Source organism: Caloenas nicobarica, chromosome 4, assembly GCF_036013445.1.
Source record: "Caloenas nicobarica isolate bCalNic1 chromosome 4, bCalNic1.hap1, whole genome shotgun sequence".
Taxonomy (NCBI): Eukaryota; Metazoa; Chordata; class Aves; order Columbiformes; family Columbidae; genus Caloenas; species Caloenas nicobarica.
In genome coordinates this window covers 6072388-6144476 of record NC_088248.1, presented here as the reverse complement: position 1 = coordinate 6144476, position 72089 = coordinate 6072388, and the positions used below count along the sequence as shown (strand labels likewise).

General features: G+C 37.7%; 1 protein-coding gene across 1 annotated transcript; it reads left to right on the top strand.

The window, feature by feature from the left end:
- The first annotated feature begins 17427 nt into the window (after positions 1 to 17427).
- TACR3 (tachykinin receptor 3) lies at positions 17428 to 51776 on the top strand. Its single transcript, XM_065634328.1, has 5 exons — positions 17428 to 17903; positions 33591 to 33779; positions 35197 to 35347; positions 48199 to 48395; positions 51461 to 51776. Exons 1-5 carry the CDS (start codon positions 17428 to 17430, stop codon positions 51774 to 51776), a joined length of 1329 nt encoding a protein of 442 aa, XP_065490400.1.
- The last annotated feature ends 20313 nt before the right edge of the window (positions 51777 to 72089 follow it).

The following is a 72089-nucleotide window of genomic DNA, read 5'->3' as shown; positions in this document are numbered from 1 at the left end:
AAAGACAGTCTGTCTTACCCTATTTGAAAAGATCTCCCTATAAATTAGGGTCTTTGCATTCAAACAGCATCAAAGGACAAGCAATGAGTGACCTTGTGGAAGGTGGCTATTCTTCATTTTAAATGCTGTTGCTGTCCTAGCTGGCCGTACGTTTCCGAGCGCAGCCAATTAGACAGCATGCTCGACCTTATTAACAGCAAATCGAGCTGTTTCTGCTCTATGTTCCTTTCTGCTCTCAGCCAGCTAAATATCCTCATGTCATTGTACTTGGGGGAAAAAAAACATTTCCAGGTTTTTTCAAAAGGGAGTAACCAGCTTGACTAACATTTAATAAAAGCTTTGTTGGACTAATATTAATAACAGCTTGGTTTGGAAGTCCTTCTTTGAAATTAATTCTGCTACTTTTACAAAGGCTTGCTTTAATGGACAGTAGCTACACAGAGAGCTCTGTCTGTCGTGCTTCTGTGTACCCACCAGCTGCTTCTTCCTCAAGCCAAACGCCTTCACATTTTCTCAGCTCTCATCCTCTCTAACTAGCACCAATCTTTCAGGTTTCAGCAAGGAGGCACCACAGACAAGTCATTACAGAAGACATGATGACGGCTCTCAGACTGCACAATTTTTTCCTGGACCTCCTTATCAGAGGGAGTCCAACAGCTCTGAAAGGAAGGACTGGTCTGTATTTCCCCAAGGCATAAAAACAGACCAACAAAGTCAAAACATTTAATCACCAAAAATACAGCATTCTCTTCGAAGAAGTACAATTCTATACCGCAGTTTAGTTGTTTTTGAGATTATCCGAATGACTGTCATCAAGTAACTGACAATAATTTTGCTTTACTCCAGGCTCAGAGGCAACCACCAGCTCCTGAGCAGTTCCTTACAGTTTGTTACCTTCTGCTGCGCTAGCTGAGCAACTAAAGGGTTCACAGTTCCATACCACCTGCTCTAAATCAAAAATCAGACCCGAATTCTTTAAATGAACGCCATTATTGTACTGCAAATACTTTCATTCTCCTGAATGATCGTGTATGTGTTTAACTAAAAAATTACCACTAGCTCTTATTCATGTTTGCAAGTACATAATTTTCCTCCTTCAATGTTTTCTATTGACTCCTACAACACTTCTTGCAAAATGTCAGCATTCTTCTTCAATGACAGTATATATTTTGTTACAGTGATTGATTTCTTATTGTTATACCATTTAATTTATTGTTTTCTTAAAAAGAAACTGTATTGACCTTTAATAATTAGGTATGACAGACATAAATGTAAACAGCCTCCTGCCTTTCTGATACGAATGCTAGTTTTCCCCCTTGCCATTTAGGTTGTCTTCAGTTTTCTCTTCTGTCAGTGTAATTCTTAGATGTTTTATCCCAAGAGAATGACATTCAGTTATGCAAAGTGTTTCTGGCACAGACTTCGATTTTCAGATACAAGGCAGAGTAGAAAATCAAATTAATCAACAGGCTTGATTATGACTAATGAGGGATTAAGTATAAATTCTGTTTCTTTTTTTTATGCTGGTTTTGCCAGATGAAGGATACATTTGTTCATTTCTAATCCAGAGTCCTACTTGCTTGGAGATTAATTACTTAAAGCTGTTGTTTACTTTTCATCTACTCTATTGTATATTCCTTATAGAGAGAATCTATGCATGTTACACATGGTGGTCGTCTCCCTCTGGAAACTTTAAACCCACCAACTTTATTCAAATTCAGAATACCATCCCAACTAGGAAAATCATACAGAATTTAGAAGAAACCAACTCATTTTTATATGATGTAAAAAACAGGTAGCATGTAACAGGGAATAGTATTTTTCTACAGGTTTTGAGAATCTATTGCTGTTCAAATTTATATACTTTTTTAAAGCCCTATATTTTTTCTTGATACTCCAAGAAAACATAAACAGGTAAAATCATATTACTGCCTCGGATTCTCACTGTACAACAAAAATCTGCCCGTTCATGTCTCATTGGCTGACACAAAGATAATTCTAAAATAAATAAATTGACAAAAGTCCCAGCTTTCTTCTGCCATGGCAAATCCTGTGTCCCATTTATTCTATTCTATGCCTTCTCCCAAGGGGTGGCTGCTTCAAATATTTCTACAGCCAGCCAGTCCTGTCCTCTCTCTCTGGCCACCAATTGTTATCTAACACAAGAACAATTATCTCAAGGATCCAAAAATGAGGATTCTGATCTCAGAAGGCAAAGTGGTCCACTGGAAATCCTCAGTTTGGGGAAGGAAGGCTAAAAATCTGCAGGGCCTTCTCATTTGCCTTCTGGTTTCTCAAGGTATGTATGTAATTTTCCAAATTCCTTTCTGCAACTAAGGTTAGTAGATTTTTTTTTAATGAAAGAAACTTAAAATCCTGTAATAACAAGTCTGTATGTATATAAAGATCTTTACCAAATGAGTCAATATCAACACTTATGGAATGAAGAGCTTTCACTACATATGTTTGTGGCTATGGACCCACCATGTTAGACTTTAACTGGCTGTTTTCGCTCAGACAAAACATGGTAGAATCAATGTAGATATTCCCAGAAAGTATTGGCTCAGGAGCAGTCAAAATTCCAATAGGACGTTATAAACTGTTTAAAAGGGTATAAAGAGAAAAACACAATTATACCGCAGTATGAATCTATAATGCAACTACAACCATTCAGAAAAAAAGATTCAGGTAACTAGAAGATTTGCAGAGAAAGGCAACAATATTTAACAGAAATTCTATCTATGGTGTAGTGTACACATGAGGGAGTTTAAAAATACTGGAAATCCTCTGCTTGCAAAAGAAACACATCTAATACATCTTAACTGATTCAGAGAAAATGGATAGAGAATGGTTATTTCTTGAGTTTTAGAAATAAAAATATTAGAGGAAGTCCAAAGAAATTATCAGGCCACAAATTTAAGAGACAAGATGAAACGCTTTTCGGCACAGGACATCGTTTACTTTTGGATCTCACAGCCAAATGATGTATATACCAAAAGTCTAAATAAAAACACTTTTGCTGGGTCTCAGCCTGGCTATTAAACATGGTACCATAAATCTGATCTCCTCAGTAAGTTCCCAGGACACCAAATAATTAAAAGTTGGATGGCACACCAGGGGAAAGACTGCCTTACACTTCTCTGGTTCTTCCTGGTTCTGACATAGAAAGCTGCAGCTGATCAAAGCCACATAGAGGGTTCCGCTTTATTCACCTTTTTACTGGAAAAGACTGGTGCCCAGGTCTTCACCCAGAAAGGCCATCTTTGTAGAATCATCACCGAGTAATCCTGTACTTCCCCAGAACTACTGAGGCCTCTTTTATGGAATGAAAAAAACAGCAGCAGCATCACTATGTGAAATTCTAACTGGCTGTTGAAAAATATTTTCATTGCAGTGGGAATTCAGGAGAGCAATTTAGTTCACTGAGCTTTCTTTCTCTTAGAAGCTGAAGCTTTTTTTCTCTAAATCTAGTTTCACAGATGCTGTCCTAACCAGGAAATACTCTACATAGACCTCAGAGTTAGAGCTTTGTGCTTTTCGAGACTTAACATTATAGGACTGGGAGAGGGATTTCCACTGGACCAATTGCTCAGTAAAGTTAATGGTAAAGATAGACAAGCTTTAAAAAATATATGTATGAAGTGGCACCTTTCCATGGGATTTGGAGCTAGTACTGGTAATGATTTATAATGATAAAATACATTCTAGATCTCTCTATCAGTATAGGATTCCACCATAGAGAAAAGATGCAGAGTACATAGAGAAGACAAGATTATTTCAGGTTTCTGTGATGGGAGATGTTTCCTGGATTAGCTGATTAATTGCACTGGCACAGAATCTTGCAAAAAACAAAGCCTGTGGGACACAGAACGTTCTGACAGGAAGACACTCAGCACAAAGGTGACAACTTGCATTGATTAGCATATCAATATGGATTTGTCAGTCATATAAACCTGGAATGCCAGGTTGACTTCAATTTTTTAAAAAAAGAACAGTTTGCTCTTCTCAAATAAGAAGTGACAGCAGTGACATACTCAGCTGATTGCTGCAAATTGATGGCAGGTGGGGTAAGGGAGATGCAACTGGATAAATACCTTTAAATGAAACAAACTATTTTCTGCCCACAGTATCAAGCCACTATTTTCTGACCTTAAGGCTTTGGGCTGCCTGTAAAGAGATGGCAAGGGCTGGATAGTATGCGAAAAAACCCCAACCTCCAATGTACAGCCACAAGAAATTTCAGTATGTAGTTTGGTCATGAATCAAGACAAAATCATCGACATAGAGCTTGAGATTAGATTTTTCCCAAGTGCAAACTCTCAGAAGTTTAGATTTAAAAAGAAAAAAAAAATGTTTTGCCATATTTCCACAGTCCACAAGTCAAATGCTTTCACTTGTCGTTTGGAGACATGAGAAGCATCTAGAATCTGTGGCAATGGAGGCTGACCAAAATCCTGCCAAGGAAATACAGGGATCTAAACTAAGCTGTTCTGTGTTGACAGATAAAACTGCAATATTTTTAAGTCACACTATGGATGCCTGTCAATATGTGTCATTATACAAGTGTTAACTTTTCAGTCCTTCTTTCTCTCCCCCCACTCCAAACAATTTGGTTCAACTTCCAATTATCTTCAGTGCTCTCTTTCCAATCTCCTGTTTCCCTGCTATTTATTGATTTGCCTTTTACCCTTTTGTCCTTCCTTTGGATTTCTTCTTTCCCATTTTTGGCCTTTCTGTTCTGAAAGGAAGTTGTTTTTAAGGGATGTCATTGTCCACTGCCGCAGCTCCAGACTCCCATTACCCTTTCCTTTCCCTTCTTGGGCATCCCACACACTTCCTTAGTAAGAAAGAAGAACATGAGGCAAAAACACTGCTTAGCAGCACGGAACATTAGTTCCTCTTTCTGAGGAAGCCGTGTTTCATTAGGGCAATTCGCCCGAAGTATATGTGCCAGCTCAGGATTCCCCTCTATCATCCATGAAAGAAAATGGGTGCTCTACAGCAAGAGTGATGAAAGGCCTTTTCTCTGCCAGATTAATCTGGAAATAAAAGCATTAGATAACCCTCTGAACACAGAAAGTCAGACACAAGATTAGTTGCTTCAGCCTACAAATGCCACCTCTACACATATTCCTGCCACTACAAATCCTACTTGACAAAATTAAATTATCTGAGCATTTTAGTGAGACAACAAACATTTTATCAATACCCACCATCTATATTGGTTTTAAAAGAGCAAAAGATTTGTAAAACAGCTTCAATCCCAAGTGCTTGCTACATGTATGAGAACAAATTATTTTCAGACAATAGCCTGAAGGGAATATGGGAGATTTAATCAAAAGATTTTTTTTTTTATTCTGCCTGCCTCAGGAAAGCTAAGGAAGACTCGCATTTTAATTTTAAAAATCACAGATCTCTGAGCTCTTTTTATAGCCCATTTTGTGGCTATTCTCTTATAAGAGCCATTCTATTGAGGAAGGATAGTTGGCTCTGTTTTCTAACAGTAAAGCTTAGTTTGTATATTGGTAATACCATAGAACTCATTCTCATTTGTCACTCGTTAGAGTAATGATACAACTACACAGTACAAAATTGACTTCAGGACATCTATGTTTTGTCCGTTTATGTCTTTGAACCAGAGTGCGGGTATGTGTGAAAAAATCCAGGCTGTGAGCTATTTCCTTTCTTGTTTACATAGATAGGAAAGGGCTTTGACGATTTTTAAAAAGTCCAGTAAAGATAGAAGGCATTTTTAGCATGGGATTGCTACCTGGTGCCAACCCTAAATTAATAGTATCCTTTAATGAGAACAACATCGACAGATTAATGCGGTTAGAGAAACTGCCAGCTGATCAGATACCAACATTGTGGATGCAATAACACGTTATAGGTGTAGACAGTGTCCATCCACCTGCCTTGACTCTGTGGTCAGGAAAGGAGTAGCAGTGCTATCTAGTAACTCCTGTATAATATCCACATAAAAGTTGTTTCTTGTCCCAAAGCCAGCAACAAGGATCAGAAGTGGCTTATTAGCTGCAAATTATGGAGCTGTCATAGCCCCTTCATCAGTAAACTTGCCACGGTATTACAGTTTTAGTTCTGACTTCCCCCTCTCCCTTAGGAAAAACAAGCTATCCAACAAACAGATTGGTCACAAGGCCAAGTTAGGTCTACAGAAATTGAAGTCAGTTAGTTAATGGAACTTAAATTATTGCAACCTGCAACTGAAGAAAAACATTTCTAAGCCCATGGCAGGGAAAAAAAAAAGACAACAAAAAAACCAAAACAACAACAACAACACGATCTTGCATCAATTTACTGATTACTAAACTTGTTAAACTCCCAATTAACTGTAAATTCCTGAAGATGCCTGAGATTTTTAGGACACACCTCTGTTTCCAACATCAGTCTCAGAGCAGAGGTAGCCGTCACATGAAAAAATGAAGTCTTCTTTTTCTTGGCAATGGAATCTTAAAGCATATTAAAATATTGTTTCTGTGTTTTTTCAATTAAAAAAAATACAGCATCTTTCTTTACTACTCATTTGTACTATACAGAATGGGAATATTTTAACCATTTATTTGAAAATCTACTTGCTGGATAAGAGTTTCTTCTCAAAAGACAGATGACGTATACTTGGTTTTTATGAAGAAAAAAAAGAAAAACAACAAAAAGAGAAAAACAGACAAAAGAAAACTTTTCATATCACTATCTGAAACATTTAAAAAAATAAAGAAAAAAGATAGTGACGTTACTTTTCACAACTTGTTTTCTGGGGGAGTGGCATTACTCATGCTAGCAAGACACAAGAAGCCAGGTACGTACATAATTATGTATTGGAAGGGAGTGATTGACAGATACTCTACTTGTTTGCAAGTCTAAATTTCTTATGGTCAAGAAAGTAGGAGCAGGCATCTTTGCTTGCCAAGAACAAGCTTTTTACTATTGCTACCCCAATCATCATCAGAGAATGAAAGGACGTATGATTTTTTCTTCACATATTTTATTTTAAAAGACAGACAACGCCTTTCCCATATTTCTTAAAATGCATCAACTAATTTTCTAGTCTCTTTAACACAGAAGGCTATTAACAGTGGCTAGAATATCTTCTTGATATAGCTACTAAGGTAACTACTCATACTACAATATCAGAGATCAAAGGGAACAGTTCACAGAAAGCAGTAAAATCCTTGGCTGTCCCAAGATAATTTTACTGAAACCTGAACACCCTTACTGAAAACTGGACCTCTTTATTGAAAATTAAATTTCTCTAAGTACATTCAAAGTGCATATAAGTCAGATCTCTGTTGAATTGTTTATGATTTTTTTTTCAGCTAAGCAGGAATGAGGGGTTTTTCAAAGCAGCAAGAAAAACCTCATATCATAAGGCATAATGGAGAAATCCTCCAAATTTGGATTTACCATTTCATCGGCTGTCTAGAGCTTGCCTAATCTCCTGCTTGCTTAAAGAATCAGTGGCAAAGCCAGTAATCAATAATTAAATTACGTTTTGGGAAAGCATTTTGGGAATGAACAGAAATGCAACAATGAAAATTTTCAGGGTCTTGACCATCTGTCTTGGTATTCAAATTCTGTCCAGTTGCTCAGATCACTTGCTACCCATCTGTTTCAAAGCCATCTTGAGGAGAAATAAGAGAAATAAAGTGAACACTTCAGAGAAGCTTGCACCTTTATATCATAGCATTAAATGGATAGTAACATTTCCAAAATTTTATTTTTGTCTTGAAGAACAGAAGACCTATATCTATAGTACAGTACTGTGCAGTACAGCATAGTTTAGTGTAGTATAGTACAGCAGAGCACAGCACAGTTAAAAAGCAGGCAAGACCAGTCTTCGCATAAAATAAACAGAGAGACTGAGTCTAAATCAGAAAAAAAAAAAATCACCACATTGTTACGTGAGAATGAATAATAATAATAATAATAAAAAGAACATGGTGATAAAAACCTAAGTACCTTCCACAAAGTTCCAAAATAATTAGTCACCAAATGTGAATGCTAATATTTGCAGCTTGTCTAAAAAAGTAAGGTGCATTCTTTACAAATTAATTTAGTCACTACCTTTTGCTTTCAAGTCTCTTCCTCTTTGCTATTGCTTGTTCAAAACTGGTGATATACGTTGTATCCACAAAAAATAAATTAGTCTAATTCATTTCACCTCAGAAAATTAATGGTCTTCCTCTCTGTTGTCTTCACAATGCCCCTGGAACATGCTGAATTATTGAGAGAGGTCAGCTCATTTGCAACAAGATTCTGCCTGTCTGACACTCGAAACAGAAGAAAGATTTTGTGATTTAGTGCATAAAAAAGCAATCCAATTTTTTGCAAGGATTGGCATACACAGAAAAGCTCGGGACAAAATCACAGACATTTGGTTTCCAAACTTCAGAGCACCACTTCGTTGATGTAACTGGTAATCTCGTATCTTAGAGAGGAGACCGGAAGGATGGGAATTCTGAAGCTGAGAGAGGAAGCGGTTCCTCCAAGCTGGGTTGTGCTACAGCCAAACTAGAAAGCAGGTTTCCACAAGCCCTCTTCAATGCTCTTAACACTCAGCAAACAATTACCTTCTGCCTGTCACTTCTCTAGAAGAAAGCCTAAGATTAAGTAAGAATATGCTTTTCCTTACTTATTTTTCAAGTAAATATAGCCCATTCCACATGTTCAAACCTAAAAACCTGCAGGTTTTAAGCAGTGCCAAGAAAACTAAACAAGGTTTAGGTAGCATAAAAATGTGTAGCAGCCAAGTGGTTTAATAAGTCAGCTGAATTAAAAGAAGAGGCAATAGGAACACTATGTCACACTAAGACAAAACTAGTACAACTTGGCGCTCTCTTCTACAATTTACAGAATATATCACCTGAAGAATCTGTGGCACTGCAGAACGGCCACAGACTAAGAAGTACCAGTATTCTTGAAATATGGTGTTCTAAAAGAAGCCAAAAAAAATTATAAATACCTTTCTTATCCTTATCAAGAAATAGTTTAGAAAAGAATTTATAATTAGAACTTACTTTTAGTCAATCTTCTCATTAGTTGTCCTGTTAGAAGAATGAGAGCTAGTATGAAAATGCTTGCTTGAACTCTGCTAATTGGCTAGTAATACTTCATAAATGAGAGAATAACATAGCCCAGAAAATACTTTTCTCTATTGTACAGGAAGAGAAATCACTGAGAATAAGTGTTTGATGGATCAGACCCCATAAGGGAGCTAGCACATCCTATTACGTAAAATGAACAAAGCAAGGAAAATATATTCAACACTACAAATTATTCCTAGAATTATGATGAACACAGAAATCCTGGCCTGATTCATATCTAAATTATATCTGCTCTTCTGGATTATCTCCACTATAACGTTTTTGGTGGGGAACTTTTAAGTATTTCAAATGATAGCTAACACAAAAAGAGAAAATGAAACCTTAATTTTGATGCAGAGGTAAAAGCTGACTTTGCTCTTTAGTTAGAAAGGCAGAAATTTAGAACAACTCCAAGAAATCAGAGTAATTCTGGATCGACATCAGTGTAAATGAGATCGGAAACTGTCATGAATACCAAACCCGGCACCAGCGTGTCCTTTCATTCTTTCTTAAAGTGATTTCTGTGAAGAGTCTAGACTGTACCACTTTTTTAAGTAAATATATTTTCTCTAATAATCCACTGTGCTATAGTACTTTTCAGTTTTATTATTACTACTATTTGCAATGTTCAGTTCTTCCTAATTCCTTAATCTGCTCTGGTTAATCTGTTTCACAGAGGTTAGGGACATTAAATGTGATGATTTACTTTTTTTTAAAAGCTTCAAAATGCAATCATTCTGCTTTTCCTTAAACTCTAAGCAGTATAGAAAAATGAGCATAGTAGGAAAGCTTATTTGACCTTGTGAATAAAGCCAGAATGTTTTAAGAAAACCAGTTAACTGAGCAGGAAGAAACAGAGTAGCAATTTACAGAACCATTTGCAGCAAACTTTTCAGGAAAAAATATCTGTTGTTTGGAAGGCTTGGAGGATGGAAATTGGCATATTTCCGGAAAACCCTCCGTTAGTAAAACCAACAAAATTACCCTCTTCATGACTCATTCTCTTATTTTGCTTTTACTATCATGGCTTTTTGGGGGTCATAATGACCTAAAAATCTTCAAGTCAATTTGTAATCAGTCATATTTTCTCACAATTTCGGAATGTAATGTATTCCAAAATGCAGAACAGGAGAAAGCTAATGTTTTCCCACATTTGAGAGAGTATCTGAGAATGTTTTCTCTTCATCCTTTACTTCCAATGCAAAACCACAAAGTTTGCTGTGTTGTCATAAGGCTCCCTCCTATATTTGCTACACAATTTGCAGATACAGCTTTTCTACTAAGTTATTATTTGCTTCCCACATCAACAATTACAAAATTCACTTGACTCTGATCCTGCACTAGCATTTAGCATTTGTCCAAAAAGTATCTTTTGGACAAAAGTCATAAGAACACAGTAATGTCTTCTGTAAATTTATACCTTTTTAATTTTTTTTCCTTGTATACCAAAGACAAGAGTAACAAACTATTTCTGTGCTGCCAGAATATGGTTTCATATAAGTATTCCAATTAGGCAGTCTCCTCAAATGGATGAGATTATATTATTTTTTTAGAAATACTTTGTAGACGATATTCTAAATCTCTGAATTGCCTGCAACGCTTTATGAAGAACAACCCATAAAAATTCTTTTTAATAAAGGAAGCAAGTAACATTGAATATTCTCTTGATACTACAGTGATAGTAAGATAATACCTCCTGTTATTAAAAAGCAAAGTCAAGAAGCTTCATTGTTTTGCTTTTCAGGTAACAGCAAAACATAGATGCCACCGATGCTTTACAAATAAGTGGATAAAGCTACTTGAAAATCTTATTTCCTGATTTCACTCAGCACTGAGTTACTATGATTCCATTCCCGCCTCCTCATCTTGCTCAAGACCTTAAAATATGCATTGTATTATGCACAAATATGTATGTACATTTTATTATATATAACATATATTCAGTAACTCCAAGAGACTGAAAAGTCACCAATAAAATCCCCCTTAATTTGGATGTTTGGAAGGAAACAAATAGCTGGAAAGAGCCCTGTAGGAGACAGAGAAAATTGTTGTGTCAGTAGGAGTCTTTTCTATTGACTTTAGCGGACTTACAAACAGGCCCACAGGAATTTCAGGTGGCAACAGCAGCTACCCAGTAGTTTCAAGACTGTGGTTTCAGAACCTGCAAGATCTCATAAAACACATTCTTTTCAACTCTGATTTCTATGACCTTATAATTCTGTTGTTAAATGTGACTTTAAAATATTAAAGCAATTTAAAAGAAGAAAAGAATATGGGGAAGCATTTATGAGTGCACACGTATATGTAAGTTCCTAGTTATCTCACTTATGACATTAGACAAGAAATTGTGCAGTTGGAGAAGATGAAAAGGCAGAGGTGTCTGGAATTACAATTGCAAATAACTGGTCTCCCACCAGAGAAAAAAAAGAATGTACGGTGATCAGGAAAAAAAAAATAATTCAGTGAAGATTTCACACTAATTTGTGTCAGGGACTGCAACACAGCATGTAAAGAGGGAAAAAAATAATTGCAGGAAAGAAGACTAATCACAATAGTCCAAGGAAAAGTTTATTATTAATATATTACATACTATTTCACTCTGCCTTTACCTCCTCTCCAGATATACTGCCGTCAGGTAGAAGAACCACTTGAATCAGACCATTTAACGTTTTGGGGTTTTTTTTTTCTCAAAAAAATTGCTAGTATTGCACTTTCTAGCATGTGTTTTCCTCTCAAAGCCCTAGCTGACCAGGAAAGCAAATGAATAAGAATTATTTTTCACAAAACGACTATGCCCTACAAATTACATTTTGACACAGGAATCTCGCTGTACCAGCTATTCAGCCCCGTTAGTGACGTCCTATGTGCAGCAGCTGAAAAACAGAGGGCTAAGCTATGCTGGTGACAATGGAAAGTAAGTGTATTTAGCCTTTCAGGAGGGTCAGAAGATTAAACTCTCAACGGCTGAAGAAATCCTGCTGGTTCTTTCCTCATCAAAAAATAATAAAAGTTTTCTCATGTGAAATAATTTTGAATATTATCTATAATTCAGAATAATCTTCATTTCTATTTAGTGTTAGCTAATTTCCCATAGTTCACCCATAGACCTGCTGAGTTTTACTTTATTCTAAAAGTAGTTTCAGCAAAGTTGTACCTCAGTATCATATTCCAGAAGAAAACTTGTCTCTAATTAGTTCTTTGGCTCTGACTGTTCCTACCTTTCTGGCCCCCTCTAGCTATGACAAAGAGCCACAGACAATACTTCTGGGTCTGGCCTAACCCTTTGCTGCAACATCCTTACTCACATGCTTGTGAAGTTGCCTGATATCCTACTGAGTCATTTTCAGTTGGTGCCAGGAAGAAGACACTTGCATTCACAAGTAATAATCAGAAAACAGGTTCAAACTGAGTTTTCCAGCTGTGTTTTACGCTACAAAAATAAAAGCAAACTATTCAAAATCCAGGTAGTCTGACATCGTCATGACAGCAGCACAACGCTAACAAGCAGCCGTAATAAATAGGACACTGTTGAACGTCCTTAAATTGCAAAAATTCTCCTGCCATAGCTAAAGCTTTGTATGACTGACTGAAGAACAGGAGCTATCAAAGGTGAAGAAAAAGTTTGGACCACCAAAGCTGCTGCTAAAGGATCATCTCTTCCAGCTTGGGGCTGGAGGAGAAAGGCAGGGAATGAGGCCATTAGGCCAAGCCTAATCAAGCAAGCAAATCCAAAACCAAAAGCAAACTTAGCAATGCCCTCGGTGTTATATACAAAAGAAAGGGAACACAGAGGCCAGGTCTCGGGAAACAGAACTGCTGTGGTTAGCAGGGATGCGGTTAGCACTCATGCTAAATGGACGTGCTGTTCAGGCTGCTATTTTGTTACAAATCCCTACTTGTCTACTACTGCCGATATTCTCTGGCTCTTTCCCATAGTGCATAGATGAATTTAGTGGAAGACCGACTTCAGACGAAAACTCCGAGTACACCAGAAGACCTGTAGAGGACTAAGTCATATCTCATAAATAGCAAAGAATGGAATAATTTCCAAATCTACTTTGTACTCAAGATGCTAAGTCAAGATCTTATCGTCCGCTCTGGGGAAAGGTTTTCTGGAGCTGTAAAAAAATACCGTCGAGCTATATAATACAAAGGAAGAACGATAAACAATCACAGCTACTTCCTTGACCACACTTTGGGTATCTCTTTCACATTTCTAAGTGCTTCTCTGAAGCTGGGAATGGGGAAATGCTAACAGCTGCAAGTTTAACCACAGCTGACTGTACAAGCACAAAGTAGCTATCAGCAGAAGGGCAAAAGAAAATAGCAAACAGTAGATGACCAGAAAGCTGTCATTCCAAAACTGAGTACAGTCTTACCTAGAGGACAATGAGACATTCCCACTGTGAATATGCATAAGCTGGAACGGGCAAAAGTTAACATAAGAAATCACATACCTGTAACAGTTTTAGAAGAAAATGCGAGAACACTTACTCTCTACAACTATGTTATTTTTCTAGAAAAGACTGAGAAAAAAACCCCATATCTTTGTCTTCTGTACTGCTCCTTTGCATAAGTTTCACCACAGTCAGGTAGGTTTTGGTACACAGAAGTTATCAATACAAATGTTTTCACCAAAGTTGCTGTGGAACTTATTTGAGAAACTGAATGCTGATGGCCTTCAGCTGACCAAAACTCAATCAGCACATGCATGATCAACACAAATTTTGATGGAGAAGCACGGTTGACTTTACTGTCCAAGTGAATTCCCTCTCCATGCAAGAGCCCATTACTGGCTGCCTAACCTCTTTCCTTAATTAGTTAAAGAAAATGATAGCAAGACAGGTGCTAAAGGGCAGGTCAACCAATTTCTTTGCTGTGGTCTTTTGGATGTTGGTGGACTTGATTTTGCACCAATTGATTGTACCAGGCTGCTCCTCTAGTGTTTTAATGAGAACGAAATCTTGAGCTCAGAGGAATTTTTTCTAGCGAATTTTTACAGTCATTTCCAAAAGGAACAGTAAATATTCCCTGTGGAAGGCTGACCCAGTTGCCCAACATTTGCCCTGTGCTGTTCAGTGTTCCATTTCCCTAAACAGCACAGCTCCAGGTACCCAGTCACCTCTTCTGCCAGATTTGCATACCTGCCACAACACAACAGATAACATCCAGCTTACTGAGTGACTAACGAAAAATCTAGGCTGTCCATTATGGAACTATGCTAATGATACAGCACAGTTTTTCTTCTCCTCATGTGTGGACGAGAGGGGATGGGAAAGAGCACAGTGTACAAAAAGTTCCCTTGCAGGAGTAGAATATTTCCTCAGGGCACCCCTGAAGAGGAAGGCAGGAATCTATGATACTTCCGTTTCTACACTGCAAAGCTGACACTTTTGTTCGCATACTGTTTTGGTGGCCCGGCTGACACTTTACAAACACAGGATACAAAAAGCTTCCTGATTTTTGTTTAAAGTAAGTCTCAAGGACTCAATTTACTGATAGCTTTGCTTGCGTAATGGGGTGTTGACTTCTACTAACTTTGCACACTGTGACTAGGAATGTATGAGAACAATTTCCCCTGGGGGCACTGTAGAGCATTAGGGAAATACATAAAGGCATGATCTCTCCAGAACACACGGTATGCAATTGCAAGCAATTTTCCAAGACAGAGAGCTAGAACCAGCTTCATTCCTGTCAGAAATGAGGATCAAGAAATCAGACTCCTGCTCTCAAAGTCAAAATACAGCTCATAGTTTGCAGTGCTGGAACTTGCACGCAAGGTCAGAACGTGACTCCATGAAATATGCAGAGCAAATAGTTCAATCGTGGATCCTTTTTGTTTCTATAGAGGGGAAGTTAAGGCAGGTGCTATAGTGTATGCTGTTCCTATATGTTTGCACTCTGCTGCACACCCAGCAGTACTGTGTGCAAGTAGTAAGGTCTCTGTGCCTCTGAGGAAACTGAGGAAAACGAGTAAGAGAACTGAGGTTGGGAGAGCTGGCTGGAAGCAACAGAAGCAAGTGGGACACAAGGACTCGGGCAGCTGGTGTGAGAATGTGGAAAACACAGTAAAAGGATACAGTCTGGAGCTCCTAGTTTTGGTATAAAGGTGGAAAGGTATAGGGCATGGGGCTGGGGCTGTGCTTTCTGGCTCATAGCCATATGAAAATCTTGAGTGAAGCTTCTGGAGTCAAGAGTTGAGTGTCAAAGTTTCCGCTGTAACTAGTCAGTCCAGTATTCCTCACTCATTTGGGAACCATCTTTTGAATACTTTCAACACCCTGACTCACAGAGATTTTCTTTACCATAGTTAAATCGATTTCTTACTTGGATTTTGCCTGGTTATAGATCATTTTTTACAAGTCAGATTTCTTTGCCCAGGTATGGTACTCTCTCAGTCTATCTCACTCGCCTATTTGGGACAATATGATACAAAGAGTCCTAGCTACTAACTCTCCAGCCAGCACCCACCGATTTTACCAGGAGAATGCACCTGAATTATTCAACTACTTATTCTTCACCGCCTTCCCAAAGTCACTATGGGATCTCTTGAGAACATGGCACAAAGCTCATTGGGGAAACAGCGTGTGAACTTCTACTCCCTCCTTCAGACTCAGCTCCAGGGAAAGGGTGAAAGATGATGCAGGTGGAAGACGTGGGACTCAAAATGGAACTGTGGGATTAAAACCAGTGGTTTTCCTGTGACAAGAACCTGCAGCTTACAGGCAGATTATAGACATGCTGTAGCAAAGGGTGGTGCTCAGCAGAGCTGCTGCTTGTGATCACGTCAGCTGGTAAGACCTGAGAGGCATACAGAAATGGCAACAATTGCAGTCATTCAAATGAAAACTGCAGGTAAATACAGCCGGGAGGAAGCATGCACAGGAATATTTGACTTTTGTATGAAGCTTTTGTTTAAAAAAATGTAGGAAGTGTCACTGCTGATAGGGGTATTGTATAGCTCCCACCGCTGTGATACAGTTGAAATCTCTGCTGATGACAACTAGCAGCTCTAAACTGCTGAAGCATGGAGCAGATCAGCACTAAAATACATTTTCTCTCTGAAGACCGCAGCCTATTGAATAACAAAGGTTTGTTAAAGTCCCTTGCACAAAGCATGCATTCTCAATGCCAGCTGTTGTTAACGTATTAACAAGAAAACTGATTTCTTGGACTAGAAAACATCAGGTGTTAAATTTGCTCATTTACACTTTTCTACCAGTATTGAAATCACTGCATATAAAAATATTGTTTGTTCAAAATAATAATAGTACTAAGTGTGGAATAAATCCAAAAAAGTAAAAAGAAGTAAAAAAATAATGTCAAAGATACAAAAAACCCCAACCCCCTACCATTTTACCCATATTTAAGGACATTTATGTTTACGGCTGCATTGTGTTTCAACAAAAATCAGTGTCTGCTGAACATGCAAATGGCTTTACAAGCACCAAAGTTAGTGCTGTAAGAAAAAGACAGTCACATTTTAATTTTATGTTTCTTGATGTCAATTACATATTACAGATTGAAAAGTGAAATTAGAGAGCAGCAGAACGTATTTCTTTATCTGAAAAAGGTCACTACTCTAAATCTATAGTTAGAAGGATGGTTAAAAGGAAAGCACGTACTAAATGAAAAGACAGCAGCAAGAAAGCAGATTTGAATTCATCTGGGATAAATTCATAAATTCATCTGGAAATAGCTTTAATAAAAAGCAGTCTCAGGATGTTCAACTAAGCCAGCTAATTAGCCCTGCAAAGGCAGGGCAAAAAGACTATTTAAAAAGGAAGCGCAATAATGAATCTTAAAGAAAGGCAATGTAAAACAAATCTCTCAACAAAAACGAGATAAGAATTCATTTTCCCCGTAGCACTCTCCAGAGCTCCTCAAAGTGCCTGCTGCTGGCAATGAATGAAATAAAAGGGGAGGGAGAAACAGAAAGAGGTGTTATCTTACCAGTCAACGGAGCTCGTTGCTCCACTCCCTTTATGACGCTGAGAACTCACAAGCCTATAAAATGTGCCTTGGCTCCCAGTCCCCTTCTCGTTCAGCAAAACCAAAAGCAAGAGGTGGCCGTACAGAGAAGGAATGGGATGCTGTTCCACTCAGAGGTAGCTCTTCTGACTCAGCTGGCACAGCGATTCTAACAGTTTGAACACCGTAGCCAAAGCTTTTTCTGACAGATCTCTCCTTCCCGGTACCTGCTGTGCTGCCTCACTTCCTTTTTTCTTTCTTTCCTCTTCTTATCTGTTGGTGGGGATTTTGGAGGGTTGGGAGAGTGAGGTGGGAGGGCACATCATTCCTGGAAGAGAGGAGAGGAACATCCAAGATGACTTCTGTCCCCACAGCCAGCTGGAACATGAGCATGAGCAGCAGGTGGAACAGGAGCCTTGCTGCAGTGGGCGATCCCTGGGGACAGGCATTAGGAGCACAAGCTGGAAACGCTTCTCCCCCTGTAGCATCCTCAGCAGCCAACTTCTCCAATCAGTTTGTGCAACCCTCTTGGCGCATTGCCCTGTGGTCTCTGGCTTATGGTGGTGTGGTGGCAGTGGCCGTTTTTGGAAATCTCATTGTCATCTGGATTATCCTGGCTCACAAGCGCATGAGGACGGTGACCAATTACTTCTTGGTGAACCTGGCCTTCTCCGATGCCTCCATGGCTGCTTTCAATACCCTCATCAACTTCATCTACGCGCTGCACAGCGAGTGGTACTTTGGAGAGGCTTACTGCCGCTTCCACAACTTCTTCCCAATCACAGCTGTCTTCGCCAGCATCTACTCCATGACAGCGATAGCTGTGGACAGGTGAGAAAAGAGAGGAAAAGTTAGGGGTGAGAGATTGAGATAAGATTCTCTGCTGAAATAAAAATACAGAAATAACAATCGTTAAGTGATGAGTGGCAGAGCCCTCAATAGTTCAACAACTATGCTCCTCTGTACTTCTTTCAGGTCTCTCCCTAACATACTGTTTTTCTCTGTCTTTGGTCTTTCTCCTTCAGCTTTTCATTGCTTTTACTCTCTTGCTTTCTTTTACAACAAACACTTCCTCTCTCTGACTTCAGCTGCTCTCTGCTCCATCTTTTAATGCTAATTCTGTAACAGCAGTCATTGCTCAGGGTTTTGCTTTCCCACCTGTGAAAACAGTATCTGTCCCTCAGTCAATGTCATCTAATTCATAGAGATAAGGAGTTGTAGAGATTGTGCGTGAAGGGAGAGGATTTCAAATTTCCCTCCTCTTTGTATTTCTGCAGCTGGCAGAGGCGTTTGCCTCCTCAGAAATCACTTGAAACTCTGTTTTTAATTGCTCTTCTCACAGACAGCCCTGAGCTGCTTGGTTCCTCCTGATTTTAACTAATGAGACTATTTATGTTGCCATCTGTGCTTATCCAGAGGTCTGGTAAAAACATGATTTCTAAGTGCTTGATTTTTTTCTAATTACTGGCAGCAAAACAAGCCTTTGTGGCTGTGAAAGAAAACAGGAGAGGGATAAACTTTACTTTTGTGCTCTTGACAATAATGAAATAGAACAGCTGTGGTCTCCATAGAGTAAAGAGGAGCTGTAGTTGTCAGATTTCCAACAGAGATGCTTTGATGCACCATCTTTCTGAAAAGGTGTTGTGAGTATTCCCTAAGAAATGTTCCTTTCTTTATGATAATTTTCACATTTGCTGTTCTGGAGAGAGAACTTACCCTGTGCTTTAGAAAGCAAATAAATTCCTGAATTTTCATTCAGAAAACCAGATTGCTTTGTACTTCAGATCTTTTATTCCTTTTAGCAATGCACTGAAATTACTCACAAAACTCCTTTCTATGTATTCAAATCATGTTATGCATCTTGTCTGAAATGACTTGGCAGAACTGCAGCACTTTCCAGTGATCGTAGTTAAGATTTTCTAAGTTTCAATCCACCTTCTGAAATGTTATTTCTCATTTCCAAGTGCAAAGATTGGGAAACATGTCATCGTACCTTTGTATGTGCTGTGGACAAGTTCATAATAATGCTTTTCTGTTGGCTTTCCCAATGGCAAATTTTAGGTGGCATTCTCAACCAGATGCATTTCTGTTCCGTAAAGCTAAAAATGAAAGAGAAAATGAGAATCTTAGCAACTCTTCTAGCTCTCTACTCCGGGGGTCGGTGAAGACAGGAGGAAATCTTCCTTGTTCCCAGCTGTTACTTCCCATTAATAAAGTGTATAGTAAGGAGGTAGTGTAAAACCAGTGATACTACCTTTAACCAGGCAGATTTCTCCCATTGTCAATTTGGGTTTAGCTTGAGATTCTCACCTAGCTGGAAGTTTTCAGAAAGATAAAAGGGTTGATGCTTAGTTGATGCTGAGGATTTAACTGTTATTGCTGCAGCTGATCGTGTCATTAGCCGAGGAATTACTAAGATGCTCTGAGTAAGGTTTTTTCATTTTTCTGACAAAACACCCACAGAGATTTAGTACTTACTACCTTGAAAGTTCCTAAAATTACGCTGGGAAACTGGAAATGAAGGTGAATACAGTTTCTTGGGAATCTAGAGGGTGAATTTCCAGAGGGAGTAAAGAATAGCTCTGCTCCACACTAACTGAAGTGCAATGGTCAGGTAGAAATATATTGGAAACGCTTTCCTTGGTTTAGCAATGTGAGACACTGGTGCTCAGAAGTGAGTCAATTACTATTGTTATTCACTCTGATCTATTTCTTGTCTGAAAATCCCCTGAAGAAATAACACTTCCCACCCCACCACATCTTCCAAGCTCACTTGCCTCTAATAACAAATCAACATCTTCCCTCGGGGGGGAGCACAGTGAATGGTGCCACAGCTGTGCTTTGGTGAGCTCTCTGGATTACAAAGGAGCATCATGTAAAACCAACAGAAAAGCAGTTTATCCCTCCTTCACTATTCATACTGCTGTTCCTTTTCCTTTCATACCAAATCACACCTGGTGCATTCAGTACCTTTAACCATTTCCTGGCTACCTCTGCAGAACACTTCTGCGGAGTCAAGAGGAAAACTGAGGGTCAAAATGAATCCCAAGGAATGTCCTTGGATGTACGGACTGCCCTGTTCCAGGGCGCAGATCTGCTGAGTGGACAGTTCTTAAAACTTCGATTCCCATTTGCCTTCTGTAAAAGTTCAGCCAGTACTTCAGATGGGACACTCTGCTTTAGTTTTGACCCAGTAAACTCATCCTTACACACTCATATTGATTTTAAAACAATTTTTTTAAAAGCTAGAAATTAGGATAAAGCTACTTAGAGAACTGAAATGATGAGATTGTATCAGATGATTTTCCAGTAGAAATTAACATCCCAAAATACTGAAAGGTCATGAGGCTCACTAAAAAGTATGTTGTGATACACTCCACCGATCATTTTAGAACACCCAAATGTTCACAGAGTATGAATGAGTCACTGTGATCAGAGGTCACCTGTTTCCTTTCACATCTGATTCTACAGGCCACGTTGTGTAAGTTGTGTGCACTGCGAAGTTACTGGACTGACAGATATCTGTGAAGCGGGGAGTTCCTGCAGTGGGGTGTGCTGCATCTGGGCCTGAGGATTAAAGTAGCCAAAATTGCCGTATGACCACCTGGTCATTGGACATAGACTCAAATTTATGTGGGTTTATTCACACTTCTGACCATCCCTTCCTGGTGGTCTTTTCCCCCTGCCTTCTGCTTCTTTTCCGACAGGCTGTTTGCAGTCTACTGCAGAGATGCCACCAGCAGCTTTAACCAAGCCAGCTCAGGTAGCAGAAGCAGCACAGATTTTACACTGTACCACTTTGTAGGCATTCATTTATTCATTCTTCTGTAGCTCAGGCTGCACAGTACCACAGTTAGGTTGTTTCCAGCGCAACAGTTCCTTTAGCTACCTTATGGGGATAAACTTTTAAAACAGCCTAAAACAGAGTGAATAGGGGATAGTTCTGGAGCCAATATGCCCTTTCCACTGGCCAGTGCATGATCCTATAAGGTCATGCGTCTTAACTCCGTCTGTGCCTACTGGCTGTGGTACAGCTCTTGGACATGTTAAAGACCCACTGACCCTTCCTGCTAGTTCTTAACATGCAAAAGAGGTGGGTCATTTATGCTGGCGATTAATTACCGATTCCAAGATCTCCTCATTATACACCAGTTCTGTGTGTGGGCCTAGAAACTATCTTCAGATATGTGATGGTTCAAGTGGAAGTTTGGAGATGTGGCAACATAAAATAACATGCCTTCAGTAGAGCACTTAGTATATTTTTATGCATTTTTCCTGTTATTAGCCTATCTGCAGTATGACTTTCCAGTTATTGTTCTCTCAGCAATCCCATAATGGCATCCTCATTTCCACAAGGTTAACTCTTTGTAAAAGCGACTGCTCCAGAATTAAGCAAGGTATTCTAACAGCGATGGTGAGTAGTTACTGATCCTATTCACATCTTGCCATTTATTGTCTTCTTGGTATGCAAGTAAACTTTCGGTCTTTGAAAAGCTATTACATGTATATTAGCTATCTTTATATACAAAAGTAATTGAAAAGAATGACACATATATGCCAATATTTCACACAAATGCAGATTAAATCACATTTATGATACACCAACGTTCTGCATTACTGCAAAACAGCCTACAAAACTCACTGCTGCTCAACATGGGTCAACATAATAGCATCAAAAAGACTTATGTAACTTTTTTAAAACAAATTATTAGGTAAAACGACGGATTTGACCTAATCCTTTCTAAAGATCAGATTCTGCCGAATGTTACCCATCTATCCTAGCCCTATACTGCAAAAATCCCAGCCCATTTTTCAGCTCAGCTACTTGCAGAGTTAAAGGTATTGCAATAGATGAATAACAAAATAAAGTCCAATGTTAAAGAGAATTCCACTTTCATGCACTTTCTTGAATCACAAAACTTCCCTCATATGTTGTGTTGAAGTAAATTCTGGAGTTGTTACAATTTGCTGCCTCAGTGAGCCATGAATAATGGAAGTCCAATAATTAACTTCAAATCAAGAGATTTTCAAAGCAAATCACCATTTTTAAAACTTAAAACTTCATCATGTCCCAAAGTCCCATACGATTTCAATAATAATTTCATCTTTCCCCCCTTTTTTGGTTCTTCTGATAGATGGAAATTCTCTTTGTTTTGACCTACAGGCAGATACAGATATATTTATTCTATATTAGTCTAGTTCAACAGAGCTGTTACGAAACTTCCTATTTGTATTTATTCCACAGAACTGTGCCTGTGATTCTATTTTTAGAAGGAATAAAGCTATTGAAATTAGCACTAAAGGACAGGTATATTAGCACTCTTACCTCTGGTAGCCTAGACTCACTTAAGTATGACTACACAGCATCATGTTGTTGATATGGATAAGATGTTGACATCAGGATGGAGGTCTTTAAAAATTTGACTGAAAATTCAAATAATCAATGTGCAAAAGAATGAGAATTGAAATCCAAGCACCAAATGCCCAGCTTTCTCTTTCCCAACACCCTTACACTCACTTTGCTGAACACCAGACTCAAAATCAAATTAACCTTCACTAATAGAATATGAGATAATTAGATGATCTCCATGTTTCAGAATATGATTGATTCTTGTTATTAGCAGTCTCTGTTGGCTTTTGGTTGCCCTTCTCATTTCTTTTTAATAAGCTTCCTCAAGTTTTTATAGTTGTCCCTTTTCAAACCAAACAGTATTAGAGCAGCTTTTGGGGGCTTTTATTGTTTCTGCAGAGATGTTAAAATGAGCCATACTCTAGACACTATTCGAAGAATAAAAACCTTTAAGCCTGACCATAAACACTGTTCAGGACCAACTCAAGTGCCCCTTGTTTACTTTAGGCTTCTCCACATAGACGCTCCATAGACCAGTCATTAATGTTGACCAAGAATATATTTTATGTCGCACAGAAGTCACTGATATCTTCTATTATTATTGCATTACCTGCTATCACAGCCCTTCTAATGTCTTTTGGCATGTCACCATTGTTATTGTGAATTACTGAGTGTATAATCCTGAATTTTATTTTTTCAGAGTCACACTTGGAATTTCAAACCATAAAATTCCGTATGATTCATGAATACACTTGTTCTTCTTAACTTGATTTTAAACTATATTTAACATTTAGTTTTATTCCTCCCCTTGCACAATCTCCTTTTTTATGAACCTTAGTATTAGTGTTACATTCCTCCTACCTAGTTCCTAGTATACCTATTACACTAATACCTTAATTCAAAACTCGTCATTCTAGTTTCCCACATGATTTCTTAGGCTTATAATTTGTCTACCGAAGCACATATGCTGGGTCAGTTTTCTATTTTTCTTTGACATTGTTCAGTTACTCATGGGTGTTATTAATCTCTCTATACACTCATTAGACTCCAGCATAAGTAATATGATACAAGCTTATAAGAGAAGACAGTTACAAGGCATAAACACGATTCAATTTATCAAATGAAACCTAAATTCATCATGTGTACACACTCGCATCCTCAAAATATCACTTAGGCTCTTCATTCTCTTCAAGTGCATGCTGTAAGAGCAGTTTTTATTGTCACAAAGTAGTACCACAAGCCCTACAAATGAATCTGTTACTGAAATTCTGAAGTAGGCAGGTGGCACATGGAAAAATGTATTTTCTTTCCAGCAGAATACATTTTGGTATCTGTCTCTGCATGAGTTCCTATTCCTGGGACAAATTGGTCAAGGACTTCATGTAACATAAACATTTAAAACTGATACTCCTGCCAAACTATATACAACCATCTTTGATGTTTACCTCAATTGGAGATAATTATTATCTCAATTGGAAGTATCTGTTACATGTCCTCTGTGCTCAGAAACACTGAAGTGCAGGGAAATGGGTATGTGAAAAAGTGATCTCAAATATGCCTAACACATTATGATATGGAGTGCACAGGGCATGACCCTATTTTGTGCTCATATTGTAGTGGTGTCAGCAAAAGATGCACACCAAGATGTATGCTGGTACTCATATTCTTGTATGTGTGCTTGGTACCGAGTGTTTTGTGCTTGGTTCACGGGTGAATAGAGGAGGTTGAAGCGATGGCCAGCAGGAAACCTCCATCCCCCAGCCAGCTGCCCGCCCTGCACAGAGCTCACCCAAACACACCTGCAGCCTTTGGCCTCTCTCTCACTCCCCTCAAACTGTCTTGTCTCCAAGTAAATGGTTTCCATGCAAAAGAATAGAGAACTTGCACCGATGACTGGACACCTCTGGTGTCACATAACTGCACAAAACACTGCCTGCTCTACCAAACTAAAGTTCAATACAGCTTTTTTTCCAAATTTATGGATGACTTCATAATCATGACTTCATGAATCAGCCTTCGTCACTGCATATCATAACAGGAAAAATGCAAGAGATGCCTTTAAAATCATCACTATTATTAATATTATTACTTTGCCATAGTTGTCATCATCTATAGCTGTCAAACGATAGAATTCAAACAGAAAATCCCTTCCTCTTTTCTCTGTGTTCCCCAATTGGTATCTTAAGATGAAGCACATGATATTTCCAGATTCCAGTATCTAGGCTGCCCTCTAAAAAATATCAGTCCTCTGAATTGGAGAGAAAATTCTAACAGGAGATCATTAAGAGTTCAAAAATCAAGAGGTGAAACGTAAAGGACTCTTAATGACTTGAGGGCCTAAAATGGTTTTCTGGCTTTGACAATTCTCTTCCTTTCTTTCTGAGAAAATAGGTGAAATCGTTTCTGCAGGATATCCTGATGCAATGGCTATGAGATTCAGACTGTCAGAGACATAGGAAAAATAATCCATTTCTTGCTATGCTACAAACTCATAATGATCAGGCAAAAAGAATCTTTTTGGGTTTTGCTTAAAATTCACGTCAGGGTTATGTTACTGATAACATACTAAGTCAGTTTGGGAATAAATAGAGGTGTAACAGCTATTTTTTCCTCTTTGTTTTGCATTAGGTAAATATTCTATTTAACAAGCTGCTTTCAAAAGATGCAGTGAAAAAAATGAGGTTGATAGGCAAATATCTTGAGCAGTATAAGCAACATTTACAACAGCCCTAAGTGTCCTTGTTCCAGACAAGAAAAAACATCTGACTGGTTCGAACCATACATCAAATGAGAAGTTTCTTTTATACAGTCTTAGCCTTAAATACCTTTTCTCAGTGCCCTTAATTATAGCTTAATGAAAACTATTAAAAGATGTATCTGTGGTTTACTATGTAATGTAGCCTGCAGTATTTTTGAAAGGTAGTCAAGGGTTGGGGTTTTTTGCTTTTTCGGTTTTTTTTTCCCCTCTTGAATATTATTGCCTATATGCATGTGTTTCTGACTGGTTTACCAACCAGGGGAGAAATTTGTGTCATTGACATATTTGTGTTTACCTAAAATAAAATTATTTCAAAACGACTGCATAAAGAAGGAAGCCGTTCAGGTGGCAGTGTCAGAAATGTAGCCAATAACAGAGTGGGTTGTAGTCTGTGCAGACGGAGCTGTTTTTGCAGACTTTGCATTAATATTGGTCCTTGATAGCCCAGGTAGCTCATATTCAAAGCACAGGAGAAATATAAGCCCTTTTCTATCAATTTGCATAGGTATAGAATACGTTGTGTAAAATGAATTATATACTTATAAAAATCTAGCCCATTGCCAGTTGCCAAAATGTTCCTCAAGCAGACAGTATTGCACTGTTTATGAGAACTCATCTATACCAAAGAATTTCAATATTCCTGTTTTAAGGTTTCTGTTAAGAGGTATCCAAAAGCAAGGCATTAGACACTAGTCCTGATTTCAGAAAAACTGCCGTGTTACCCCCTGCTCAAAGCACTACAACCATTCACTAAGAGCAGCATATGTGCCTCTGGGTAAATCAAGGCCAAGTTTTCCCTCTGGGATATTGCCCACTCATCTCTTAAACGTAGAATGTACTTATTTAGCTATCATGCTACCATACACTCTTCCTTTATGCTATTAGTTTTAAGGTGATGTCTGCGTAGTGGTGACATTGTTCACTGTAGATCCTTCTGGCAACCAAAACCAGCCTTATTCAACAGTCAGAGACAGTCCCACAAAAATGCTCATAGCCACTCTTCTTGCAGAAAAAGTCAGTCTACATGAATGAATGGAGACCACTTCCACAAGAAAAGATGGAACCTTGCAACAGTAGGTAGAAGATAAAGATTAAAGAATGCAAAAGTTAAAGATTTGGTTTGCATAATACAAAAAAACGCCTCTAAAATACCACAGTTCATTCCATTCCCTTTAGTCTACTGTCTCTACCTTACAGAGACCTTTTGTAGGATTTTCCACAATGATGTTTTAAATAAGGGCAAGGACTCAGCAATTTCCCTACCTAAGTTTCTTAATTATCAGTTGATTCCAAATGCAATGGTAGGAGACAAAGTTTCAAAACCGCCTTCTGTTTTGTGGGAATAACAGCGTCTGTGTATTGACGAAGGGAGTGCGCTCTGCTGTCTGCCATTGACAAGCCACTTACATGCAAGTGTTATGATTTTCTCTCAATCTCTTCCTTTGCCAAGTCCCAATTTCCTGTCACAATTTGGGGCTGAATTGATTACTTTTTTCCCCATTTGAGTTTATAAACACAATATAAACAGGTGAAACAAATCACTTAAGATGATTAAAGGGTTCCAACTGTCTCTCCAGATGGGCATTTGTAGGATCCAATTTTAAACACCATTTTGTTTTAAGAACTTCTTATGTATTTTTGCTACAATTTTCTAAATCATGTGTTAAAGAGGGAAGATTTTCCTGCATGTATTAGTCAGTGTATGCTGTTTTACAAAAAGATAAATTAGGATTATTTTATCTTTTCTACTGTCAGGACCATAATACACAAACTTCAGAAGTGTTTACAGTACTTACCAGCTATTTGTCTCTTATGGTTTGCAAACTAACAAACAGAGCTACATGATTATGCTGTCATTATAACCACTGTCTTAAAGAGTTCATCAGTGTTAGTCAAATGAAGACTGTCTCTATTCTCATTTCAGAGAAAACACATTTTCTTGATTTGATGAACCCAAGAAACAAGTACCAAACAGTAAATTGTAGACTCCAGCCAAACTGAGCAGTTCTGAAGGAAACTAGATCTATTGTGACCCCAGCAGATAAGAAAACAGTCTGGAAAGAAAAGAGCACTGCAGCAAGCACACCGTGATGCACCAGCCATTATATCTTGCAGCCTGATTTCTGATTAAGTTAGATGGAAAGACCCTTGCCGACTTCTGTAGTCATTAGCTAGGGACAAAGACTAACACAAGCCAAAGCTGGAAGAAAAGCAATGACAGTGAAATATAGCATGATCACCACAAAGTCATGTGTCTAGTGATGAAATTAAAGTGGTACCTAAAAATGCTTCAGAGTAATACACAGAACCTGGTGCAGATGTTGAATAATCCACATTCTTGCAAGAAGTGTTGGCTTGAGTCTCTACCTCCACATATTTACATCCCTAAGCTTCTAAATATGCATATTCCATCTTATAATTATCTTCCAAGTGTTAGTGTTTATGTTGGGTGGGGTAATAATGGTGTTTGCTTGTTGCAATAAGTGAGCAGAGTGAGTTAATTATTTTCAGTTGATATGTACTTCAGATTCATCATGACTGCTTCATTGTGCAGAACAAGCTATCTGTGGCATTATCAGCACCTCCCACTGGAGTGAGAAAGCATTAGAAGTCCAATCCTGAAATCAAATTATCTCAGCGAGAGTTCAGTGCCCTTTGCTTGGCAGGAGGTCCCACTGCTCCAGCCTGGTGAGTGACTGAACAGTAGATTGGCATAGCAACCCACTGAATAACATTTGTGTGGCTACAGAGTGCTTTTCAGTGGTGCAACAGTTGCTTGTAGCCATTATAAATCCTCCTTCAGATCAAACGCCTACCATCTTTTGGTGTCCCTCGAGACAGATGTAGGGAGGTCCAAGGTCTGTGTAGAAATTCCACAGAACATGGTGGACCTATGAGGGCCTCAGCACTTGCCGCTTTGAAAAGGACTGCAGAAGTTCAGGCCACTTGAAAGAACAGTGGAGAAGCAGCACAGTCATGAAGACAGATGACATTGGGGCATCAGATAAGTCCACCTCTTCCACTTGCATGCAGCTAATGTTTGGTTGACCACAACAACTCTTTGGGAGTTCTCTCCCATACACCTGCTGAGGCAAAAAGGCTTGCCACCACAGAACCCTACTGTCAAAACATTCTTTTCTACCAGTTTTACTTACCTTAGAATCTCTGATCCACTTGGGCTGATTTTTCTCATATGTCTTTTGACTTTACATCACCCCAGTTTCCTTTCTTATTCTCTTCTCTCTCAACCCAATTTCTATCTGCTATTACTCAACAATGCTCCTTTCTTTGCTTCTCCTCCTATTAGTTTCTCATTTTCTTGTTTCACTTCTATTCCTATTTTTGCATTCAGCACACTGTTCCCCTGTGTCAGTTCCTTTGCTTTTGCTCCAGATCCTGTATCTCATCATTATTCCTTTCATTCCTGACCTACTCACACAATCCTCTTTTTTCTACACCACGTTCAGCACCATTCAGTGTGCAACTCAGCTTGTTTGCTGCTATCCCTTGTAACTGGCACTTTGCCATACAAAATATATCTAAGGATACCAAACAGAGCCCTAATTACAGAGCTACATCATGAAAGATGACAGACAGTTGTCAGCTATGGGAAATGGGGGCAATATCCTGCATCATATATCCACATTATCCTATACTTAGCCTCCTCACCTCACTAATTTTCTGAGTGAGACCTAAGCATGGAACCTCTAGCCTGTGCTAGTAGGAGCTTTCATTCTCTGGCCAAAATGGACAGGGATCGAAGGCAAGTGCCAATGGAAAAATGAGCTACTGCTCCTTCAGGTTGAGACTAAAGAGACAGAGAAACAACTTACCACCCTTAGGTACCAGTGGTGACAGGATAACTTTTCCAGCAAACAAAATTATAGTCAGGAGTGGCTAAGCCTCCTTTGCAAATGCCAGTTCACAGTGCAGGAAGGACTCAGTTCTCTTCTGGACTTCTTTTGGCTACCGGGATTAACATCCAGAGACAGCTCAACTACAGAGGTGTTTTTTAACCTGCAGCTGAAAGTCATTCCACATTTTCCACTATCCTTAATTACGGCAGTGATGGTTTCTCTAGGAAAATGCTACCAAATTTATATGATAAATTTGAGTGAATGTAACAACTGCAGCTATAAAGCAATATATCACTATGCTAATTAAGCAATTTTGTTTCTAAGAAAAGCCACTTAGGGAACAAGTTAGATATTTCATTGTAATTGTTAGTGTACTGGCAAATTAGAATAAATTAGCTTGTTATCAAAGGCTCAGTAGTAGAGAGCTGTCAATACTCTCTGGTCACCTAAGTCCTTTCTGCACAAAGGCATTATTGAGGGAATAGTCAAGGGTCCTCCACCTCCTCCCCATCTTGTTTATTAGAATGACTGCCTGCTATATTTTTGTAATCTATCTCGTGCAAAAGCTAGGCTCTTGGTTTATCACTCAGATTTCAACAAGACAAATAGCCTGCTTTTCATCTGATCCTTGTCCTTTGACTTACCTCACTCAGCCAATAGTTAAAATTTCCATCAGTACAGCTGTATGAGTCATTTCACACAAACAATCCACATTTTCAAAGGGCGGTCACCAGACAGGGACATTTAACAACAGAATTTTATCTTAGCCAAAGACAATTACTGCTGGTACCTATTGGGAATAAGAATAATATAACTAGGCATAAGAATAATGTGAGTGTAATAGAAATCTGACAATAGCATATAAAATAATATCAATGTGCAATGTAAAGAAAACTAGCAATTGAAAGGAGTGATTCCAGGCTAGGAGATGCCTTAAGAGTCCCACAAGTATGTGAAAATGATAATTTGTTTATGGGTCATCACCTACTAAGGTAAAGTTAATCAAGCATTTTGGACAGTATCTGGCAGCCCACACTAAAGTTAGCTCAATTTGAAAGACTGAACTCATGACTACAAACTTATCTTCATTACCAAGTTGTACTTATTCTTTGGAGAAGAGAACCTGGGGGCAGAGGGCAACAACCCAACTGATGTGTATTTTCACGAGGTCTGCTGCTCTCTCAGGACAAGACATCCAGCACTCAAATAAAGCTATTTCATAGTCAGTGTGCAATAGCAAAAGCATCAGTTTAGCTGAAAAAACCCCAAAAAACAAAAAACAGGCAGGTAAAGTAGAGGGGAACTCATTACCTTGTGGGAAAAAATATGTAAGTGCAGTAAAAACGATGCAAAAGGCATAGGCTTGAAATTCTAGATAGGGAAATTGATGATTCAGAACTGAAGTTGGTTTACATCACTCTCTGTTTCTGACAACATTTAGACATTTTAAGGTCTTAGCACAGTTATCATGTCTACTAGATGCTGAGTACAACTATGGTGGCAGATGTTGGATTTATCACATATTTGATAGTTAGCTATAAACGGAGTTATTTTTGCTAAAACACATATCTATTCCATAATTGCTCATATCTCAAGTACGACGTTTCCATAAAGTAGAAATATGTTGAATGAAATTTGTTTCCCATAGCAAGTAAACATGGATGCAGAAGATTATTTGCACAAATTCTTATCAGGAGCATTATCTTATAAATATTTTTATTTTTGCCTTGTACCTAATGTCTGTACCTAAAAATCTTGGGCAAGTCTGTCTAGAACCAAGGTGTGTACTGTAACAATTAGGACGTCGCACCTTCCTTCATTTTAAATGAATGCCGTTCTTCTAAATGTAGCAGAACAGAACTTACTAATTGAAAAAAGGATTGATTCAAATCAATGGCAGCTTATCCATTGATTTCAACCGATCTCAATTAAAATCTTGCCTGGATTTGAAAGAACAGACCCAAGCAGTCAACTAACAGTATAAGAAGGGTTCTCATGATCTAAAGCCAAGGAAGATGATGACCGCACAAAATGTAACATCGTTAATGGCTTTAAAAATGTTTATCTCTGAATATCAAAAGGACAAATATAGACAAGAAAAATAACAATAATCACTTATTAGTGTCATTTTGGAACAGGATTTACTAATTTATGCTTGCTTACCTACAAAATAATTCTTTCTCTGTGATCATAAAGTAAACTGATTTAATAACTTCTAAGCCCCACAGCAAGACCTAAGGTTTCAACAATAGGACAAAATCTACAAATGCTGAGACAAAGCGATCTTTTTTCCATGGTCCTGCCGTACAGTGCCTATTACTGCCTATGAAATTTTCCATATAGAAAATAGTCTCTGAATCTATCCCAATCCATCTTCATATAAGGTAGAAATGTAGAGAAAGAGTCAATGAAGAACCATAGTACATTCTCTACTTATTGCAATTCTTTTAGAAGGTATAAATGACACAAGGAAGGAAACAACACTGGAAATTTCTGAAAATATTTTCTCTACACATACAGGCCAGAACAGGTGTGGTTTAACTTTCTAACTGTATTTAAAACCTGAATCAAACAGGGACAAGGGGGAGTTACTAGACTGGAGACCTACAATGGAAACAAAGAGGACCTTTAGGAAATCACTGATACCCTCCAATAATCTTGTCAAAGATGATCAGATTATTGGACACATGTACTGTGACAGTGAAAGTGTATGGGCCATAATTATTTTTCAGCAATGAGTTTTCTTCTTGCAGAATTAGTACTAATCCCTGTGACTGATGACAAACTGTTGAAACTGATCCAGACACACTCCTAGAAATCTGGAAAACTCTTATTAGTAAAACATTCAAGCTGGTTTTCATGTTCATCCCAGTTTTCCATCTGCTTCATTTTTTTCATAATATGAAAATAAAAATTTAAAAATAAACAAAACGACAGAAAATTTTTTAATTTTGTTCGTTTCCTTTTGATTTGCACAGGTTACTCCTGAGGAGGTTCTAAAACATGACTGTTCTAATTCTGATTTCAGAAAAGCCATGGTTTGGGAAATGCAATGTAGAACATCAATGCTACCAACGGCTGCAGAAGAGCAGATGTTTGGTTTCCTGAATAAGCACAGATACATTGAATACTTCCATAGAAATTACTTGATTTAAATTGCTGATCCATTAACTTCTACATTAACTCACAAACAGCACTGTGTTTCAATCTCAAATAAAAGGATTTTTTTAATATACTTTGGGAACTCTCTGGGTCTGAAGGAAAATATTAATAGAAAAAACATTTCCTTGTGTTGTTTTGGAAAACATTAAGATGTCAGATTAATAACATGTAGTTATGTATTCAGTATGCTACATCAGTAACACAACATGGACATACACATAGTCCATATCTCCCTAGTTTTATGGAAGTACAAAAATTGCTGATAAGTATCAGCCAGAATCACATTTAAAGAAGTCTCTCTAACAGCAGAAGACATTTTGAATAATGTTCCTATTTAATTAATGTGATTAGTGGTTTTGCAAGTCATTATTTGGTCGTTGTTAAATGAAACAAAGTAGTGTAATCAAGGAAGTTGGTGGAAAATACATTAATTCAAGGTTTAGCCTAGAAATAAAAGCAGTAGCTGTGCTAAGAAAAATGTGAAAAATGCATGAAGTATGTGATATGGAGTATATTAAAATCCAACATTTCTGTCTCCCTTTTTTCTTGCATCTGTAACAGAGATCAAAATATAGACAACAATACTTGATTTTCTTTTCCTCTCTGTCTTAATGCCTTCCTGATGTTCTTTTTTCATAAAATTTCAAATTGCAATTACTTAAACTTTTTAATGATTTTTTGCATGTTCTCCTAAAGTTATCAGCGTACATAGGTTACCAACACAATTACAGGGCAGCAAGAAGAATTCTGTCCTACCTGAGAACACAGGAACTGAGAAAGCAAACGAGATGTTTTCATGCTTTATCCATCTATTTCTCTTGGTGCTTTTATCGCCTCTAAATTGCCTGAGGAAAAGCTCACATGGCTCCTCTCCCAATCTCTGTATGTACCAGTGGCAGGTCTGGGGCTTTTTGGCAGACGATCCAACGTCAGTCTGTGTCTACTGAAATAAATGCACAAGGATTTATCAGGTTCCTGCAGCTTTTGGACAGATGACTAATAATCCTGACAGCTTGGCTGTTAATTTTTTAATTAGAGATAAACCTGGTATTATGTAGCAGAGAAACAGCAGATCCAGCTCTATTGTTGCTTTTCAATCAGGATGTGCCGTAAGAGGATTAACTAACTCTTTGAGAAATAGTTGGTCTACTGGCATACATCTGGTTAACTGTATGTCTCACAGCTTTAAAATAATATTTAATGAACCTTGTTTTTCTTCCAGCACTGCTTGCATGGGGGCTGAACCACCCAAAGAGCGCAATGCCCTTGAAACTCCAGGAAGACAAATAATTCTGCTTTTATCCTTCTCCCAATCCTAAGATTCAGCTGATTCTAGATGCGCCTTAATCTCTGCAGGTTTCTTATGCACAGGTTTTTGGTTTCTTTTACAGGTACATGGCCATTATTGATCCCTTGAAACCAAGGCTCTCTGCAACTGCTACCAAGGTAGTCATTGGGAGCATATGGATTTTGGCTTTCCTGTTGGCCTTTCCCCAGTGCCTATACTCCATAACCAAGGTGATGCCTGGGAGAACTCTTTGCTATGTAGCATGGCCAGGTGGTCCAAAACAGCACTTTACGTAAGATTTTGTTCTTTTAAACTTTTACATGGTGGTATCTGCTCTTGCAATGGGCTTGGCAAAAGTTGTAGAGTATCATGCAGATACTCTACATGGAGTATAACTAATAGCATTTATCCTTGAGAAATGTTGAGCAAGTTTTCTAACCTAGGAAGACAGAGCATTTTAAGTGATAAGTGAACACGTTTATTCTTTTCCACTTCTATGAGTGTTCTCCATCCCATGCTGCATGTTTACAATCATTTCACTTAAGATGGCTACTTCTATACAGACAGAGATGGTCAGAAATGGAGACAGAACATGTAATTCAAAGCAAGCTTCCTTTTCACCCTAACCAGGAAAACAAGTATTTCCAGCGTCGTCTTGTCCTAATGAGATTTTTTGTCTGGATCTCTTAATGAGAGGACTGGATTTTCCCACTTTATTCTGTTACACTATCATAATTACTCATCTCAGATATCAGCTCGAATAAGGAAAATGGAAAACCTATAACTGGTTCCGGTTTCTAAACGTGTAGAATAACAGTAAACTAAATTTGATATATACTATTTGTCCTTCTGGCAGAATTAGGAATAAGTGGTTACCTAGCCATAGAAACATTATCTGCCCTTTCATGTCTTCATCGGCATTTAAGATGAACTTTGTGTTCAAGGCTGAAAGCCTGTGTAACCATCCAGCACCAAATTTAACCTTTTGCTCTCTTCCAGGCAGGTGAAAGAGGCCCTGATCATATAACTTTTACCACTTGAGGAGCCATGCACAGATATGTCTCTTTAGGGCACTAAGTTAACTCTTAGGACAGCTGGGGAATCTTCACTGATCATTCACTGGGATTTGATCTCAAGATGGTATTTAACCAGGAACCAACAGGAGACAAAATAAGTTATAAGTTATGGTTTTTTGCCCCAGTGCTTGTGTCAGCAGCAATGACTATGTTGCATGCAGGCAACAGATTTATGTTGCCTATGTGCAACAGATCTGCCATATGAAGTGCATTGGGTAACACAGGACACTTATTAGGGCCTTTGTATAAATATATCATTTAAATACTTATTTTCCTCTTTCATTTATGGTCCAGGCTAGAGCTCAAAACACCCAGCTTGCCCTTAGGCAATTTAGGTAGCTATGGACAAACATACCCTATTCTGCAGTCACTAATCATTATAAATATAGAGTCAATTTATGCTACTGCAAGTTCAGAATCAGAACTAGGAATGCCATAGAGCACTTGCATTAAAATGTAAACAAATTTGCAGTGCAATTGAAAACTTTCAAGACGACAGTGAAAACACCAAGGACTAGCCAGTCAATATAAAACATGCTTTGTGCTACAGTAGTACTCTTGACTTGTAGCCACCCATTCTGTTGGTATAGCTCCTCTAGAAGCACTTCTCAGCTCAATGCTTTTTCATTGCAGGTATCACGTCATTGTGATTGTGCTGGTCTACTGCTTTCCACTGCTTGTCATGGGCATCACTTATTCCATAGTGGGAATTACCCTCTGGGGAGGAGAAATACCAGGCGACACATCTGACAAATATCATGAGCAGCTCAAAGCTAAGAGAAAGGTACTGTCCCATTAAATCTCATTAAGTGAATACTGATAAAAACATCTGCAATTGTGTTGCGAAGTATCACAGTATATTCTTTCAGAAACACCAGGTCACTTGAAATAACAGTAATGAGAGGTCCACTTCACTAAAAAATACGATTAAGTTTGACAAGTTGTCTTCTGTGTTCACTAGCTGTTCTTTTTGTAACTTTACTTTCATCATTAAATGGAACATTTGAATTTTTACTTCTTAGTCCACATGTAGTAGCATATACTGTGTCTGATATGTAGAACTAAGCCCAAATGTTTAGCCTTTACAGAGCTAAAATATTGAGTTTTGAACAATGGGCTAGCTCCTCTTAGGCCAATTCTCATCCTACTGAAAGAAAAGTTCATCTTGCTGTAATTTTCAGTAATTAAGGCCCATATATCTTTGAGATTGCTGATTGGCCTATTCATATTGAATAATTTAGGTTTTAAATCAATAACTTTTGGTGAGAAATAGAAAGTATTTTTTCCCAGTTATTTTCTTTCAATCTTTTCCACTGTGAGTCCTACCTAATCTAACAAGACTGTGGATTGCTTATGAACTGACTATTTGACTATTTCCAGTTCAATTTTCATAATGTTGCAATGCCATGACGGTTTCTTTCTTATAAGATTATTTTTCTTAACCTAACTTTTTTTCTTTGATAAGGCAGCCCTTTACTTTTTATTTCTGACACTTCTTTCATACTAAAATGCATTTAACCTTCCGGATTTGAAAAAAATGGTACCCTGACATGGACTTCTAATTCACAATGATGAGTTGCTCACAATTAGTTGCTCAGTTTGCTTCTTGGTACTGTATGTTTGAACAGTGGTATATCCTACCACACCACAGCAATAGCAGAGTGCAGCATATTCAGTTCTGAGACAATAGGAGACCCTCTGCAAATAGAACGCTGATGTTTCCACTTCTTCCACCACCGGGAATACGAAAGTGTTTTTTCCCCACAGACTACACAGGAAAAAGTTGTTATGGCAGAGGATATATGAAAGGAAAGATTAGGATCATTTTCTCATTCATACATCTTCAGACTCATAAGAAACAAGTGCAAAACTTTCTGTTGCAAGTTTCAGTTGTCAGAACGGTAGACGTGCCTGGACAGCTTTACGGTATGATGTGCAATGCCTCCTATGAAGCCAAAGGCATTCTTTATTTTTACTTGTACATAGTTTTTTTAAGAGAGCAAAATGTTAGCCTCTCTTAAGGAAGCAAAATGCAGTTTGACTAATATTATCACTACTATTGCCTGGTAACAGTTTAAAGAGTATGTGGAATGTGAATGGATAGAAAATGCTGAAAAATCATCATGGAAAACTAACCAGTATGTTTTGCATATTTGCCACAGGGTGCAATTATTGGACTTATTTCAAATGCTGAAAGCATTTCGAAACATCAGCATTTCACTCTTTATTACCATTACAGTCTTTGCCATGCATGTTGTAACTTACCCAGAAGTCTATTTTCAAAGCCACAAAATTACCTTTCCTACAGAGCATAAGCAGAAGATGATTTCACTGGCCAGTTAACTGAGCTACTACCAATACTTCACTTTCAGCAAGTGAAAAAAAGGAAGCAAATACTCAAGTGAAGGGTGCCTGGGGTCTGATCGTAAAGGCAAACTGAGGAATCACTTTCTGTAACAGATACACTTTGCAAAAGCAAGTGTGGCCAGAAAATTATTAAAAGAAAACTTGAAGAACCAGGATGTCCCAGAATTTCAGCACCTGTTATCATAATGACTAAGTAAAATAAATATCTTAGGTCAGAAAAATTAAAGGTCTCTGAAGACAATTTCTGGCTCTTACTACACACTATGAAGGGTCTAATTAAATCCTCTGAATACATTAAAAACAGCCCCTCTTTAGAACTCTGAATATATGCAAGAGACAAGGCATATCATTCCTAATTAAAGTATTTTAAATGTGAGAGAACTGGAATGCATGCCTTCAACATATGCAATAGGGGGATTAAATTATGTGCAGATATATTGTAACTGCATCAGTGACTTTACTGGCAGAGCTCCATGACAGCTCTTCAGTTCCACTGCTGTGCTCTCCAGCAGGATTTATGAAATAACTGGTATTTGGATAGATGAATAATAATTGGCCATTCATGGAGATGAAGTGATAAACTGGAATCCAAATAAAGCTATCACTCAGCTTGCCTCTGATAACAGAGCCATTGCTTTTCCTTTATTCAAACAAAGAAATCAGCTGTTTTTCTTGCTATTTAGCATGCAGGTATCTAGACATATGAAAAGTCTGTACTGGCTGCACTTATAATGAAGGAGAAATACTAAACAGCAGACTGCATGTTTCATATTATGCAATAATACAGTGCGAAGTATGTTTGATTAAGATAGTTTGAAATGGTATTTAATGTTAAGAAGGTAGTGAGCGGTTCATGTAAGACGTCTAAAAGAAACACTATTCACCAAGAAAAGATTTGAAGCTGGAGAAAGTTGTTAGTAATTCGATAGTCTCATCACTTCACGTGTGTGACTGTGCAATTCACCATGATTCCTTCTGAAAGAAACATCAAAGAACAACGGAATCAAAGAATTTCACAGTACGCAATAGAGGCTGGGCAACACAAAGTCATACTTAGTACCTTTAAGGGTCAAAGACTTCAAATTTTCAGAAATTCAGGACTGCATGAGACTACTACCACTACTTTTTTTTGCCTTTTTTTTTTTTTTTGACAAATCAAATGTCTCAGGGATTAACTCATTTAAATTTGCCTGACATCAGTCTTTTGAACTTCCGAACATCTACTGCATGTGGGGACTTTGCAGCCATTACCCCTTCTTAAAACTCCTGGCATGAGACTGATTGATGCGCAGCTGAACATAATTTACTCTCCCACAATTCCCATTTTCACAAGACAGAATTATAGTTTCAATACTGTCATACATAAGTTTATATAGCTGGCTTATAATGTTACTATCAGTTTTACTAGCCTTACTAGTGTTCTTTATATTCAATGCAAATACTTAAAGACTTGCTCTGAGATGTTGTCTCCACACTTTTTTCTATCTAAACTTCTATTAGAATCCCCCTTCCAACTTATTTTAACCTGTAAGAGGGGATAATCACGTACTGTAAATAAAATCAATCAGTTACTGTTGTCTTTGTCACGGGATTCAGTTTTGATACAATTGTCTTGTGAAAAAATAGCATATCTCTCAACAGAAGATGCCAATGCCTTGTCCCAATAGGAAGAATACAGAAGAGCAGAAAATAGTCTCCTTAACTTTTATATCTTTTCTTTACAGTTCTCCTTACCTCTATTGACTTTATGACAATACATCGCTGTGCATCATCTTCAGTATTTTTCATTATTCCTCCATACTTACACCTCTGTTTATATTCTTTGCTTCTCCTAACAGCTTGAGGTATCATCTCAATTTGTTGCTGCAATGAAGATTGATAAAAAGCCATATTTTTCCAATATCAAAATTGTTTTGTAAATTTGCATGTAAAAATATCCCTAAATAGTACTTCCTACTGCCACTGTCAGAGACAGAATATTATGATAGATGGACAACTGTCAGATCCAGGAGAAATTCTCCTATATCCTTATGCTTCTTTTTTACATACCAGTATAGCTATAAAAATATAGTTCAGCATATTATTCCTGACTTCTCACTGACATCCAGCGCAACTAAAAAGGTAGATTTTCCTTTTTTCTACCACATATGTATACATGACATGAAATCACGCTAATACACCTTTCATACTACATTGCATAAAATAAGAAAAGCACTAGTTAGAAATAATGCTATATTTGCTGTCATTAAATGGTAGCTGACCAGTTCAGGATGAAAGAAAGAAGCTGAATTGTTTCACTATGGAGTAGTTTATTAAGGGATAGATTTTGTTAAATTAATTAAAAAAAAAAAAAAGCAACAGAGTCAAAGCCCAAAGCATTACAGTGTAGCAACAAAACTTGTGGAATACTGAGTTAATTATGTGCACCCACAAAGGTTGACACAGATTCGGAAAGACAAGACCATACTCATAATAATAATAAGCTTATTCATGAAAAACAGGTTATTAGAATATTACATTGTGAACTAAGATGTCACATAGGAATTCTGAAGTCAAAGATTTTTCTTATTAACAAGCAACCACTAAGACTAGACAGACAGACTAGTTAGAAACTGGCCCATTCATGGAACCTCATGTGATAGTTTGCATCCAGCCATAGGAAACAAAATATTTGGCACTCTGGGTCCCAGGACTTACCTTACATGTGACTTGCTATTTCCTGCCAACACCATCTTGAAACCCCACTTTTATCCCCAGACATTTGTTCAGACTTCTTCAAGGTTGGAAAATAAGTGCAGCCCCAGGGGACCACACAAAGACATTGCAAGTTTAATACCTTCCCAGTTATTTAAGCAATCCATCTTCTCCTAGCTTTTCCCAGCATGAGGACCAACATTCCAGTCTCTAATAACTTATATGTTGTATTCAATTTCCAAAATGGCATAAAGGAGTCAAACAATTTAATATAACAGGAAGTCAATAGAACTTGATTATCCTAAATTTCAACACCAGCTGCAATCAACTACTCTACACAACTTTGTACTACAGATTTCAAGGCATCTCCAAATCTCCACAGCTGACACCCTAGTCTACACTGAATCATCACCTGTGAATGTTTTTTAGAAGTCAGACAGTAGTAACCACAGAATTTTTTGGCCGTTATTCAGGTTAATGGTCTACCAAGGCTGCACATGTGTCTAAATATTCACTTCTCCATGTTCTATATGCAAAGGGAACCAAATCCTGGAGCATACAGACACAGGGACAAGGCATCTATGTAACAGCTCATCGGAACTGGCCATGTAACAGCAGACTGTGAAAGAGACTTATATTGTCATCTTGCTTTTCCTACCACTTATTTATTCATGGGGCACAAACGTTTCCACATCATAGATTCATTTGTGCTTGTGCTTCATGGACAAAAAGGACTGCCATGGTGATGTAGGAGCATTTTACTTACATACTGACGAGGTTCCCTCTCCCAAAGGGGCACATGCACTTATCTCCTGGGAAGGTACCCCCCTTCTCTTTGGCTGATTTTATGTTTCTCAGAGTAGTAAGTGAAATAACCTACCTATTCTGTGATGGGGTAACGAGGTGCAGAAATTCAATTTGTTATAAATAATATATACCTCCTACTGAAAAGAGGTGCCTGTGCTGAACTGCAGAGAATCTACAATATTCCAAATGTGCTTTTTAGAAACAGGTGAAAATTACCACCCACACCCAGAGGTGTATCTGTGTTATGTCTATTGATACCTTCACCTAACAAATTTAATCTTTTAAATTAAGTACTTCACGCTTTAAAAGTTTCTGTACTACAACATTCTGAACAACCTACTCTAAACACCTTTATGTCATTACTCATTTTCTGGCACGGACAGAAAGAGTTTCTTCGATTTCTACAGGCTTTGGAGCAGGTTTCCTAGAAAACAGTTTCAGCCACCCTGGCATGGGTCACCTTATACTTTATTCCACAGCAGTATCAAACCAGTGCAGTAATGATCAGTGTTTTGACCATTATGGCCACATACTGGGGATACTTTAATACTTGAAGTAATGCTAAAATGTCTATACCAAAGCAGAAATAGCAGATGTTGTCAGAACAATGACACTCCTGATACTTCTCAGAAAGAATAATTGACCAGAGCATGTGCCACCTTTTTACTGACCAAACATTTCCAAAAAGTTCTGTATGTGGGTTACAAGTCTACTTCTCACAATATATTCATAATATTGTACAGTCATTTGTGGAACAAGAAAAATAAATTAAGTGCATCAAATCCAAAATATAAACCTCCGGCATCACTGACATGAACAGTTTCCTTTCAATTCAATTTAAATGAAAATGGGACTGGGGGACATTATTAGTTTTTTTCGTTTTTTTCTTAGCTAGTAATAAACACTTTTGCTTCAACTTTTGAAAGGAAAGATGTTACTACCTTTGCAAATACATAACTATGATGGCAATAAAAGAATAGTTTTAACTGTGTGGGGTTTTTGTTTGGTGTTTTTTTTTCTGAACAGAATTTTGCCATGCATTTTAAAGTACAATCCAGGAATAATTCACTCCATCTTCAAGCAACACAATTTTATTCCTATCAACAGAAAAGAGAAGAAAGAGGTTTTCAAACTGTATAGTAAATAATCTGCACTCTTTCTCATTATGCCCATGTACTGAAATTATAGAGAAATATAGTAAACATTAAAATGGTTTCTAATGGTATAAATCACTTACTTAATTCCCAAAGTGAATAAGCTGAAAATAAAACAATTCAAAAGAATGTAGGCTTTCCATATCAAATAAGAGTCTGTGCTCCTATTTTGAAGATAACCAAAGCTACCCATCTCATTTTAGGTTCAAGAGGGCGGTTTCCATTGATAGGAGCCCTCATAATGCAGACCACATGTAGGGATACTTTTGTACTATTCATTGGCATAATTCAGCATAGCCTTATTTTTTTGTTGCACTGTTCAATATAATCTTTACTCTCCAAGAGAAAAAATTCATATGTGCCAATCCTTCTGAAGTCTTATATGGAAAATTCAACTGTGTCTTAAAACATTGGCACGGTTCTGGGAGAGCCTTCAATGAGCATTAAAAGTCTCAGAATTGTGGGAGAAAGGAGACTTAAGAACCAACTACTCCTGTTGGGAAAAGAAAAGAAGATATGATTATTTTGTCTCCCCACACCAAATCTCATCTCTGCTTGGAAGCACGGAAGTGAAGTGTGCCCATCATTCTTTCCAGGTCATGTCTACAGAAGGAAACTATTATGAAATAAGCAATGGTGTGGAATTTAAGTAAAAAAGCACTAGATCAGCTCTTTCGCTTTTTTCAGCTCTAGATATCAGGTGGATAACCCCATCTGAGAATGCTGATACCACAACAGCCACTCGGAGTCATTTTCTAAAGAACATAAATTTCTTAAGCTACTCCATGCTGAAGACCAAGACAATGATACAAAGCCAACTAACTTTACTTGTCATCTAGGTTACAGAAAAAAAACTCTTTTAGTTTGATCAGCAGACTTTAGCACATTGTCTAAATCTAACAATCTCTTGTGAGAAATGAAAACATCTCCTTTAGATAAAGACTTGTGGCAACTTTTCTTCCCCACTCCCAATCAGAGGCATGTAAAATCATGTCTTCTCAAGGAAAAAAGCCTAAGCAAAATATTTACCCCTTCAATGTTCAGTGGAACAGGTAGTTCTTGACATGTTGAGATAATCTTAAAGTCACTGTCAAAGCTGTGTTCCATGCAACATTAGAAAAGCATCATTTTAAAATGGCAGTAACTAAGACCGTTCAGGAAAAATGTCAAAACTGCTTTGATTTGACAGGACCCCACATTTTAGCATTTGTAAGACAGCTATCTTATTCAAAGCTATTTCATACTAGAACAGATCTTTTTCAACTTTATAGCTTAAATAACAAAGTAAGTGATTGTGAATTCTGTCTGCAGCAAGAGATTATGCAAACTGAAATGAAAAGCAGTTTATTTCAAGCAACTGAGAAAAAATGGATAGAAAATATAAGTCAGAAGAATAAAATTATTTGTCAAGCACTGGAATTGACAAGTGCTTCACCCGACTGAAAGACTTCCAAGCTCTCTGATTATTTCACCTTCTAAACATGCACTTCCTTCAGCTATTAAGAATCAATCCTTTCTATGGGCTAAAAGAGCACAGAAAATCCCTGAGCTTGTCAAAATTATATGAAAACCCACAGCATCTCATATCTCAGAAAACAGTCCTATCTCTGTACTAATACCAGCAGAGTTACCTTTGAATCTTAATTTTATTGTAAAAGATAGTTTACTCCCACTAAGCATTGTGAAAAAGCAAAAGCCATAATGGTGTTCCCTTCTCCCTGGTGCTTAGTGCACAGGTGCCATGAATGTTCCTGGGACTGAGAAGTGGATTTACTGATTGCATCAAAAACGGGAGATATGCTTTTTGCAATGTTCGTTTGATATTTTCATTCTTCCAAAAGAGCACAGAGCAGAAAAACACATTATGACTTCCAGATATTATCTGTGAACTGTGTTAAAGTTGTATTCACATGGACAAAGAATATCCGTGAGTGAGTAAACTAAAATATTCTTACACTGTATGGGTTCTTAAAGTATTTGCTCTGCTTCTCATTTACATCTGCATAACACCTAGGAGTAAAAGTTCTGAAACTAACGAATTTATAAAGTGTAATATTGGTGCAAATGGAATCAGATGTCTAATTCCTGACCTTACAGAAGCATCAATATCAAAGATGAGTTAGAAAGGCAATAAGGAGCTGCAGAGCAGATTGAAAAGGAAATTATTCCCCAGCCTAAGTCTCAGGTATTGATGGCAAATCAATACCTTGCAATGCAAATTGCTATAGCCCCCTAGCATCAACTGAGTCTCTCAGAAAAGTATATTTTATTCCTCATCTTTCAAGAGCTGTTGTCAATGCTACATCTAAATCAGACTCATTTTTCTAGCTATTTTTCATGCAAAATAGAAACAGAAAGAACAAAACCCCCATATTTGCTGCTCTTTGCAAGTGTAGCAGAATCTGCTAGTTCCTTTTCACTTGTACTGCTTCAAATATTTGACAAGAAAAGCAAACTTGCAAACTCCAATTCCAATGAAGTTGCGTCTGTTTTGTTCTTTTAAATACATTTTTTCCTCATTATATAACACTCGTTAATGAAAGAATGTTTCTTGCTCAGAGAGGAAGGACTTATAGGTACAGGCAAGACTCAAAAGCACATAAATTAACTTTTTTTTATAGCCATAGTTTTTCTTTGACCTCAATATCAGTAGAACACATTGACAAAAATGAAAATATATAATACTTAGATTTTCCATCATATCTCAAATCTAGCCTCAAGACTTGCCTAAAGGTTGCACAACTGAGAGACTCAGTAAAACTCATTTTAACAAATGAACAGAAATACACCCCTTTCCTCTGGCCGTGCTGCCCCCAAAGCATAAAGGGAGACTGAGCAGAACACCAAGGGAAAATGACGCCACTTGGGCACCGGTTGGTGATGTTCATGCAGCCACACATTTTGGAAAGCTCCATAGTGAAACAGTAGCAGGAACAGAGCTTGACATCCAGTGCAACTGAATTCAGTATATTTCTGGCTTGCTTGCTTTAGAAATGTTTCCTAACGCATAAGAGCAAACCCTTATTAATTAATACTATGCAACACAGAAAAGAGAAGAAAGCAATTGAAAAATGGTAATATCACCAAAAAAAGGCAGAACAGGCATATTAAAAGGAAACAAAGTACTAATTAAAAAAAGACTCTCTTTTATACTCTGCAGTTGAATCTGCAAAATGCCATTGGAGATTTTTTCAGTAAAACATCACAGTGTACTGGGAAAACACAATTGGGCTTTTGTGGCAAATTCATACTTTGCCTGTTTCACTTATTTTCCCTGTGCCCTAATTGAGCTTAACAGTTCACCGGCACTCATTCATCAGGATTTATATCAAGTAAAATCAAGGTGCCCTGGGTTTATAGACCCTGAAGACAGTTTCTGTTCATAGTTATTGAGATCGATAAGAAATTAAACTTAACACTGGAAAGACCAGGGGGACGGACAAGAACTGCAGCCATAAAGTGTAAGGGATGGCCTTGCACACCATGCGTGCCTGTCTCTGAAAGAGGAAAGGAAATTGGGAATAATCTCCTTCCTTTTCAGCTTATTCTTATTCTTCTTTTCCTCCATTTCTGCCAAAACACACTCATTCTTAGCTGATGAAACAAGGCATGACAGTGCTCTTCAATTCCTCTTATAACTTCTGTGGTTGACTTCAAATTCAAGTGTAACTGTCCTGCATTTCAAACAATTTTATGCCACACAGACTTGCAACGTCTCACTAGTCTTCTTAGGTAACATGTCAAGGAGTGGATTGTACTACTTAAATACTCAAAAGAATGACAACTCAACCTTGACCTTTCTTAAACATAACTTTTTGGTGGAAAAATTAGCACATTTTTGTTCTAGAAATAATACTTTACAGCTTAATAAGGAAAGCTCATGTCTCCCCCTAACCATGCAAATATCAGTCTATTACCATTGCCTTCAGTGAAACTCAGACTGATACGGCCTTACCTGAGAGGAAAACGATACTTTCAATTTTCATAATAGGTAATTGTTGCTATTTATGAAAAACAGCTGCAAACCTGAATGATTAAGAACATAGTGTGCTTCACTGTCTGCCGCTTCAGTGACTTGTTTCTTCACAAATTAAATCAAACACTAATGGCCATCTAAAATCTTCTTTTGCTAGTCTAGTGTAATTGTTTATTTCAGAAATTTCTGCTTTCATGATGATGATGACTTGCTATTTAATCATGGGTTTCCAGACAGAAACAGCAAGAAGAAAATTTTGTGCTGATTTTGCTGTTTTTAAAGATAAGTGTTTTGTTTTAAACAAAACAGTAAACTTGAAGGAAAAGATGTGATTTTTCTGGGGGCGATTTGGCTTTTTCCATTTAAAAACTTTTTAAAAAAAGTTAAAATGTTTGAAATAAGAATCTAGTTGCCTGAAACCGTGATAAAATTGTTTTAGTTGAGTATTTTCTTTGGGTCATACTGTAAATAGTTATTTTGGGATTTCTGTTTCCCTGAATAAAGCCTGAAATATTACATACGGGTTTAACCAAAACTTAATTCATTTTGTGTTAATGTTTGAGTGCAGCAGTTGAAATAAAAAAGCCATTATTTGTACAGATTGTGAAGGTTTATTTGCTTTAGGAGACCTCTAAGTACACTCTTGAAGCACTGCTTGCCTTGCCCTTTGATAGAACACAGTAAACTGGCCAACAAGAATTTGGATGTCAGGAAAAAAAACAAACAACTTTCTTTCAAAAGTGCTGTTAACACAATTAAGTAAGCCAGACTGGCAACCTGCATTCTTACTGTGATCTCTAGCAGCTCTGAGGCATGAGTGACACAGTGTTCAACCGAAATCTCCACTGTTTCAGTTCTTAAGCACTGTACAGATGAAATGTTCAGTATAAATACAGGTTTTCCAGATAACATTTTGAAAGTCTGGAAACAAAAATCAGACCTCCAATCCTTCCATTTAGTACCTATGGTATTCCAATGATAAATAATTCTAGGAATAATTTCATATGCACAGCTGCTACTGCAAGACTTACTAATTAAATATCAAGGCAAGTAATTAGATTCTCAAGTACTCTGAAATTACAGAAATCCTGAATGGTGTTGAAGTAATACTTATTATATCTGGCAGGTCTGAAAACACAGCAACAAGCGAAGTGAACCCGTAGGTCAACAGACCAAGAGCTTAAGTACTCTGGTAACACTGTGAAGTATTCCATCTGCACAATGTGTGCAAGGCACAGGTGTGAATCCCCAGGAATGGTGGAAGTTATGTCCAAAGGAGTAGAAAAGACATGCTGTTTAATGATAAACTGTGATTTGATAACGTATTTCGATGACATCATTTCAGATGTGTAATTTAGCCCAGAAATATCTGTTCACATAGAGTCACCACCTCTTCCCTGCACCAAAAATCATCTCTCATACAGTCCCATATACATGCTATATATAGACATACAGATGTACACTTACCAAAGGTGAAAGTGATACTATGTTTTGGTGTGTTGTCTTCCCTTATAATACTGATCTTCCTTCTGCACTGGTTTACAGTTAACTGATGAAAAGTGCTTTAGAAGAACCAAATACTAATAATGTTGTATGTGTGGACAGATGCCCTTTTTGTATCTTTAAGAGATGATCAGTATATGTATCAGTAACAATAAATATTCTCACAAGCAAAATCTTGTACATTACAGTCCCAGCCAGCAGGAAAGCTTATAAACTGGTGCCAGATATTAAATGAAAATTTGCTTTATGTAGTATGAGTTAAGGTCAACACCATAGTATTTATATGTAAAATGATTTAATTACATTAGCTGAAAAATTATGAAAATATCAACCTAAGACACATAGGTATGGGAAAATTTAGCTTTTTTTTTCCTGGCAAAACTACAGACAGTAGGAAATGGCACCTTGTAAAGAGAAATGAAAGGAACTGTTGATCACAATCCCTATTATTCCTCAATATCCACAGTATAAATGAACAACAGACCTCCCAGCACAGATCTATCATGTCTGGTTTCATTTCACCTACAAAAAGAAAATCTGTTGTATAAACTTGTGACATGTTGTCTTGAAAATGGTAGCTGGGCTACCATTTGGCATTGCTGGAGAGCAAAAGGCAGGAGTGAAAATTTTACATGACTCACAACTTTTCTCTTGTGTTTCAGCACAAACCAGAGCTCCTCATCATTTGTGCTCGATGGAAACTGTGGTAGCTAACAGATGTTATGATGTCTACAGAAAACAACAAATAATGACCACCAGCCAAGGAAGTTGTTAACCTCTGAAATTAGACAGGATACTGCACTTGCTCATTTCCTTCAACCTAGTGTTTATTCAAATCACATTTTATAGCTGGAGACCAGGAATATACTTGCAGACCATAACAGAAAAAGATACCAGTGTCAAATAAAGGCCAAAACGAGATGTCCAAATAAAACACCCTGTAACTTTATGCCATGATTAGGTTTACAGAAAAAGTTCAGATTGAAAGGAAAATTATATAAAGCATATTCATCTTGGCTTTGACTAACTTTAATAATCAAATGCAAGAAAATTATTAATGGATGTTGAAATGCTAGTCCAAATAAAAAAGGCTAATGTATATTATAAACCAGTATTACTACTTTCCTCTTACAGGTGGTAAAAATGATGATTGTGGTTGTGCTGACATTCGCCATCTGCTGGCTGCCCTACCACATTTACTTCATAGTTACAGGGATCTATCAACAATTAAATCGGTGGAAATACATTCAGCAAATCTATCTGGCCAGCTTTTGGCTTGCCATGAGCTCTACAATGTACAATCCCATTATCTACTGCTGTCTCAATAAGAGGTAAGAGTTATGAAACTGTTGGTATGCTTAACGTCAATGAGAATATAAATGGTTTAAATGGGATAAAAGACAAAGAATTTTCACTTGAATAGTTTTCAGTTGAGGGGTGGAGGCGAGAGGGAAACAAACTTCCTTTAGGTTTGTAGTTGAAATGAACCAAAAAGAAAAAAGCACACTGTCAGTAAATGCTTTAGTCTACTTAAAATTTCAGAGCAAAAATCAGTATTCAGAAATCAACACTTCCCATTTCCATATGCAACATTTTAAATCTGTAGCAGTTTAATATTTTTTGGCTTGCAAAACATTAAAATAAAGAAGATGGTCATTAATGACACACAGTGCAATACGTTTGTTCACTAACTATTTGTAGCCACAAATCTCTTTCACAGCACTGGAAGGATATAAAATGTGATTTACTATGTATTTTATACCTCACCATTAGATTTCTACTGTGCTCTGAGGTCTGTAACAGGCTTATAAAACAAATATTTATATTCTCATTACTCAATACTAAATTACGGTACTGTTTGATAGCAACACATTGTGCTCTGAATTTCAAAGGCACTGACTTGTTGAGTTTGGTGAGATTTTATGGATATTTGCCAATTTGAGACTACTGGATCGCAGAATGAACTCATGTTTTTCACTGCAGCTTGTAGGACCAGGATCTAAACAAATATCATCCTGGCCATCCTATTTTTCAATGTTCCTTCTAGAATTACTGGATAAAGGCCACCAAGAACAACAAATCAGTTCACAAACTCAGTCAGTATGAATCAGTCCTGAATAAGTAATCTTAAATATTATTTGAAATAACTTTTGAACGAGCAGCCAGCACCAAATTTAATTGCTGACAAGATTCATACCAATTTTGTTAAATATTTATACAACCCAGTGAAGATCATGCAACACATGTCAAATGGAGTCTAATGAAGTGACCAAATCCTGCTGAGTTTTTACTGGTGTAAAAACACTGGACTCTGCCTCTTTGATGAGGATAGCTTATGATACTTAACATTCAAATTCTTTTAAAATGTCAAGGTTATGCCTGACTTCATACAGCCCCTGCCCATTTTGATTGTTTACAACTGTTCGAAGAAGAGATAAAGTTTTAGTATGCCAGAATGAAATCCTAACTCAAATGGCAAAGTTCCCATTAATTTCAACAGAAACCAGATTTCACTGGGTCTCCAGTGTCTGCATAATCAAAGGCGAGGAAGAACCAGGCCTCATATTTTCTCAATTACTACCATAAAAACCCCCAAAACATTGCCATTTTCTTCAAAAACTTTTTATGGCAGAGTTACAAAATACATTATTCATAAAAAATTAATCTCTCTGACGTGGCTTATGTTGACACTCATACACTGCAAAAATAAACACCTGGATTAAAGAATAAAAATAATCAATAATTTCATAACTTTGAGACACATTAAAGGTCACCTTGTTCAGAATTTAATGCAAGAATGAAATATTGGTGAATGTTTTCGTACAATTAAGTTCCATATTGCAATCAAGAAGTTGAAACTTCTGCTTCCTTCTCCTGCAGTAGGAAAATGTAGAACATTGCTGGGAGTCAGATCAATTTATGCAGTAATGTTACCTCTGCTAGATCTAGTATCAGAGTTATAGCACTTATCTCCAGCCTCATCTTCCAGGCTAATTAGGATCTTACGTATCTAGATAAAAAGAACGTTATTTCAAGATAAGCAAAAAACATGCCCTGAATGAGAAAGAGAATAGAAGGTGAGACAAAAAAATAATACAGTAATAATACAGTCTTAAGATGTTTAGGTTTTACAGCTTCCTTCACTAAATCCACTACCATCAAAGTTTCTTTCAACATTTTTTTCATAATGTGGCCTGCAACTAAACAGAGAGAAACTGAATAGCAAGCTTCCTGCTGGTATGGCAACATGTGACAGCTCTGTGGCAAACAAACTGAGAAGGAAAGAAAGTTATTTCTGTGAGATCAATCAACTTTCACTGAAAACTTAATCTAAATTATTATTTGTAGTCATCACTGTGGTAGCTGAACCATTGCTCCAAAAAGCCTACAGACACAATAAACAACACAGATGATCGTTGAAACAAAAACAAGAGAAGCAAGACAAGTGAGAAAGTCTGGTAAGTTCTAGGTCTAGAAGAAAAGGTGTTCTTTTTCAGGTTACACATAAATATACAGATACTTGCTTTTCTAATATATTTACCATCCATTCTGGAAATGCATACACACAAAAAATAACAATAGTTTTTTATAGTAAGCCTCTACCTCTGATTTGAAATAAAAGAACATGGTGTGAATATTACAAGCACTAATGCACTAAAGCCTCAAAATTCCCATTTGTACATTGTTCACGTTCAGTTTTTTACTTTCTAGCAACTTCTGTAATTATTACAAATTATTTCCTAAATACATTACCTGAACATTAGTCATTACATCATTCCCATGTAAGCATCTCTGTTAGAGAGTCAAACACAGAAGAGATATTGGCATCTGGAAGCTGGGGTAGTATTTTAGAGAAAAGAATGCTACAAAGTTTCTCGCTGAGAGAAGATAAAAATATAGGTGCAGACTCCATCATATGTGAAGTCAGAACAATTTCTGTGAAGACAGTACTATGAAAGCTGATGTCTGTTTATTTAGGCATGGGCAAACTGAGTATCAGGAAAATACCAATGATAAAATGCAGGGGAAATAACTAGAAAATCAGAAACAGAAATGAGCTGTTAGCACTATGTTTCTTACCCTACTCAGACTTTAGTCAAGCAAACTCCCACTGGCTTCACCACAAACAGAATTAGGTGCAAGATAATCAGCCAAGTCAGTGTCCTATCAACATGGTATAACATCAGGGCTGTCAAACTCGTTTTCACCAGGGGCCACATCAGCCTCACGGTTGCCTTCAAAGGGCCAAATGTAATTTTAAGACCATATAAATGCAACTACTCCTACATTTATACAGTCCTAAAATGAGTTTGACAGCCCTGGTGTATGTTCTCAGACAAAGGCCTGTGGCTGGCTCTCGCAAGCACAAGTTTTCACCAAGCATCCTTCTTCTCAGGTTCCGAGCTGGCTTCAAGCGAGCTTTCCGCTGGTGCCCCTTCATTGAGGTGTCCAGCTACGATGAGCTAGAGCTCCAGACAGCCAGGTTTCATCCCACTCGTCAAAGCAGCCTATATGCTGTGTCCAGAATGGAGTCCAGCATGACAGTGGTGTTTGACGCTAACGATGGAGACAACGCCCACACCAGCCGTAAGAAAAGAGCAGCTCCGAGGGAGACGAGTTCCAATGGCTGTTCACAGAGGAATTCCAAGACCGTCTCCACAGCCTCAAGTCTCATCAGTTCACTGCACACATCAGTAGATGATTATTCCTAAGCATTTGACAGTGACAGTTGCTAGAAGGACAGCACTGGACAATGCTCTCCTACTTTGGGACTAGATATTCATACTACAAGAAAGCAAACGTAATTCCACTGCTAAACCGTAGCTATAAATATTGTGAGACTTTTATACATCGCTTCTTTGCGTTGAAGAGAAAAAGGAACTTGACAACATATGTATGAATCAGTACGAAAGCACAGTCACACGTTATACATGACAACGTTTGTAGGGATTATCTAAAATAAGCCAATGGCATAAAGAATATTGTTTCAGCTGTATCTGACCTGTGGCATTTATGTTTCACCTACTGAAATGGAACAGGCTCCTTTACTTATTGAAGGTGAACTGTACAATGTTTTCTATTACATGTATTAATTCTACAATAACAAAGTTACATAAGACCTAATTAAAAAACTTCTTTATAATGAAGACCTAATGAGCCCCAAGTCGATTCAATTGGTTTACAATTTAGCCCTACTCCCAGACAAACAGACAAATGAAGTTCACATGAACGAAGTTCAGCTCTGCTTGCAATGGTACATTTTTTCAAACACATGAAAAATGTTTGTTGTTTTGTTTTGTTTTTTTAAGGAGAAAAATCTCTAAAAGACTAAGTTAAATTATACTGAAGTTTCTGTATTACTGAGCAGACTCCAATGGACATGTAGTTTCAGGAGGATATATTGCCTAGATGAATGTCCTACAGCTTTGTATCTTATTGCTAAGAGTAAGCTCCTAACAGGAGCTTTGTGATTGACTTTAGAAAGGTCAAAAAGTTTAAACTGGAGATTCACATGTACGTACAAATACCACTGTGGCAATGAACCCTTCTCTGTGGAAGATACCGTAACATGTTTCACTATGAAACAACTTCACCAGGAAAAAAAAAATATTTGGGCTATTTTCCTAAATTTTACATAGCTAGATGCATGTAAAAATACTCCTCTGTCTGCATCTGAAAATATGTTATGAATTATTACACACCTTCCCACCCAATTCAGTCAAAATCCACTGACAATCACTGTTGCAAAGAAAGCTGAACTTAATGCAAAAGGACCAGATGGCAGCCTGGTTGTGTGAATGTTTGTTCTCAAACAGTTAATCAAAACTTAGGCAAGAGTGTGAACGTCTTCCTAAGGTAGCCAGACCAGCACAGGGGAGCGTGTACATGGCTCAACCCAACTGGGTACCAAAGCTGAGCACTTAACAGGTACAAGTGTGAAAAGAGAAAGGCTTGAGCAGGCTTTAGCCCACATTCCTTCCTAGTGACTGAGGATGCCAGCATCACAACAGTGAGCATATCATAAGAGACTAGTAATAAGAATTATGTTTGTATTGTGATTCAGCTGTATAGTCAATTGCTATATTCTGCTAAGTGTAATTTGTATTTTTATTGTGATTTCAGTGCATTGCTGTATCACTCTGCTAAATCAAACTCCTGCATAAGGTCAAATATCCTCAAAGAAGTAAGTCTAGTATTTAATATTAAACTTTCCATGTGTGGAATAGCTGAAGAACCTGGTCATCGGGTATTGTACTCTGATAAGAATGTATCACAATTCCAGATTCACACTTTTCCCACCCACTGAAGCAAAGAGTTCTGTTCATTGATGGCTTCCCTTTTAAATGCCCATTCGTGCTTCTCAACAGTCTGCATTTCTGAAAAAACAGCTCTATTTTCCATCATGTCATAGTTGTACTCTCACTTTTCCTTTAAAAAACAAAGTGTACAGTACTCTAGAAAGTGTCATGCAATGCCTATAAAAATATTTTTCTGTTCTTCCCCTGAAATACTCTGTTTTAAGAATTTAAAATCTTCACAGGTGTTTAACAACTCTGCTGAGAAGATTCAGGGCAGCCACACACATGAAAAATGAACCTAGGCATTTAGCCTGATAGTGATATATCAAATACATTCTGTAAAGTCCTCTGCTCATGTACAACTTTTGAGGAACATACATACAAAAAATGTATAGCTGCTAAATAAACTGTCTTTTCTAACTATGGCTATTACAAAATCAATGTTGAGAAACATCAATACATGAATGTAAGTTTGAACAATACGGTTGTAGTAAGATTAATTTGTTTTTAAATGTAAAGTATAAATCTTAAAAAGCTGTCTATAAAAAGACAGCATCACAAACGTACAAAACGTCATCCTCATCTAAATTTTATCAGCCTTGGGTGACAAATATTGAGGAAGTAATGGTGACTTCCTCACATCTGTCTTTAATTAGTGAAACAATTTCACTTTACTAAGTGTTTTAGGATATGAGCTCCTGGACAAGTAGTCCATTTATAATCTCACTTTATTTTGGTGGGGTAGGGGTGTCAAAAACTCCTCAGCATTCCTGCAGTTCTCCTCTGAAGTTACAGTTTATTCCTCTACAACAAATGAAGAAATCTGTGCTCTTAATCACAGCATTGCCTTAACAAAACATTACAATGATGCATGGTGCAAACCCATCTCCGCCTCAGCCTCAAAAAACATGAAGGGTTACACATTAAAACAAGTAGCACAGCAAAAGCTGTGACTGACAGCAGGTTGCATTTGAAGGACTATTTCTGAAAAACATTATAGTGACTAGGACGCTTACCGAAAAAGTTCGTTATAGGCCGCCTGACACACCTCACTGAAGACAGAGGAAATCAGGTCATCCTCAGTTTGTGCCAACAAGATTGCTTGAGGTAGTGGCCTGTATGCAGTGCACATGCTTCCATGTGTCTGCTGGTACAGCACTGCAGCAGTCTCATTTCTGGGCTGCAATCTTCAATCCACATTCTCTGCTTTTGCTGAGAGGTGAGTTAAGGAAAACAGAGCTAGGTTCTGACTGAGAGGGGCATAGCAATACTCTCAAACAGCTACAATTCAACAGCATCAGGAAAGGTCTTCTGAAACGTGAGTCCTCCTCATGTATAAGAGTTCCTACCACTTCAGCCCAGGCTCGTACTGGAGTCTGCCTGTAAAATGTTTATCTGATGAAAAGACTTCATTACCCTCTGAACTACGATTTTGCAGTGAGGTTCTCTTAGTATAGGTCAGGTTTAACTTTCACATCTCGAGAGAAAGCATGTTCAACATCAGTTTTCTCCATCATTCCCTTGACATTGGCTAAACTTGTAAAAAAAACTTAAACAGAGTGACAAAAAGCTAAACTTGACTACATGTAAACACAAATCTTCAAAAATCATTTAAGAAAGATTTATAATACCTTTGTCTCAAGTCTTCCATATAAAAGCATGGCGTTGAAAAGAAAAATGAACTCCGAGTATGCTCAGGGTACATACAAGATGCACACGATAGATTGCAGCCTGTAGCTATTTGATGGGAATCCCTTGATCATTTCCCTTCCAGTCCACTTACATCTTATTGTCAAGGTTAGGAAGCACATAGCCATGAGCTATTTGCGGCATGGTTACATCTGGTATCTCAATGTGTCCATTGAGGAGGGTCGTTCACCAATACTAATATATATTTTCAAAAATAACATACAACAGGAACTAGTATAGAAAAGGAGAGCCAAACACAAGTTTGAGAAGTCACTCTTTTTTAATCTAGATAAAAACATTCAGGTATGATTTGGATGTGGATGTTTCCCCTTTAATACCAGTGAATTTCTTTCACAGCAGTAAACAAGAACCTTCTATTTCACAGATATAAATTTCAGAACCTTTCAGGCTGTTCTCTGCAGAAACTACAGAGTTTATAGAAACACTTGTTCCTGTTGCATTTATTTCAAGACTTCTGAAGTTGCCTCAGCTCAGATAGAAATTTAAATCTGCTGTGCTGCTTCCTCTAGTTCAAAATGAGCTTTAAGTTTAGAGTTCAAATTACTATGTACTGTTTGTTAATGAATATCTCCATATATTGCTGTAAAATATGCAGGAGATCCTGCTTAGGAGAAACCACTGTTTACAGATGTTGTGTGAGTTCATTGTATTAAATAATGTGTTCAGTTCCATTTAAGTCATCTTGTTCATGAACAGATTCAAGTGGTTCTATGTTCATAATTCAAAATGATTTGTTGGGTAGAGTCAAAGATAATTCTTTATCAGTCCATGAGCAGTTGCCGTGGGTATTTGAATTCAAGTTGTTTCAGATGGGTTCATATATCACATGGTATATTGTCATTGGTTAACTGAATTGCCTCTCTCCTATCTGTAATACAGAAACATGCACACTGGATTACAACTGGAATCAGATCTCCCAAAGCAAATGGTTACATTTACAAATACTAAATCTGCCCTTTATGAGTACTCTGTAACATAGTCTCTGGAATCCCTATTTCCAAGTTTCCCAGCAGTATTTTCTGCAATATTTGTGATGCAAACAAAAAGGGGCACCAGCATCAGTCAGAATTGTATTTCCAAAGCACTCTCACTTCGAAAATTCATGTTGCCCACCCTGCTTGGGTTTACACGCTTTAGATATTAAAAAAACTAATCATTAAATCAATAGGCATTCACCAACTGAATGCTGTCAATCTGTTAACACTTGAAGTACTCAGCAGCTCTTCTATAACATTGCCCACACACAAATTCACATGCAAATGAACTAACAACAGATCGAGTCTGTACACATGATACACGGCAAGCCTCCAAGCAAGCTGCTTCTCCAATGCAAAGGAAAACTTTCTGCAGAGCATCTCCCAGACTGGCACAGGTCCCGCCAGATGAGGTCAAGGACAGCAAAATGTTCCAGCATCAAAGGACTTCACAGAGCAGCCCAGCCAGCCACTCTGTCCTCTCTGCAATCCTGAAACTACCTCTTGGGTGTTAATGGAAAAACTTAAGGCAGCTAGCAACGCTGCGCAGATCAAAGGTGCTGCTTTGGCCTTACAACAGAGAATGGAAGGCTTGTATTCAGAAGTGTGTTCTAATATGTTCACAGTGTTCACTTGTTTTGTTCAACTCTGGAACTTTAAAAACGTTTAGGCAAGTGTATCACCAAGAAGTGCTGGGCCAGGTGAGGCTACCCACTGGAGCAGCTCTCCTGGAGCTTGGTGACTTCAAAAAGGCAGAAAGGAACTGATCTCTTCCTATGCCCTGCAGGCCAGCACCCTCGGGGCTACTAACAAATGCCTTTGCTGTCACCTACCCAGCTAATATGTATGGAGCAGCAGGACCAGTACTGGCAAACGAAAGAGCTAGCAAGGCAAACGGTTTGTCCCTAGGTCCAATACTACTTTTCTTAGCTTGTTGGGCATGTAATCCCCCCTAAAACTAATAGGATGTAAAGATATTTTGGAGATAGCGGCAGATAAGCTTAGGCACAGACATGTCAACATAAAGCTCTACGAGGGCTAAAATTTACCGAACTACTAAATTACCATAGGTAAACTCACCCATGCTGCCAAGGCTGGACCATTTTGCATATCCAGAATCACACACACAGCCTCCTTACAATACACATAGCCACCTCCATGTTGCAAAACAGTGTATACCAAGAAAAAAAAAAATCTGCCATGCTCTCAAAAAAATGTCAATGATTCTCCCTAGTACTGTCTTAGCAAACATCTCACTCACACAATGCCTTCTCCCAAACTTCTCCTCAAGTGAACTGCTTCCTTTTTCACTGTGTTCAGGTCATCCTGAGCCCAAGAAGGTTCATACAAAGAGCAGTCTGGTCTTCAGGTGAAGATGGCAAGCCAAATGAATAAGCAAAACCCTCAAACCCCCCTTTTCAAGCACAGCTAAAAATCTTCTCTTTGTTTGAACAACTTGAATAATCGGGGAAAGCCTTGGGTATAGTTATAGCTGATTGTTGTTAACTTGTATCACAGAAAACAGATATTTCTCCTCACAGCCGATATTTATAAGCCTCTCTTTTTCCTGTGGTTCCTCAATAGTTTTCCCATATTAACTTAAGATCGCGGCTTCTAATCCCTTCCTTCTGGTCTGCTCCCGAGGCAAAACACAGGAGGCACTGAGGGGACTCTTCTTTGAGATAGCTTCCGTTTAGCACAAAATTTAGCCCCAGCTTGCTCTATGTCAGTCTCTTATATAGTGTGGACAGAGCACTCTGCCTTCTGGCAACGTTGGATGGTTTCAGAAGACTGTAGATGTTCCCTCATCACAAAAGAGATCAGCTGTCTAAATACCCTGGTGTCACTGGTCAAACATCTTCTCAGCGCTTCCTCAGAAACACTGATCAGGCATCACAGAAAGACGGATTAAGCTTTCAACAAAGAAACTACCGACCAGAGTAAGAGGATGTTGTGCATTTGACTTCTTGGTCACCATGGCAGCTTATCAAACTGCACCTAAAAATGGAGAACTGGTGGCAATACCCATGATGAGTTTGGCTATAGGTTGCTGTGGCATTTACAGCTGCATAACACTGCTCAAGGAAAAGACCCGAATGCTTTACATTCCAAAGAAGAGTAGTATCCCCCCACTGGGATGGCAAATATAAGTTCAAAACCAACTATTCAGGTAAATGGTTTTAACAGGCAAATATCTGACAAAATTGTCCAGATTTAGAGTTCAGATTTATCCGAGTTTTAAGTGAATTAGATTGATAAACAGAACTTGTCAGTTATACTAACATATTTGCAAATCCAGAAAAATAATTATCCTAGCTCTTAGAAGTTGTATTATTTGTTAACTGAATGCTGAATTCACAAACCAGACTGTTCTAACTTTTGGCACAAGTTACATTACATGTCTGAAAGATACCAGAAGCATGTTTCCATACCCATATTGTGCAGCAAACCACCCATGATGAACATCAAACACTGAATCATTGAATCAGCTTAAAAACAGTCTTCAAGTACATTACCATACAGAAAACTTTTAAAACACTTTTTAAAAATAAAACAACATGAACAACTGAAGAAAACAGAAATTACCAAACAAATCCAAAAGCTTAAAAGAAAAGCTTCTAATGTATTTCTGTTATTTCTCTTTGAAGGTATCTCCTATCCAAACAGTTTAAGCACCAGTGCCCTGTATTCCCAAGTACTAGGCTGGCTGATTAGGAAATTATCTTTGTCTGTAGCAAGGCTGTCTGTCCTACTAGGCTAATGTAACTAAATTATGGCAGTTTCTGTAGTCAGCAGCATGTAAGGAAGAGACGTGGCTCATGTTACACCCAGTCAGCTCCCACCCCCAGGTGACACTAAGTCACTCAATACAACAGCGGGATCAACCAGAAGCCTGCTTGTTACAGCTCTATACAAGGAATAAGCTCACATGTCCTCTCAGGAGGATTTAAACAATTTGCTACAGAATCTGGATATATGTGCTCAGTTATTTATTTTCCTTTTAAAATCTTGGTATAAGTACATTCCAAAAATGATGAGCATTAGAGTAGCATTTACTCTACTGTGAGAGGCTATATAGGAGCCAGTGGAAACACTAAAATGTTACCATTTATTCCTCTTTCTGAGGATATGCCCATAGGCATGAATGGAAAGGTTGAGTTCTGAATGACAATATAATGAAAGCCAGCAAGTTAAAGGGCAGTTAAAGTCCACAGAAACATAAGTTACTATTGAAACTATTACATTTAACATTTATATTTTAGAACCTTTGGCTCTGCCAGTTCCAAAGGTGATGCTAAAACTCTTCACACACCCTACTCACTTCCCATCTTCCTGCCATAACAAGATCTTTGGGCAACCTCTCCTTGTTTCAACTCAAAAGAAGCCTGACCCTGAGTCTGTGGAGGAGTTGCAATGCAACCCCACAGGTTTCCCAGCATGGCTGCACCTCCGCAAGCTCTGACACGGAGAGCTCTACAATTCGTCTTGATATAGACCTAGAAATCCAAATGAGGCAGGAGCAATAGGTCCTAATTCTAATTGCTTTCTATCAAGCAATTCCATTTGTCTTGCCCACCACATTAACATACCAATGTGGGCATTACACAAATTCTTTGAAATAGAACAAATAATGCACACATATGCACACAAGTTCCAGAGAAGGAAAAAGACCTTGAATGAAATCTAGGAATTTAATCCATGGAAAAGAACTATGCAACTTCCTGATGCACCTCGCCCTTTCTGTGGTAGCTCTGCAGCCCACTCACAGAGCTCAGATCCTTGCAAGAATTTCAAAGTGATATAATAAACACCCAACAGGAGTTCAGAAATGGGATGCTGGGACAACCAAATAATCCACCCCCCTCTCCCATTGGCAGATGAGTATTTCAACAGAAACCCATGGGGATGTGTCAGAGGTTGATCTGATAGAGGAAAGTGTGCATCATTTTGAGGTACAGCTTTGAAGGGATCCAGGTCATCATTTTCCTAATCAATGTAATATGATCTTCAGCCCAAAATGCATGATCCTGTTCTACTGAATAAATTTGGCTTGGAGACTAATAATTGCAGAAGGGCCTTGATTCTTTTGAGGCCTCTGAGGTGATAAAGGAGCTTGCAGATCATGTATCAAAATACACAGGAGCCCTTGATTTTCAGGGTAATTGAAAACAGAAACAAAATTAAATTCCTCTTACACAGGCCACCATGTGTTTCTGGATATATTAGAACAGGCCTTGATGTTTTAATTGACAAAGTATTGTTAACATTACATCTGTCTTTCCAAACACTACCAGAGCTAATAGGAATTAAGGTCAAACACTAAATTAACTTTGCTGAGGAGGCAGAGTACATGTCAGGGCCTTTAACTCCGCAAGGACCACAGCTCCTGCCTGAAGGCAAGGAGAGAAAAAAAATGAAATAGAATAGACTGGAATAAGAAGGTACTTTTTGCCTGCCAGCTATGAATTTGAAATTTTGGAAGTGTTGCCACTGGAGAAATGTACACTGGTGTTGGGGAACTTCAAAAGGTAGTAATTCTAACATGCCCTCGGGCCACAGAAGAAGGAGCCTGCACACCAACATGCTGCAGAGTGCTAAATCGTGAGGAGCCAGATTCTGCACCACGGCTGAACCTCAGCTGGAGCTACCTGTGTGTGCCTGGCAGACACCCAGCAATGACACAGCTCTAGGTGGTGCACACAGCCCCAGCAATGACACAGCTCTAGCTGGTGCTCACAGTCCTAGCAATCAAGCAGCTCTAGCTGGTGCTCACAGATCCAGCAATCACACAGCTCTAGCTGGTGCTCACAGCTGTAATAGCACTGCCAATAAGACATTCTCCCAGTTCGTATCATCTGCTGTCTCTTCATGGGGGATATTTAATCAGACTGAAAAGGTACAGAATTTTGTTGCCTATGCTGGGATCAGCTCTTATGAGCCAGCCAGTCCCCAAAAAAGCAGCAGAACTATCCTGAGAATACACTGGGAACAGCTGAGCATCAGCTGGATGCTTTTAAAAACCCAAGACTGTGCACACAAATTAAATTAGCATATGTAATTAACTTTTCACAAAGTCATTGATGCACACGGCCAGACTTTACCATTATATGAATAATCAAAACTGTACTTTGCTCTCTTCTTCCACAGTTTGGCTGAGTGCATCACAAAATCACACTACTGCAGTGTAAGAAATGGATGAAATTCAGTCCCTTGCAAATATCTGAAGTTTTCTATCTTTCTCCAATAGATAAAATAGTGTTAGAGCCATGGGTTTCGTGTTTGTCTGTATATGTAAATCATATCTTTTGTCTTGCTCCTCTAGTTGGTTATGTGTAGACTACTTGTAAGGCAGCCTGAAAGTGGTGTTACTGAATTAGTCACCTCTATAAGACGACCGTGTTACAGTTAGGTCACTATAGTTGAGAAACATTAGTTTACAGCTCTTCTTCTTTGGTGAGAAGGCTTGTCTCAAACTCTGTAGATGGGAAGGGCATAATTCAATTTGTTCATAAGTCTAGAGATGAGAATTGCAGAAGATGCTTTGGCACTGAACAAGAAAAAATATTAGGTAATATAGACTCAAAGCAGCAAACAGCAGCTGATGATTACAGCTATGTATCTGTATTATGTTTCTCCCATTGTGTGTCCTGGAATGATTAATACAAAAGCTTTTAAATAAGACTCAAATAAGTATTAGATTGTTCATTTTATTTCAAAGACCTTTAAATTTTCTTTAAAAAGTAGAAAAGATATAAGAAAAAAAAGGTATCTTGCTTACTTCGAGACAAAGCACTCAGTCTCTAAGCTGAGGAAATCGCTAAATGAACATTTTTAAAGCTCAGCATTTCCCCTCAATGAACACACCAGAAGAGCTTTTACTAGAAATAGGGTGGGGGGTAGGAGGGGAAGAAAACGATTAGATCAGGACCAAAGGTAATTTCTTTTAACTTGCTTTCCCACAAACGCCAATAAAGACTTTTAGCTTTCTTCTTTTTCTTTTTTTTTTTTTTTTTAAAATCCCCCTTCCAGGTCATCCATGGCCTTATACTATCAAAGTACAAACCCATCTGTACCCTTCCTATACAGAAGAGCAATAGGAACCCCAAAAACTGTTACCAGAAATATGTCTTTTTACATGTTAAACTGTGCCTGCAGAAGACACTGGGATAACATGACACTGAAAACTGTGATAAGGAATTGATGCCTCATCTAATAGATGGTAGTAACATAAAAGAAATAATTACTATTTTACAATCAAAATATATAAGCATTGTACTTATTTCTCTTAGTAAATAATACTGCTAAAGTTCTTGTCATGGAGCAAGATCTACTGTGATGCACACCTCACACAACAGAAAACAAAACCATCTGCTTCAATAAACTTACAATTTAAATATAACACAAGAAGTGACTGGCAGATGAAATTAGGTTTCCTAATAGCATTAATCAACTTGATTAAAAAAGGCTTTCAAAATGTCTCCTGGTTCTCTCTGTGGAAAAGTACAATGCCTGTCTCCCCCTTGCAAGATCTCCACATGATCTGTGAGAGAGTATCTGGGACCAAACACTATTCCTTTCAACTGCATGCAACAAAGTTAATTAAATTACACAGGGTTCACTCTGATATAACTGAGCAAAATCCACCAAGATATTTTCACTATAGAGTTTCATTTGTGTTCATTCAGGTAGAAAGATGAAAGCATAAAGCATTATTTTTCTTATTTTTGCTCCTAAGGTACCCATTTACTCAGAAATTGAATTTTTTTTTAAATTATATAGCTATAAATGACAAGATTTTTTGAAAGAAATGAAAAAGAAGAGAACTCTGTTAGCATTCAGTCATTAATGAGAGTTTAGGTATTTCCACTAAGCTGTTCAAATGATTTAATTTACTGAATGGAAAAGAAAAGGCTTTTCCCAATGTGCAACAGCGGGTGTTTTAGAGAAATCTGAGAATTATCGGAAATGTAACAGCAAGAGTCTGTTCGCAAAACCTTGTGACATTTTGAAAACACAATGCGCTTCACGGGTAGAGTCAAATCCTTACCTGTGGACACAGAGCACGGCCAACAAAGGCAGCAGTTGGCACAGCAGTCTGGCTTCTGCTAGAACTATTTTGTCTTTGTTTCACCCTGCCTAAGTTCCACCCTTGGAACTACTAGCTTTTAGTGCACTTATTTACCTTATTGACAGAGGTTTTATGATCTTTAAGTGATTTTTGTTCTACAACTATCTGATATTTATCCTTCGGTACATACTAATGCTAGCATCATGCATGGAAATCTTGACTGTGAGCAACACAGCTACAGTCCTAATATTTCGAAAACACAGACACTGCTCCCCAGCTGCATAAAAGCTAGAATTTGTAATAAGAAAAAGTATTTAAATAGAGAAAATTTAAAAGTTTAATGTATTAACAAGCAAAAGATCCACTTTTGCACTTATTCTAAAAGCTATTAATGAGCATTATTCTGCCTACAGTGTTTTGAAGTAACCCTGGTACCACAGCTGACATGGGAGGGCAATTTAGTGTGTTGGGTGAGATGGACTTACTACAGCTGAACTTAAACAGAAATCCTCACCATTACGGTTGGAACTCACTAGCCCCTCGTCAACTGAGAAACCAAGGGCTGACACCAGGGGTCTAAACCATCGCACACTGTTTCTCTTCTGTGTTTCTGTCATTTAGTTCACACTAAGGAAGGTCTTTTCACACTGCAGAAGAGCTTTGTTCTCTGAAGTACTGAGCAGCTTTGATTTCTGACAAAGTCAAGGGAGATGCCTATAAAGCAGCTCAGCGTCTTGCCAAAGATATTTGATGCTACACATCCTAGATCTTAAAGTGGTATAAGTTGTGACATTATGAAATAGAGATAAAAAGGAAAACATTTCAGGTCAATCTGCTTTTTGCCCAGGGAGATATTTTTAAAACGCGAGGCAAATGCACAGAAAGCAAGCTATTACCTCAACGACTTAACCATACAATTGTTCCTCTGCAAAAATATCTAAAAAGAAGGGGGACTGAGAGGTTTTCTTTAAATATGTATTAAAGCCTAAAAAATGGCTTGCCTGAATGACTATCCTGTAACTGGAACATTCTGTTTCAGAGAAAGAAAAAAAAATACTGCTACATGTGATAAAGCCACTAGCACCATAGCAAGAAACAAAGAGAAACAACTTATCTAGTGCTACAAACCAGAAAAGTACTCCTGTCTGAAGGATGGGAGTCTTTTCCATTTGTGGTACCAGATAGCCATGAAAGCCTCATGAAAATAAAGTACATCCATTTAGAGACACCCAGAGAAATTGATTTAACATTAAATACCCATTGAAACCCAGTGCTCCAATTATTCATGAAGATCAATATTGCTTGTGTTTCTGGAAAGGAAAGGATGAGCTTCAGAAACACAGGATTATTATTTTCAAAGCAACACTTCTGAGCCATTAAGAAAATTAGTAATTTTAACAGTGGGGAAACCACTTACATCAAACAAAGAGTATGAGAATGTCAGAAGAGAAATGTAAGTAACACTACTGAAAACCTTCGGGATTTTAATTCCAGCTCCCATTGATCTAAGTTGTCAATCAAAAATCTTGGCAAGATGAAAATCTCTTCCTTCCCAAAAAAATATTTTAATGGTGTTTAGCCGAAAAGAAAAGCATCACTTGATACCTTCGAACATTTTTACTATTTCTTATCAGATATTAATATTTCTAAAACAAAAGTAATTTTGAGGCAAAAAATATTACATTTTACTAACATAAATACCTGGTTTACACATTTCACAACTTCTTTTCGACATTTTAAAATTTGAATGTTTATAAGAAATTGTTTTCTCAAAATATTTTTACTATGAAACCTCTGAACTTCTCTAACCAAAAGGTGAAAGAAAAAAATGAATCTGAGATTTCTGTGACATCTGAAATTTCAACTGATGACATAAATTAAGCTGCTTAATCTCTTTAACTGGTTCAAGCTTCCCCTGATTAAAAATTATTATTCCTCAAGAAGCACTTTATATAAGATGGAAGCAGAGTTGTGAAGTTCATTAGTAGATAGAGAACTAGAAAAACCTTTGAAAGGAATCCTCCTCTTTCACACAGGAAAACTATGAGCATCAAGGAAGCCTGTGCCCAGGAAAGCATGCACCAGGAAGCACAGGAAGGGAATTGACTAAACTGGAAAAAGATCACATTTTTTGCATAACAAGATACTAAAAATGGCATATATGCTTATAATATTTTTCACTAATGGAGAAAGTGTTCTCCGTTATCCACGCACATTTCTGTGTATGTCATACACATATTTCATTTGCCATGTCCCTTTACACTTCACAACATTTTAATACAGTAACTATATATCTGGTAACAAATAGTTTTCAAGAAGCTTTAACAGGTCTACTCTTTAGACTAGACAATGCTTATGAGTAACTTAACAGATGAATATTTCCATCAGATATAAACCTGCTGAATACAGTGTAAGAATATATTCATAGTCTGCATTTTAGTTTTCTTTCGATCAAGATTTCATACCAGCTTTCTCTCACTAGACCATAGAAAAGAGTAAAACAAGATGTCCCATACCTATGTCTGTACCTAGGAGTGTTTGAGAAGCTCAAACAATACCACCTTGAAAGATCAGAAACTTGTAAGTACATGTAATGGAAAATATTTATCACACAAAACAAGACAGAAGGCTATCTTAACCTAAATGTGAAACTTAGGTAAGCTGAACACGTTCTCTGAGCAACTCAGGTACTGAAATGGATGAATCACAAGCACAAAAGAAAAAAGCTCCCTAACAAAAGTATCACTGAAAATTATTCTTGGACAGGTATCTTACAAAATGCACACACATCATCATTACGAGAACAAAAAGTACAGCAATCACTCACTTCCCTTATGCATCAAAGTTATTAGTTAACATCTGTATGCCTGGGACATACTTCTCTATCTAATGAGCATCAGAGAAAGCACTTATTCAGCCTCAGCTATTCCCTCGTGATTGCTGCTGTTCACCATTTAGGCCAGGGCATCATTTCACAACTAAACAAAAGCCAAAGTAGTCATCATTACAGAATATTATGTAGCAGAACACCTTACAATTACAATGCAACTAAAAGAACATGAAAAAACATAAGGATCAAATCACAAACCAGCTTAGAGAAGCACAAAATATCCCCAAGCAATCAGAGACAGACTTTTCCATGTTTTTAAGAAAGCTTCAACACATCCACCAGCTAAATGCATGTGCCTGTGTAGGGAACGTAACCAGGTGCTCTGAGACACAACCAAGTAGCTCAATACTTTACTAGCAGAACAGCTTGCTTCTTCCCATTGCAACCAGCATTTTTGGGCCTCTGCAAATGGGGGACAAAAGTGAAGAACAATTTACGAAAGTTGATTCCTTTCCCCTCAGTAGCTGGTACAACATAATGCACCTTTAAACTAATGTTTTTAATTGAAATGACCTACCTCATGCAAATACAAAACTTTCATCAGCTTGGAACCAGAAACTTCAGTGGCACCCATTAAAAGTTTTGTTAAAAGTTTCGTTGTGGCAAGTACATTACTTCCCATAGCATTTGATTAAAGTAGCACAGGGAACACCACAATTCAAAGAACTCTTCTGAAGTGCACATTACTTTCACAGACATCTGTAAGTTTAAGCATACAAGATGAAAGCCCAGAATATCTGACACACACTGATTCACAGAGCAAAAGGAAATACAAAGCTTGTAGGTGAAGTGGAGTGCCACATGCCCCTCTTCTCAGCCACTTGTCCACCCTTGCACTTCATTTGTCCCACTGCCAAATTAATACCGTCAGACTCCACAAGAAAGAACACATTGGTGGGCTCCCTAGCTATAACAAGTACTGTAGTTTTATCTGTAGTGCCTTACAGATGACCACTGCTGGTTTCCTACTGCAGAAATATGTCTGAATCAGGTACTAAACAGTCAGAAAAATAACTAATTCCTTAATAATATCTTTTTAGATTCAGTTCTATCCAACCTGCTTGGATTGCTTCGCTTTTTTTTTTTTTTAAATTCACCCAACAGTGAATTTAATATTTAAGTTTGTCTCTACGAAGTTAAAGGAAGGAAAAGAGTAATGGAGTACGAAGAATTCTATGCAGTGCTCTTCTGGGGTATGACCCTCTGGCTAGAGCTCTAGTCATAGCACAGTCTCTAAAATGGACAGGAATGGGTGACAAAAATTATCATGATAACTCAGAGTAGCACCCCTAAGACAGTGAGACAAACATTGAGGCCCCCTCCCCATCCTTAAGTTTGTGGCACACTCAGTTTTGCAGCGTTGTCAGGGAACTCTTTTATAGGTTCTTTTAAGGGAAATGAAACTGTCTGCTGTTGTTAAATGTTTAAGAACTTTTCTGGAATATAATATAAGTCAGGATGTCTTGCAAACTTATTATCCCAATTATTTACTTATGTTTCTAACAAATCTCTAGGTTTAATTTTAATTCCTACAAAAAATGCATACCCATGAAATTGGTTATTTTTTAAGAAGAATTATGCCTCTCCGAATTGAGAAGTAAACTGTGTTCACAGTGATGGGGTTTTTTTATAATCAAACATGTCACAGATTATTAGATATGTCATCAAGCTGTTCTCATTATTTTGCAATGGGTGAACCAAACATTAGCAGATTTGACAGCAGTTTACTCACTGAGATGTCTTTAATTGTTAATGTGATAAATTTCAAGCTGTCATCGATGGTTGCTATAATTAATTCAGAAATCAGCATCAGGCACTGAACTCCAAAGTGAGTCCTGCTGTTCAGTGATTACCACCTCTGGAAAACTTCTCTTTTTAGATATTTAACTTACTATCAGTTTAACATAACTCACAGCAACCAAAAATTTTGCTTGGGTCCCTAATCTCATTAATTCATAGACAGAGGCTACAGTAAACACGCACTATTGTAAAAAGCAGTAATTAAAATCTGTCCAGGACTGTCATTCTGCTGTGATAAAGAAACTTGAAACAAATCACCTGTTGGACCACACAGTGCAAAGCAGAGGTACTGCTGTACCAGGCAAAACATGAAGTAAAACAGCACACCATCAAGAGGTAAAAAGAAAATTGGAAAAATGTCCATGTCACATTTTCAGTGCACATAACAGTGAGGCTCCTCTGGTAACAAAGTATTCTAGTAGCTAGGGGAAGAACTAGTGTCACAAACATTTTGAATTTCAGGTTAAATGGCTCCAAGAAAATAATTTGCATTCTGAAATTAAAGATAAGTCTTTCCTTGTCCAGAAGAAACAGTCCAGTGGTCTATGCTTTTGGCTGAATACACAGGATAAAATGTTTGGTCTTGGGGTTTACCATCTGGTCTGGCTTTGGCAAACAGCAAGACAAAATCATCTTGAGTTCTACTGGCTCAACCAAGGGCACTACTTGAGCCACTACTTCCATTTCCATACTTTTTTCTTTTGGGACTTTATGTGGCATTACTTAATAGAGGATCATTGACTGCCTCAAAAAAAATTATACTGTCTCAATGTATATTACAGATGCACAGAATAAGAACTCCAGCTGAAATGTACCTTTCTGTCAGTATGTATTCACTTTTTTGCAGTATTTGCTCTTCATCTAGTCAGTAGAGTGCCTCTCTTCAGAGACTTGATAGATAAAAAGAGCTTCTTAAATTATCCTTTATGTGTTACTGTAAAACCAAAGAAAATCTGCAGCAGACCTATGATGAGGTGTTGTCTCCTACAGGCCAAAGAATCTTCAACTAATACGTAAATGGTCTTTCAAATAGCCTTTTTCTATCTTGTATATGTTTTTCAAGTTCAAACGTGCATGAACAGTACTGTCCTCAATATGTTGCCTCTAATAGTGAATTTTAGATTCTAACCAGCCTCTTATACCTTCAAACCGTATTTTCTAAACTCAGACAAAAGCTTGATTAAAACTGTCACTAAATAACTTATGCTGAGGAAAAGAAGCTAATTTTCATTGCTGGAGAATATAAATAAACTTCTTCAATCAGGAAACATTTCAGAGAGCTGAGACCACTTCCAACTAATCTCAAAGGTAAAGAAAAGTACTCGGAAAATTTCTCCGTATCTCAGCATCCACCACCATTGGCTTCCCCCTAGAAATATCATATTTAGTGCTTTTTGGCACACAAAATCCAGTAAACACTCTTGAGACAAGACTTAGTCGACAATACAATCTGAGTTAATGCACTGTTGAATGAATTTTATTTACTGTGTATTGATTGTCATATAATTACAGGCGTGTTCTGACAATAAACCTGAAGTTAAGTCAATGGAACTTATTATATAGAAAAATAATACTCTACTGTTACAGAGCTTTTTATCTTTGCAATCCATAAAAGCAATCCTTTCTCTTTTCTTGTATTGTTTCTTTATATTATGGTGTCATTGCTGAGCCTAGGTGACAACTGAAATCAATGGTAAAACCATGTTAATATAGCCTTAAGGATACACCTAAGGGCCCAGTCAGTCTTACAAGAAGTTTCAATTAACACTGATAAATTGATGTCAGTGCAGTTCCTCAAGACAGTAAGTTTTATCCACATAAATGAAGACATGGAACTCACCAACATTAATAAATAGAAGCAAATCTGCAATATTTCTTTAATGTATTATCTTTAACTTCATGTATCTCTCAACGCACTTTTTTCAAAGTCTGAGTTTTAGGGAAGAAGGCATCTTATACAAAAACCAAACTAAACTTGCTACAAATGTTTACATTATTTACAAATTATTACAATTATTTCCCTCACAGAAACTACATACTGCTACATACTGCACTTTACAGGCTAATTCACCAAGACCACAGTAAACTTGGACTCTGACATCTGACAGTGACTCATATCCAGCCTAAATCAACAGAAAACTTGGAAGCATTCAGAGGCTTCAGCCTCTAAATCCTAGTTCAAATCAAGGAATGATGACTTTTTTAATTACTATTTCATCCTAGACTGTAAGTCTGAATTAAAGTAATTGATTCACTGTTGCAATTATACTTCTGTGGTTACATGGTAATGATTAACAGGACTCTACATTTATCCTGTTTCACTGTGTAGTGTAGGGAAATTCTAAAATGTAAGAGAAAGTGGATTATATTCCCTGTGTCTAACTATGAACAAAATCCGGCCATCCTTTTGCTTCACTGAGTCAATGCTCAAGTTCCAATCAAGATACAACTTGTGTCATTCACACTAAATGTTTGACTTGCAGTTGAGCTACCACTATTACCAAAAAAAAAAAAAAAGTGGCTCCCACCTCTAGATAACCCTTCTGCTGGCAGGGGTATTTCTACAGGCATCTTCCAAACAAGCAGTACTAGAGAACTGATCATATTGGGGGGGGAAACAGCAGGATTTGTTTCCCAGAGAAAAGATTGAGTCATTGTGGAAAGGTAGTTCCACTAGTGATCAGATGATGGAACCAAAGCAAGAACAAAAGCCATGGAGCAGCAGACACAGGGTTAAGACAGCTTAAGTAGTAATGTTGTCAAAACTTGGATCACAGTCCCCAAGTCAATGTTCCTAGCAGTCAACCTGGGATAGTTGCTGTCTGAATCTTCTCATAGTTACATAATACGCTTCCATTAAATCCCAAGGATTGTGTTCCTCCAGATTCTTCACCAGGTAAAAACTACATTTTTGAGATATGAGGGACAGAAAAACAACTTTTTAAACTAAATCTGGTGTGTGCTGTAATCAGTCAGCTGAGCCCAGTTTTTCTTCCTGCATAGGTAAATTATTGAAACTGTCCCTTCTGCATGTTTCTTGTACCTTCTTCAAACCTGCCTTCCTACTTCAGAGGTTACTTTCTTCAATTTGGCAGGCTTTTATACACTAATCAGTGAAAGTTTACAAAGACAGAAATAATACTGATAAGTCACTTAATTCATTGAATGGTCACCACGACTGTGAGGGTCACTTTCTGCCTCACTGGCTGCATGTTTATTCTCCTGTTTGCTTTTGGAAACCAAAAGCTGGAGTATTTTTTAAAGCAAATTTGTTTTCTGCTAGAAAACCCTGCTGCTTTGCCAGCCCTAAAGGTAACCCTGCATACGTAAAGCCCTGTTTGGTTTATTAACAGGTACAAATACTAACTCTCGGTTCAGCACGTAGCCTCTACAGCTGCAAGAACATAGCATGAAGAAAAGATACGAGCTTTAGAACACAGGCAGGACTGAGATCAGGAGCTGGCAGTGCAGAAATAGGTACAACTAACTGGGAAATGGGACTGGAATGGAGATTGTTGGTGAATGGTACCACATCAGTGCAGTGTCTCAGAAATCATGCATCTTCAAAATTGCAGGAAGTGTTGGCAGAGACAGGTAGGGTAGTTGAGCACTGTTAAGATACATATGGCAAAAGTCCTTTGAGCTCTTACTGATCAACGCAAGGTAAAATTTGTGTTGACAAACACTGAAGCTTTGCACTGCCTTGAGTTAATGTGGTAATCCACTTCTGTCACCAAGAACCACACAAAACAGATGAATAACTGTTTCATTCTGGCATCAAATCAGGTGACATTGCAGTCTGTAATCAGCACTGCACTTATACAATAGTGCTGGACAGATTAAAAACTATAACATGACTTAAATATACATAACATTTTCACAAGCTACTTGGCTTATCAAATCCTACCCTATTTACTTTTCCTCAAAAAGCAGTTTGGAAGCTGGTGGCATTCCTGACTGACTTTGAACAAATATGTTTGATGTATTTGAGCACTGAATTGGGCCTGTGACCTCATCTTAGGCTTTTGTTCCTTTACTCAGTTTCAGCAACTATTAGACTTGGCCTGTTCCATGTCATAGCACATTCTTCATATGTTTTTCTTCTCTGCCTCACAGCTTAGTTTCTGGATTAGAGTGCCTGGAAAACAAGGTTTTCTTACCTCCTATAACCTGTTAGAAGTAATTACACTGCAGACAAATGCAAGCTCAAAGAGTCAATATTGGCACATTATTATTCTGAATGGAGATACCCACAGCAAAGACAGCTGTTCAGCAATTTGTCT

Coding starts and splice junctions, on each gene's coding strand:
- TACR3 (XM_065634328.1), top strand. CDS start 17,428: ATGACTTCTGTCCCCACAGCCAGCTGGAACATGAGCATGAGCAGCAGG. Junction 17,904..33,590: donor ACAGCGATAGCTGTGGACAG/GTGAGAAAAGAG, acceptor TTTCTTTTACAG/GTACATGGCCATTATTGATC. Junction 35,348..48,198: donor AGCTCAAAGCTAAGAGAAAG/GTACTGTCCCAT, acceptor TTCCTCTTACAG/GTGGTAAAAATGATGATTGT.